The 72,089-nt window shown below is 42.8% G+C and overlaps 2 protein-coding genes across 3 annotated transcripts; one reads left to right on the top strand and one right to left on the bottom strand.

Annotated features, from left to right (window-relative positions):
* Positions 1-4,364: 4,364 nt before the first annotated feature.
* Positions 4,365-12,028, top strand: LOC135875898 (cytochrome c oxidase assembly protein COX20, mitochondrial). Its single transcript, XM_065400972.1, has 4 exons — positions 4,365-4,511; positions 9,845-9,959; positions 10,096-10,159; positions 10,887-12,028. Exons 1-4 carry the CDS (start codon positions 4,479-4,481, stop codon positions 11,026-11,028), a joined length of 354 nt encoding a protein of 117 aa, XP_065257044.1. The 5' UTR covers positions 4,365-4,478; the 3' UTR covers positions 11,029-12,028.
* A 15,146-nt stretch (positions 12,029-27,174) lies between these two features.
* Positions 27,175-43,639, bottom strand: HNRNPU (heterogeneous nuclear ribonucleoprotein U). Of its 2 annotated transcripts, none has more exons than XM_065402151.1 (14): positions 42,931-43,639; positions 41,825-41,936; positions 41,618-41,691; positions 38,162-38,301; positions 36,407-36,506; positions 35,037-35,149; positions 34,337-34,600; positions 33,875-33,994; positions 33,161-33,289; positions 32,592-32,760; positions 31,816-32,061; positions 30,626-30,819; positions 28,686-28,757; positions 27,175-28,305 (listed from the first exon to the last, which is right to left on the bottom strand). In XM_065402151.1, exons 1-14 carry the CDS (start codon positions 43,637-43,639, stop codon positions 28,252-28,254), a joined length of 2,496 nt encoding a protein of 831 aa, XP_065258223.1. In that variant the 3' UTR covers positions 27,175-28,251. The 2 variants fall into 2 exon arrangements, with proteins under 2 accessions (XP_065258223.1, XP_065258222.1); XM_065402150.1 differs by having other exon boundaries at positions 41,825-41,939.
* Between the last annotated feature and the right edge of the window lie 28,450 nt (positions 43,640-72,089).

Genomic DNA, 72,089 nt, shown 5'->3' on the forward strand with positions numbered 1-72,089 from the left:
TCCTTAACATCTATTTATTAACAGTTACCAAACAGAATACACATGCTAAACATACAATGCTCCCCACTCCCAATAAGGCAGATGAACTTTTTTCTGGTGGCCAGTCAGGATCAGGTCGTCTGAGGCTCCTCCAGCTTCTGCACAATATGATTGGCAGGGTTTTGAGGTCTGGCAGCTCTTGATCTTGGACTGTGTCCTGGAGTTAGCTTCCTCTTCTTCTTCCAGGACTTTCCTTCTTATTCTTTTTTTTTCTTTCCCAGCTGGTCTCCTTCATGGACCCCAGTTTATATAGTGAAGCTTAGCTATACCTTAACCAATTATTTTACTAAAGTATTACAGAATAATTCTTTGACCAATCCTAACATATCGCACAATGATTCTTTAACCAATCATACCTCACGACCTTAGTTGATTTAAATCTTTCAAAATTAGTTATTCAACAGACAGAAACAGTCAAAGAACCAGACAGAAACCATACAGATAAACAACAGAGAAGTAGGGACCATAAAGGCAAAACAATAAAGAAGTATAGATTTCACAAGCACAACTGTTGATAAGTGATTCCTTGCCAGACCGAATGCTGTCAAACAAAGTTTTCTTTAAACATCTTAAGATCTATTTCTTTATCTGGTGATGATGGGTACTATTAGGACAGAAGCGCCTTCTTAAGAGCCTAATATTTCATTGTTTTAATGTGATTTAGATGGAATGTGAAGATGTGACTTTCTGATTTTTAGCTCATGGCTGCTGCTGTCCTAATGTGGCTTCAGAAAAAGGCCTCAGATCTTACAGTAACTTCCGTCTCTCTTGCTATTTAAGGCTGTCCTTTTGTAAAAAGAATATGTTTAATAAATGCTTAGTATGAAAAGGGTTTTTCATAGTGAGCTATAATAAAGCTACAACACAGAGTCCAGTTGCATTTTATGAAGAATAGTTGGGAAATAGAAAATTTTTCAGTGAAAGCAGCACTGTACATTTTCTCTAAGCAATAAAAACCAATAATTAACTTAAAACAGTATAATTAAATAGTTTGACTAATTTTTCATTCTTTATCCACAACCAGAGCATAAGAAAGCAACAGAACTACATTTTAAACTAAATCCCTTTCTCTTTATTTCATGCTCTAATTCATTTTATCCCTTTCAATGCTTCCCTCCAGATTGGCGGAGTTTTGTTGCTGTCTGTTTGGGGCAGAGCAAGTGGCTGAGGGTTAACAGGGTAGGCCATTCACCCCACAAGGGTCATCTTAAGCAGGGAATATACTTACCTACACGCACCTAATCCATCTCCTATAGTGATTGCTTGTCCCACGCACGACGACGCAGGTAAAGGGAGGGGGAGGGATTTACCTAAATACTCTCTGCCTTGAGGTCCTATCTCCATCTGAGGGATCCGGCCGTCCTGTCGTGCTGCATCCGTTGTGAAGAGGAGAAGACACCATCAAATCAAGCTGCCAGAGATGGTAGTGTCATTGTCATTTTGATCCTCGTATATAGATCCCTATTGATAAGCCTGCCTTGTTTTATTATCCATCTCACCTTGTTACCTGGGGAGTCCTTGCCACCCCATCAATAAATCTTGTTGTACCTTTATCCTGTCTGAGTCATATCTGGGAGCACAAACCCTCGGTGATAGATACGGGAAGGGAGGCGAACCTGAGACCCACACTCCTGGCCTCCTGTTTCGGTCAACAGTTCTGATGTAGTTACTTTTGAGAGTCATGGATTGCAACCACTGGGTCATGGTCATGAAGATCGGTGGGGAGGGGGCCTTCAACATCTCCCAGATGCTCTTGTACATAGTCTGGAAACATCATGTAGTAAAAATGTCTCGCAGAGAGCACTAGAGCATGTGTCTTGTGCAAAAATCCAGAGTTTAGAAGCACCTCTCTCTGTGACATTGATGGCATGCAAAATAATGGTAGTGTCAGCCTGCTCATGGGAACTATGAAAAAACTCCATTGAACAGTGTGAGGCAGCAACTTCATTACACCATGTAACAATGAAATTCTTCTAGCAATTATTTGCGTGCTGGAATGCTTTTCCTGCAAGGTATGTGGTTAACTTGTCCTTTATATGCGTATGAGACAGTAGCTTCTTCATGTGACATTGGAGATGTTCATGGAGTCAGTGATTTTGTATGGACAGGCACAATACCATGAAGTCTCTTCTTTCCAGTAATATTTGTAATTGATTCCCCTGCCTACATATCAAACACAAGGTAGACTTCATCATAGGCTCAGTACAATGCCTAGCACAATGGGGTCCTGGCCCAGGATGAGGGCTCCTAGGGTCTACAATAATACAAATAAATGACAACAATAACATTATTATACAGTAGATGACACTACAGTATTTTAAAGAAAAAAATAACTATTTTCCCATTCTGTTATTCAAAAATAGTCACATTCTTTATTTCAATGCATCTAATCAGGAGTAACAGTTATATCTATTTTTCTTCATAATGGCATGATTAATATCTTAGAAATATTATTCTGTATAGTTCCTTATTTCAGTCCTCATTGAAAAGTCTTTATGAAAATGTAATTAATTTTTAAAAACTGAATTCATTTTAAAATAAAAGTATATATTGCAAACTTCTCAGGGCAGAGACTTTGCCATTTGTTTTCTGTTTAACATATTTTACCTGTAGTAAAGTGCCATACATTTACAGCACTATATAAATAATAATAATCATCACTTGAAAATATTTAAAACTAATGTATACCTATCAGAATTCAATCCATATTTGTCTGTCTTGAATTGATTTTTAAGAAACTTTTAACCAGTGCATTTTAGTGATATACATTCCATTAATTCTTTCTGAGCATGCTCTGCGGACAACAAATTTGTGACTAGAGCAAACAGCAGACTACACTATTAGTCTAGTAAAGAGACTAGGCTCTCAAACACTGTGAAAATTTAAATCAGTGAGGGAAGATTTTTTTAAACCGATAAGCAATATTACAAATGTTTTGTTGAAACAACAGTTTGTCATCACCAAGAGGGAGAGGATTCTATTTTTTAAATGTCCTAAAATGAATCTCCACACAATTGTAGTGTCCTAAAATGAACCCTCCCAACAATTTACTGTTTATGAGAGAGAACCTCTATTTTTCTTAAAGCAAAATAGCTTCAATTTTTCCATTCTCTCCCACTGAAAAACTCTGTTCTATGTCATTCAACAGGGTTAAAAAGTTTATCACTGTTATCTCCCCAAATATTACTGTTTGATTTCATATGTATATAATGTAATAATAGTGAGGGATGGAAAAGACCAATTACAGTATGAACCATCTCATAACTGTTTCCTATTGTACATTTGCTTGTATTTTGCCTAGTTCAGTTGGAAAGGTCCCAACCAATAGTACTTCAGCACTTGCCTTGCAAAACAACTCTGGTTAAGAGTTTATTCTAGTAAATCTCACTGTCAGGATGTTTTTCTTGATTCTCAAGGTACATTTTCTCTTCATCATATCCCATTATTTCTAGTTGTTTCCCATTGTAACCCTAAATTATCCCTCTCCTTCCATAGTGTTCACATCATTCAATATTTATATACTGTTATGCATCACTGTCCCTTTCCCTCCACCTTGTCATTGCTCAACCAGCATATTTAGCATGTTTACTCTTTTGGTTTTTAGTGCCTCTTAACTCTCTTAGTAATTCAGGTTGCATTGGTGGCAAAAGGAGTTGGAGATGGCTGTTAACTTGGGGCACAGCCTAGCTTCATCTTATGTATTGTACAGTGCGCCAAGCATATTACAACGTATAATTACATAAACTGTAATTTAGATAACTTTGCTGGCATAACTTCTAGTGCAGGGACTGGTGATTAGATACCCCAACAAGGGAGATGTGGAAAGGGGCTGTGTCACTTTCTCCTCATGCCCTTGAGAGGGGCTGGGGGCTTGTCTCTGTAGGGCGGGGGGGGCGTGTGTCATGCGCCCCCCGGTGCCTCCAGAAGTGCTGCTGCCTGCTGCACCCCCGGTGTGAGGAGACACTAAGCACTGGCCAGTATTGGCCCCTAGGTCTGTGTCCCCGCCTGAGGGCTGATCACCGCCTTCCATTTTATTTTCCATCTTCCCTCCTCCCCCAGCTCTCTCACGTCTCTCGGGGACACCCGCCCCGGGCCAACCCCCCCGCGCCCCGTGCCCGCGCGCGCCGTGTGTGTGTACGGGTGAGAGACTCAGCGAGAACGCGCGCGCACGCGCGGCGGTTGGGCCGGGAAAGAGAGGCGCGCGCGCGCGCGCGCCCCCGCGCTGCTCCGTGACCCATTTCAGTGAACAAAGGATTTTGCTGGAATCTCTCAGCGCTATACCTAAAATGGCGCCCAGCGCGCTCATCTCGGCCACCATAGAGATGAGGCGGGGCAGGCGGCTAGAGCGGCGCCGCTGGCACTTTTCTCTCGTACAGTACTTTACACACGGCCCGGCTCTGCCTCACTGGTAGCGTGAGGAGGGCGCTGTGAGCAGCGGCATGGCGGGGGAGGGCGAGCCCGACTCGGAGAAGGTAAGGGGGGGAGAGCAGAGTGCCGCCTTCTCGTGGGCTCGGCTCGTCGGGAGCCGGCGCCTCCCCGGAGCAAGCGGGGGAGGGCCCTTGGCCACCCCGCTGGTGGCTGTGTCTCCCCCCTCCCCCCGCTGCCGGGGCGGGGCCACGGCCCCCGGCCGGTGACTGATCCATGCGGATTCAGCGCAGAGCCAGGCGGCCGCGCCCTGCCCGTGTCTGACCGGCGTGGAGGCGCCGCCGCGCCCGCTCTCCCGCCGCCCTGGGTGGGAGCTGCGCCCGCTCTCCCGCCGCCCCTGCACTAGAGCCAGGTCCCCCCAGCGTGCAGGGCTGGCGCTAGCGCGCCTCCCCCAGCTCCCACTCACAGCGGGGCTGCCAAAGCTAAGTTTAGATCCCCTGCCCTTGACAGGGGCCTCCTCAAGGTTACAAAGTCAGTACCCAGAGCCCCGGGTCGGGCCGGCCTTTCCCTGGTTGCAGCGATCGCCCCCTAACTAGGCTTCCAGAGTCCGTGATTTGGGGTTTCATAATTTTGCCCGATAACATGGTTAGGGATTTTTAAGCATTTTTAAAAAGTTGAATCTATTTCAGTGTTCAGAGTTGTAGGAAATTAGGGCAGGCCCAGATAATTATTTTAGGATAATTGGTGTTGAGATTCAAAAAGTTAAAGCTTTGTAACGGTTAAAACACAAATTGTCAACATTGCATGTCAAAATATACACAGTAAATATCCTGAAATCAAACTGTAGTTCTCAAGCAGCACTTTTCATATTTTACTTAACTGTACATTTCGATGATTATTCATGGAATCTCTCATTAATTTGTATGTACAGTGAAATCAGTGTTTACTGATGCATAACAATAAAATCTAATCCTTTTCCGCCTATTTATTATGCATACAGTTCGTATGTGGATATTCTAAAATAAACAATAATACTAAAAAGCAAATAAGTATGTGCTGGTAAATGTCATGTGCTCTCTTGGACCTGATTATCTTCTCCCTTAGATCTGGTTGTGGATCTTTGGGTGACTGGGATCCTTTATATATTTAATATATGCCACAGTCTCTGCTGTATTAATTATCATTTCTGCAGAACATGCACTGGGGACATATGTTGTAAGGTAAGAGTTCTTAGTACTAAGGCTCCAATGGAGCTGCCCTACCTTCAAGATGCTGATGAGGTACAGGGCATCCCAAGGAGTCCCTGGAATCTGCCAGGTTTGGGACAAGACCCATGTCCTCCTTTTTTGGGGGGGGGGTGACCTATCAAAGGGATAGGGCATGCGGCGGAGATACTAATGAAGATGTCCATATACCCTTCCCCACAGGTTTTTCTATGGGGTGTGATTTAGGGCTCTTCTAGATTCTGAAGAGCCTGGTGATTGCCCTGATGCAATGTCAACCGTTGAAAAACAGATGGAAAAACTCATGGGAATTTGAAGAAGCTTGAAGGTTTCCTGTGGATTTTTTTTTTTTTTTTTTGGTCTCCTTTTTCAATGGATGGCACCATTGTGTATACATATGCAGCATATTGTTTACCAAAAATATTTTTGTATTAAAATACATTACATTTTAATTGAAGCCTCTTACATGCTCTTAAATTTTACTTCCAGTTAATTTTAACTGAATATAACTACTCTAGGACAAAGGTTCTCAATCTGTGATCTGCTGAAGTACTTCCTGCTGAAATACAGATGTTGTTAGGTCATATGGTGCTGGCTTTCATCCTTATTTCCAGCTGGTGAAGTGTACTAAAGATAGCTAAGAATACATTAGATGCTTTCCTAATATCTCTTTTCCACATAATCAGGTGATTTAATTGTCACAGGAATGTTATGCAATCACAGTTGGGAAGAGAGGCAGTCAGTACAATTGAGAGTGGGCGGGGAGATGGGCCATGAAAATGTGTGGACCACAACTATGAAAAAATTGAGAATCCCTGTTCTCTGCTTTATGACTAGTTTCAGACTACCGTATATATTCGTTCATAAGCCAAATATTTTTGGTAAAAATGTGACGCATCAAAGAGCGGGGGTCGGCTTATAAACGGGTCTACACCAAAATTTGATGATTTTAAACTCTATGGAATCATTGAATTGAATATCTAATACATTGTCATTTTGTTTACTTGGAGCATCTGCAGGCTTGGAGCCCCTCAGCTCCCTGTGGCTGCGGTTCACCGTTCCCAGCCAATGACATTTATGTATTTAAACTTTCTGCAAAAGATTTTGATAGGGCTTCTACACTTGTGTACCAATTCTAATCTCATATGTATACAGGTTCTCTAATACTAGGCATAACCATTGCATAAGAACCTAAATTAAGTCTCTCAAAAGTAATACAATAGCATAGCATCTTCTATACTATCTTGTCACAGGGTAGCTGGTTCCTGTGGATAGACTAGGCCCAGCTCCCCTGGATGAGAGCAGGTGAGTCCAGTCCACCTAATTAAAGGGGGGGCTTGAATACACCTGACCCTAAAAAGCTGCTAGTGGGTGATTGATTGAGAGAGGTGTGCCTGAGGAAGGAAAGCCACAATGGAGTGGAGCTAACTCCAGGAGCAGGTAGGTCTCCTGGAGCAAGGGGCCAGATCCTCAGGGAGACAGCCCTGAGGCTGCTGCCCAAAAGAGGGGGCAGAGCTGGTCAGAACTGGGAAGTTGTGAGGCCTGTGAGTGGGATAGAACTGAAACCTGAAAGTGAGGACTGAGTTAAGACTGTTTTTCTGTTCAGTTAAGAAAAAAAAACTCCTTGAAAGAGATGGGGTGTGGCAGTGTATATTTTGGAGCTGGAGTGAAGCCCTGGTCAGTGATATATCTAAAGTGTCCAAGAAATAACTTTTTAAAAAAACTAAAGATACTGACAACATAGCTATTGATCATAACGTATGTAAAATCTAAGGATTTAAAAGCAAGACAGAAATGTGCCTTCATAATGAACAAACACACTCTTTTCAGCAAGAAATGCAGATTTCATCACAACAATAGCAACCTTGACTCTGAGCCATATATTTTTGGGGCCTTTTATGCATATTTTTTCATCTTGATTTTGGTATATAAATAGATTTTTTGGAAGAATACTATTAAGTAGGAAATACTGTCAGTTAACTGTATTCAGAGCAGAGAATCTAGAGATGCCTGTAGAGGCTTTTATAAATCTAAAATAATAACCTATTGTAAATTGTTAAATGTTTTTCTTTTGGTGATGTTACTTCTAATTACTGTTGGAGACTAATGTAATAGAAAAGTGAATAGCTATCAGTTTTGGGTAAAATTATATATATATGGACCAGCATTTGAGGCTGATCAATATTCAATAATGTTTATTGCTTGGATTTTCAAAGGGATCTAAGAGTAGTAGGCGCTCAATTCCCTTAGAAACCCCAGGCTACATAGAACACTTTTTTCCCAAAAGGATTGTGTTAATGATTACTGAGAAGAACTATATTTATTTATTTTTGGTCAGAGTAAAGGTTGTTCTGTTGTTGAAATATGTTCTTACAGAAATGCGTATGGTTTTTAAAACTAATTCTTTTTGGATTTTGTAAAAGACATACTATTGGTTTTTTTGTGAATGTAAATGAAGGTATTTTTACAATTTTAAATGGGATGGACAGGTCATCAGATTATTATTATTAAAGGATTGTGAGTAGTGCTGCCCAAACAGATTGTCTCATGCAATGCCTGCCTGACAAAGATGCACATGTTCACTATGTAATTAAGTTAGTCACATGTTCATGTGCAGCACAACATAACTACAAGCTGAATGCTGGTAAAATATGCTTTAAAACAGCTCAGTAAATTAAGTGTCAAACTCAGGGTTAGAACTCTGGTCTGTTGCCTACACATATAATGCTTAATCTACTAGTTCTCAAAGCCCTCCTAGCTAATTTATCGAATTTCAATGCTTCAAGATCAGTGGTTTTCAAACTTTTGTACTGGTGACCCCTTTCACAAGCCTGTGAGTGTGATTATTCTCTCCCCCCCCCCCCCTTAAAAACACTTTTTTATATATTTAACACCATTATAAATGCTGGAGGCAAAGCAGGCTTTGGGGTGGAGGCTGACAGCTTGCGACCCCCTGAGGGGTCCTGACCCCCTGTTTGAGAACCCCTGTTCAAGATAACACCTCTGAAAAACAGATTTTTAATCTGTACATCTCAAATCACTTTATAGAGTGGGTAAATATCCTTATTTTGCAGTTGGCCAAGTAAAGATATATAAAGCAGTTTGTTTGAGCCTGTATGGTCTGGTGGGTAGACATGGGTTAATTAATTTAGAAATTGGCATTGTTTCCAGCTCTACCACAAACATCTTATGTAACCTTTAGCAAGTTACTTAAGGGCAGATTTTTTAAAGGTATTTCGGCACCTAAAGATGAAAATTAGCCTTGGTGGGTTTGGAGGATAAGAATATTCTTCACTTTTTTTTTTCCCCCCTCCATCAGTGTTTTCATTGAAATGATCATGTCTAGCTTTTGAATAATAGTTTTAAAAAACATTTTACTTTTCTTTTCCCTGAACACTTCCTCTTGCGTTAGCCCATGTCCAAAGTCTACCTATGTCTCAAATGTTGTGGGGTAATGTGACTCTGTTGGGCAGGTAGGACGCAGACATTTCAGAATTGAGCCATTTTAAGTCTTAATCTCAAAAAATACTTCCTCAATCTGAACACATTTTAGTTGTCATGGAGACAACCCTAAAAATCTGAAAGATACGGTGGCGCTCTGTGTGTGTGTGTACACACATGCACCCTTGCGCGCACACAAACACTAAAGGGGGATCAAGTCAGCCTTGTGATAGAGTTGAGATTGGAGCCTCTGTATGGAAATTTATCCTTTTTCTAGATTTTAAATTGAAGTGATGGAACTAGTTAGCAAATGTATTATCACTTTATTAGCCCCAATCTAGTTTTAGAAGGCACTGCTTATAATGAATATTATTTGTAAAATTTTCAGTTTACTTCATATCATTGAATTACACAGTGGGCCAAATTCATCCCTGACATAATTCAGTAGCAGTCAGTGGACTAACAGGATAGATTTGGGATGAATTTGACTCTATTTTCACAATCTCATGTTTTGTATGACAGTGCATTGTTTTGCACAAAACAAATATAGCTGAAAATAATGAAAGTCTTATGGAGTATTTAAAATAAAACCAACAACAAATTAACTGTTTTGTACTAACGACTTAATCTATAGGGGACCACGTTTTTTGTCTGAAAATCAGAAAGAGGGATGGAGAATGCAACTCTAATGTATTATTTCTTTTAAAAAAATTATCTGAATTAAGATCTTGTCATAATTTAACTACTTTTTTTTTTTTTTTTTTTTTTAATTCTAGACCTTTAAGCTCCTAGGAATCCTTGATGTCCAAAATATTCCCTGTTCACGAGAGTCAGTACTCTATGGGTCACTGGGTTCTCTCGTTGTGGGCCTTGGACATTTTTTAGCAACCAGTGAGTATTTTTTTATTGTTTTCCTGTATTTCTTCCGCAAGAGAGATTAATTTTTCTGCTTGGTTTTGTTCTGCTAGTTGAGAGAAATAAAAGTAGTTTGGATAATTGTTTTCATTATCTGTTTTTTCTCTTTCAGGTAGAGTTAGAAGATCTTTTGACTTTGGAATGGGAGGTTTTGTTTTGACAACCTTAGGATGCTGGTATATAAGATATTTCTTGAATTTTGACAGACCAGTGCTGCAAATTTGTACATATATTCCTGTGCCATCCTCTGTCACCTTTCATACTCTTTCTTGGAAGACTCTTCATGACTTTTAGCCATGCCTCCTTCCTCTCCTTTAAATCCATTCCCAAAACTTATTTTGCAAGGATGTTCATAAACCTTTAGCTATTGGACTTGATATTTTTAATAAACATTAAATTTAAAAAAGCATTCTGCTACATGTGGCTTAGTCTCCTAAGACACCATGCAGTCCTCTTGTCCTCTCTTCCCTTCATGTCTCTGTTTCCTCCCACTGTCAAGTCTTTCAGTTAAAATTGTAGCTTAGGCCATAATCTTGTGAACACTTAAAGATGTGCTTATCTTTAGGTACATAAGTAGTCCCATTAAAATCAATGAGGACTGTTCACATGTTTAAAACTATGCAGGTGTGTAAGTATTTGCAGGATCAGGACCAAATTCAGATCTTTAAAAGTAAAAAAGAATAAAATGTTTAGGAACCAATTCTGTAGCTGTGTGCACATGGGAATTCCTTGTGCAAAGTGGCTGTAGAACCATGCCTTAGAGAATTAGCAGCTGTGCTAATATTTACATAAATGCTTGTAAAATGTCCAGTTATGATATATAGAATTTACAGTTCATTTTAACTTGTTGAACAGTTGTAACTCGATATTTTTCAAATGTATTTTGTTTTTTTCTTCCTTAAGGATATATTGCAGATATAATCATGCAAAACTAAGGATCCAGCAAAGAATTATTCAAGAAGGGATGAGAAACAAGATCTTATATGAAAGTAGTGATTTTGATCCAGAAAGAAAACAAAACAGCAATCTAGGAAGCAATTCTTAGTTTATCACAGAGCAACCCAATGGTCAAATACAACCTGTGGGGTATTAAAATGGAAGTGCAAAGGCACACTCTGCCTGTAAGTGTGGGATGAGAACAAAACTGATAACCCACACAATCTTTTTCCTACTGGACTCAAACAAACTACTCAGTCTGTTAAAGAAGACCCTAACAAATGTTAGGGTTGTGTATAGATTTAAAAGTTGTGTACATTTATATGCAAATCAGGGATGGCCTTCCAGTTTCTGGCCCATTGTGTTTGAAAATGATAAATTTAATTGCTGAGGATTAATAACAATGTTTCAGAATTGTTTAGAACAATGGTGTGTAGCTCTTCTAAAATGACTAGAGGTTTTAGCATCATTTTACAATAAAAGAAAAAATTAATCCAGGTTATAATTATTTTTCCCCATATCTAAACAAGACCTTTATAAATAATTATTTAAAATTAAATGCAATGTATATCTCTATGCTGTTTAATGTGAAAAATTATTCCTACTAATTATTAGAATAAAAAGAATATTTATCTGGTTGATTGAAACAAAATGAATAATGTAAAGATCCCTCTTATCTCTGTGAAACATACAGTATAATGGGCAACTTCTACTAGTGATGGCTAGTTAAGACAGTTAATAGACACTTTTAAATTGAGGATAAAAATGGGATGTTCTTTACTATTTGAAACTAAAAATGAAATAATTTACTAATAAATTTTCAAGAGGGCTATTTGCTACTCTTTTGTACTTTATGTTTGGGATACTTTATCTCATAAGTCCCGGTCTTCCAATTAGAGCACTTCTTTGCAGTAGCCTGTACTATTTACAGTTTAATAATTGGGTAGAGCGGTACCTGGTTGCCTTGATTAGTTACATAAACCACTGCTGGGTCGATATTTTATTTTGAAATGTGCATAATATATTGTAAAATTGGTGTTTTGAAACTGTACCCTAAATTTATCATTTCTGTATTTGTTATAAACATTTAAATAAATGTATTTAAAAAACACTATGAATTGTTCTGTATTGCAAACTCCGGAGATGGTATTGTATTGTTTAGCAGTAGTATATTGTTGAAACTTAGCTCTGATTTAGGTTTCAGAGTAGCGGCCGTGTTAGTCTGTGTCCGCAAAAAGAACAGGAGTACTTGTGGCACCTTAGAGACTAACAACTCTGATTTAGGGTTTCCGTTTGTTTATACACTGCTTATCTACATCAGTGATGAGGGTGCTTAGTACCTCATAGGATCAAGCCCAGTATTGTTCTTTTTAAAGTGCATTACCCAGTGAACTACTTTGGAACAAAAGCAGTCTATCCTTTCTAGTGAGTAAAATAATACATTTTTTTCTTATTACCCTGTAGACTGAAAGGGGATTTATTTGCACCTCAGGGCTATAATTTTATATATTGCTTGATCCTGAGGGAAGTTTTACATACAAACCTTCTGAATGTTAACCAGTGCATCGTTTTGTTTAATACATTCTAATTCAGAAAACACTTGTCTGTGCCAAAGCACTTTTTTCTTTAAAATTATTACATGTGAGAGCATTGACAAGCTTACAGTGTCTTTCGTAATAATTTTTAATTTTAAGTACACATAGATTAGTCTCCCAACAGACTAAAAAATCCTATTTTTCCTTTCCATCCTTCTCTTCTTTTTTTATTTCCTCCTTGTGTGGCTGAATTCTCTTGTTCTGATCTTGTATGGGGAAAATAACAGTAAAATGGATTTTATTCAGGAAGAGAGCTTTTCAGTTTAAGAGATTTTGTATAAAGTACAAAATAATCTCTGCAGGACTCAAGTAACCTTACAAAGTACTTTGCTTGCTTCCTTCCTTAAATCTTCCATTGACCAGAGAATCTGTACAAACTCCTAGGTCAGCAGCCATACAAAACTAATCCCAGTTCAGAAAGGAAAGTATTTCCCCTCTAGTTATGTTTTTTTCCTAGGCTTCTGTCCAATTGGGAATTGACAGTAGTGAACAATGCTTAGCAAACTCCTCTTTTAATACATGGCTGAGTTCTTTCTCATCTGACAGAATAAGAATTGTGATTGAATTACAGTTTAATTAAGGGTTGAGTATGCTTGCTGGCTGAAAAGTCATAAATGAGTTAAGAAAAGGAAAACAAAATCACAGATTACAATTTACAGCTTTCTTTGCAAAGAAAGGTTTAATAACTCCTTCCCTACCAGTTTTAGATGGTAACATGCACGTAAGGGCAATCAGGAGTGAACAGACTGCCCCGTCTGGGAGGGGAAACTAGCAAAAACATCTATAGTAAAAGTAAGCAAGTTAAGATTCAAATCAAGGAAACTTCAAGTTTAGATTGACATTCAGTCCTGTCTTATGCTATGTCAGTTTAGGGACATTAGATGCCCATGCTACAATATAGGGGTAAAGACTATTATACAAGACTGGAGCGTCAGCTCATGTGCCTGTGTAGTACAGAATTGTATCTTTTTTTGGACTTGCATTGGGTAATTGGTAAACATTCATACTAAAGTTATATATTGCTGCTGTTAGTACTGTATTTAGTTCCTTTTTATATTTATTTTAAAATAACAATTACTTTTGTGGGATTGGGATTTTGTAAAATTTTCCTCCACTAAATTGAAAATATGTTCTTCTAGAGGATTAACAGGAAATAGTAGGGAAAAGGTTGAAAACATCAATAGCTTCACTATTTTTTCATATATGTATTTATATTCAAATTTTGGGAGGAAGGTGGTGTTAATATTCCCTGCTGCCCTTTCAGCAGTGGTGTCAGTTTTAAACTGCTTGTCCCGTTTCTTCCTCCCCCCCCCCCCCACCCCCGCATTGCCAAGTAGCTTTTCAGCAGCTGTCCCATGGCCCTACAGTCATGATTTTATTATTAGCTGTTGTAAAAACAAAACTGCAAACTGTTCAATGATCTAAATTTACTCACCTGAGTCATCCCATTGAACCCCATATGGCAACTCAGATACACAAATCTTGGTAGGATTGACACCTTAGTTTTTATGATGGATTATTTATTTGAATTACAGTATTGCTTAAGAACACTGTTGTACTGGTTGCCTTGTAGCATTTACAACCTAGATGAGACAAAGGGTGGGGGGGACTGGATACAACATACAAGCAGATAGATCATCATTGTTCAAAGTGCCTTTTTTGTTTTTTAAGGGGGTTTTGCTGGGAGGGAATTAGCTAAATGAAGTCACAAAAGGAAGAGGAGACACTGAAGAGGGAATGAAGGAAGGAAAGGAGCATTAAGAGTTAAGCTGCAGTGAAAAGGGGGATGGTTTTGGAACAGTCAGAAGAGGGGGAAGAATATTCAGAGTAAAAACTAGAAAGCACTCTGACATCATCCATATCTCAAAGTGCCTGCTGCAGCTGTTTGTGTCAACAATAGAAAGTAAACTGAAAGTGACTGGTGCTGAAAGGGCTGCTGGGCTGAGGGACAGGAAGAGAAAGGCTGGAGGCTATGGAACCTTTGCCAAAATACTTAGGAAGAGTTCTTTATAAGTTCCCTATTGTATCCTAATAGGAACTATTTTTCATCATGCAATTGATTAACTTTATTTTCCCAAAAAATACATTTAAAATTAATGAGCCATGCTCTTAACAGCTAGTACTAGTAAGTGATCTCAGAATACACATGGTGTGTGCACCAGCAGCCTACTAACCCAGACCCTATTGTGCCTTATCTGTTTAAGACTATGGAGTCAAGGGTCTCTAAACTGAGAGCTAGCACAACTATCTCTGTATGAGCAGGGGAATCTGACTCCTCGCTCTAGATGTCGTGTTGTATTTCAGATCTGTTTGAAATGTCAATTCTGGCTGTATTAAAGCTATGACAGTTGTCATTCTAGAAAATCATTGGTTTCAGTGTCATTTTTGTATATGGGCTACCACATTCATATCAAGTGTGAATATTTTAACCTAAGTGCCTTCTACATCAAACATGAGGGCTTACTCAGTCCTGTCACCTTTACAGCTTTGAATCAAGTATGCAACTAGTTAGTGACATAGTTGATTTTTTTTTTTTTTTTAGACATTTAGCTCTATATACAATCTGGTTATATTTGGTTATTATGATAGCTAACCCTGTTTTAATTGCCAAAGGCCTAAACTGATGGTCTTCCTGTAACCAGCATGTAACACTTCTGCTGTGTGAATGGGAGCCACTAGCTGTAACTCTGCAGTTCATTTAGTCAATCCTCCTTCCCTACAGCTCTCTAGAACATCCTACTTACTGTACAGAGAGCATTGCCCATGTTACCATGTGCATGTCCTATGGGAACTAACTCCCACTGAGGCAATACAGGATAGCTGCCTGGATTTTTCCAGAACGCATAGATACAAACACAGGCAGCAAGATAGGCATGGATGCACAAGTTCAGATAAGACATGACTGTGTTGTGACAAAGCTGTTCTGTAGACCTCAGATCAGTTTGTTGTAAGCATGTCAGATGAGTGACAAAAACGGGTTACTAAAATACAGTTAAGTATCAGAGGGAGCCTTAGGCAGTTTTTATCTAATGCTTTCCTGATAATTTCTATGAATTGCTTCAACCTGTTCCTTTATACATTCCAGTTATAATCTTCCATCATGCAATTATGACATTGTATCCTTCTGTATGAGCCTGAACTGGTTGAGCTTTAGCCTGTAAACCTTTCAGGGCAGGAAACTTGTTTGACATGGGTCTTCTACTGTGTAATGCCACACAGTGTACTCCATTGCATCATCACTAAAAATTCCTCCTTCCTTGATGGTCATAATCTGTCAGGGCTACTGCAGTTCAGTTTTGATAACCAAAGGATGGGGTAATCTAGTCCAAATGCCATGTTTCTCACACAGTTCTCTCTGATTATGATTGTTACCCTAAATAAACAAGTTTTACTTCAGTGCAGAATATTCCCCATATTTAACTTTACTACTTCTTTCTGCTCCTCCAATAAAATAACATACCTTGATACCTTTGAAAACATTTCTGTTTTCCTGTTCTCCAATTAACTGATTTTTTAAATTAACATTAGGAGTTCTGAGTGTGACACCGAACTTTAAAATCCAAAAGGAAAAAAAAAAACTATTTAACTAGGTAGGGTTCCCTTCCCTACTGTTCCTCAACAACGATTGACAATTTTATTTTATATCCATGAATTCCTGTAATGAAAACCTCCCCCACATTTAAAGCAAACCTTAAACACCTCCAAGATGAACAAGAACTGGCGTATGTCACCACCAAATCCTGCTACAGTAGGAATCTTCAGCAGATGTGACTAATAGCCTGCTGCCTCTCTCTCCCCATTACCCACAAGTAGCAGGATTCTTTTAGAGGAGGCTGCTCACAGGTCAATCCGTCTTTAATTAGAGTATATTTATGGCTCCCTGAAGCAGTAGGGATATACAAGTGAAGATCATCTCCCTGTAGATCAGTATAGAAAGGCTGGTTTTACTGTTAAGGCACTTGACTAAGATGCCAGAGATCTGAGTTTAATTCCTGGCTCTGTCACAGACTTCTTGTATGACTGTAGGCTTGTGCATTTGTGAAATGGAAATAATACTTCCCTAGCAGGTGACACGTATCAGTAATTGTGAGATGCACAAATGCTATTGTGATGCAGGGGAAGAAGATCATCATACCACAAGCTGTACCATCATCAACCCCAGAGGAGACAATGGATGCCATCATACCATCCAAAGCAACCAAATATCAGGTCAAGAAAAAAGACTGAGGTACAGCAGAGGACCCCCAGCCTTTCTCTTCCACAGCAACGCACAACACTCCTATATCAGCAAATTTGTCAGAACTGTTGGGATCCATATTAGATCCAGTCCAGAGAGCATGATTTTTGAACGCCGCCTTGTACCTTTCCACCAGATGTGGTCTGCCATGACATCGGACAAATGGGTGCCAGTGGCTAATCACCCAAGGCTACCCTCTACCCACCCATCCTTCCCCATCCCTCTTCAGGGACTCTTCTCACAAGAGCCTATTACAAACCGAAGGGGTCTTAATGCTTTATTTATTTAACCATAGAGGAGGTTTCTATTGCCAGTATTTCCTGATTTCAAAGAAGAAAGGTGTCTTCATCCTATCCTAGATCTGAACAAATTCAGCAAATATATATATATATATATATATATGTATATATATACACACACAGCATCTAAGGTTCAGGATGATAATGCTTGTCTCCATTATTCCATCTCTCCAAGCTCAAGACTGGTTCATGGCTCTCAAGATGTGTATTTCCATATAGCTATCCATCCAAAACCACAGGAAGTACCTAAGATTCACAGTGGGTCCCAATATTTATCAGCACAGGGTTCTGCCCTTCAGACTCTCCACAGCACAGAGTATTCACAGAATGCCTGGCAGTGTATTTAAGGAGACAGGGAAGCCACGTCTACATGTAACTGGACAACTGGCTGATCAGAGGTAGGTCCCAACAGGAGACCACAGGGAGGGATAGCTCAGTGGTTTGAGCATTGGCCTGCTAAACCCAGGGTTGTGAGTTCAATCCTTGAGGGGGCCACTTAGGGATCTGGGGCAAAAAATCAGTACTTGGTCCTGCTAGTGAAGGCAGGGGGCTGGACTTGATGACCTTTCAAGGTCCCTTCCAGTTCTAGGAGATGGGATATCTCCATTAATTAATAATTAATCCTTGTGAACTACAAGAAATTTTCATCACAGACAACAGAGAGCATAGGAGCTGTGACCAACTCCTGCTTGACAAGAATTTACCTCCCAGAGAACAGATTCTGGTTGCTCTAGTTGATGGTGAGCAACCAAAAATCAAATTCAACAACTGTGTGCGCGCATGAGAGTCTGGGACTCTTAAGCCACACATCAGCGTATATATACACACATAACCTCGCTTCACAGACTTCACCTGCAGCCTTTACAACTCTGGCAGAGGTCTATGGATTCCACATCCCATGATCAAGACAGTCACAGTCCCATCTCACGTCCTGCAAGAGCTCAGTTGGACCCAATGAACATACAAAAAGGAGTACCATTCTCTACCCCCTCCGTGACAATGGCACTTATGACAGACACTTCAGGAACAGCTTGGAATGCCCACCTGAAGCATGGTGCATAGAATAGGGTCTCAGGACAGTCTGAAACTACATATGAACATCCTATAGCTCAGAGGCATTATAGTGACCTGCATAGCATTCTTGCCTGCTCTGCGGAACGCCACAGTGCATTGTATAAACAAGCAAGGAGGTGCTCAAACTTCCCCTCTGCCAAGACGACATCAGGCTCTGGATATGATGTCATCAACACAGAATAACCCTGTTGGCTCTACACCTGTCAGGCATCAACAATGACATATCCAGCTTTTTGAGCAGAATGGATGATTGTTGTGGTAGTCCATCATACAGCCAATAATCCATCAATTGAGGACTCCCATAATAGACTTGTTTACCAGAGGACACCAGCAAATGCCCAATTTTTGCCCCAGATGGGTGTGAACTTGGCTTCGCTACCAGATGTCTTTCTCCATTGGTGATCTCAAATTCCTATATAGCTTTCTGCCAATTTCCCTGATCCCCAAGATAATATCCAAGATCGGATGGGACAAGGTTACATCATCCTGAGACCCCCCTTACTGGCCAAGGCAGTTCTCTCTATCAGGCAATTGCTAATGTCCAAGAGGCCTCCCATTCACCTCAAGCAGCTCAGACATAGTATCTCTGAACCAAGGTCAAACACTGCAGCTGATTGAGTGCTATTGACAGATTGGTCCCTACAGATTCAGAGAGTGCTCATACAAAGCAGGAAACCTTCCACCGGGAAGACTCACTCCTTGAAATGGAAAAGATTTTCCACATGGGCCCCCCAAAACAATCTAGTTCAAGTAGCAGACCCAATACTTAAGATTCTCAACTAGCATTTGACTCTCAAAATTCACGTTGCAGCAATATCAGTATGTCATATTCAGGTACAATCATATTCGATCTTTGATCCGCTAGTGTCTAAATTCCTTAAGGGTCTCCTTCATTTTTGCCATCTGGCTAGAGATCTAACTCCTGTCTTGGACTTCAGTATCATCCTCCTAAAACTCATGGAGTTGCTCTTTGACCCATTATTGGGTTGCTCAATACACCACTTGACCATAAACTTGTTTTTTCTGGTGGCCATTGTCACAGCTCTCAAGGTAACTTCAGTTTTGACTCCTTCATGGCCTCATTGAGGGAGCCCCAAACGGGTCTAAGGTCTCTAGCCATCACCTTTCTCGGGGCAAGAACTCACATTCCTCTCCCTCCAGACCTGGGATTTAGGCTGCAATTCCTCCTGCCCTCCAATGCAATCACCTTAGCACATTTGAGTTTAGATCAACATGTGGGGTCCTGTTCTCTCTCAGGGGGGAATGACCAACCAGCTTCATAAACCAAAAGATTAGTTTAGAATAAAAGCATGACAGAGAATACTTATCTTGAAAACAATGAATAGCTTATACACATGCCTGTCTTACCAGATGCCAGTCATCTTCCACATGGAGACCCTGGTTGGTTTAAACTCTTTCACGCCCTTTCTGCAAGGTCTGTCCCTCTTGGTCACAGTATTGTACCAGTTCTTGGATTGTGTGAGAGTGTCTCCTCTCCTCTAGATCAAGATGCCCACTTTATACTATGCTCAGTTATTTGTTTGCTGAGCCTCTTGAACCTGATCAAAACCAGTATAAGCAATTCCCTCCCAGGAATGGTACTTCTACAGACTTGTTTAACAGTCTAGGGATTTGCATTAAGTCCCCCCTCCCCCGCCAATGATTTTAGTTCCCGATAGTTCATTCATACTAGATGACTTCTCTTCAGTCACTGTTTTTCTTCTCTTGTGTCAAGAAAAGAAATTAACTTGGTCCTTTCTGGCTAGTAACAATACAAGATGAGAGAGGAAACGAAGTCACACCTACTGTTTCCCAATTAAGTTTCCCAGTTTGCCACAGCCATTGCCTCAGCGTGGACAGTCAGTGAGCTTACTCCTTCCATATGGACAGAGGTGTTGAAACCACACTCCAAGTTAATCTCCCAAATTGCCTCTGAATTCTACCTGATCAGTTACCTTGCCAGTCATCTTCCTGGAGCCACACTTGACACTAGAAGAAGAGAAGCTGCATATATTGGACACATCCAGAGTTTTGCTCTAATCTCATCTCTTTGTCGCTATAATCTAGCCCATCGAAAAGCCAAGCCATCTCTTCTGAGAACCTCTAAGTGGTCCTCACAGTGCATTTCCAGAGAGCCTCTCCCTCTGAACGTCACCAAGACAAGCAGCATCTTCTGCCTGCTTCAGGAACATTCCAATCTGTGAGAGCCGCAGGGCTTGCAACGTGAAGCAATCCACTGACTTCTGTTAAATTTTATGCACTTGACATGACAGCCAGGTCAGATGCCAAGTTTGGGAGAGCAGCACTTCAATGGCTATTTGACTGATATACTTGAAACACCTCACCTTCCAGGGAGGTTACTGCTTGCCAGTCACCTACAGAGGGATCCACATTAGCATATACTGTAGTGTAAATAACTGTTCTTTTTCCTGATTTTAATTTTTAAATTATTTGCAGTAGGGTAATTCTTGCTGTATTATAGGGGAAGCTGGCAGAAATCCCTATATTTAGGTTGCCTAACACTTTCCATTGTAGAAGATTCTTGGGACCTTTTTCTGAGGCTTCTTTTACACCTAGAACTTCGGTCCACCTATGTACATTAGTTAGGGCTTGAAAAATTTCACACCCTAAAAACCATAGTTAGGTTGACCTAACCAAGGCGTGGAGGTGGCTAGGTCAACAGGAGAATTCTTCCATTGACCTAGCTACTGCCTCTCAGAGAGGTGGTTTAACTATGACAGAAAAACTTCTTCCATCAACATAGGAAGCGTCTACACTATGACGCTACAGCAGCACAGTAGCTGTGCCACTGTCGCAGCACTAGTGTAGACATAGTGAGAAGCTCCAACACTGCCATTGTTTGCAGCAGGTAAAGGTAAAGCTCTCCAGCTAGAGAAGTGGATTTTCTGTATCCCAAGATTTTGCTGAGATGTAAACTGCTGAAAATTGCCATTTTCCTTCTCTCACTTTACATAGTGTTGCTCAGGTGTTAGCAAACTGCCAAAATAATGATTAAACATTAACAGTTCAAAGCTGGGCTTATGCCACTACTAAAGCAGCAGAAGTCACTGCACTGAGAATGCCTGGGAGCTGCCAGAGCAGCTGTAGCACGAGGAGCCATGGTGGGCTTCCCCCCGATCCAGCACATGGCCACAGTTGCCCTTATTCTATCCCTGGGACACCACATGGGGCAAGATCTCCCTCAACTCCCAGATATTGGAGAAGAGAGTCATGCTGGGCCAGACTCAAGCCAACCACCCACTGGCCCCCAACAATTGATTCCCCCACTTCACTCCCAGGATAAATCTGGCATTTCCCGTCTTTCCAGTGCTTGACTTTGCAACCTAAATATTTCTAAAAATAGGGAGGGTTTTTTTGTATATATAGTACAGGATAGCTACAAGCACATATATAAGGCCTGATGCTGCACAGACTTGCACATGTGAAGCCAATGAGATTATTCAAATAAGCATAATTCCGTTCCTAAATTTTACAGGATCACATCCATGTTCTGGAAATAAAAGTTTGCCACTTTAATGGAGCTTCTACTTTTGTCTTAGAAAATACTAAAACCAAATTCAGTGGTGACTATATCCATGAGTTTTTCCAGAGCAAAATTATTTCTGACAACTAAAAGCAGCTGGTACATTTCTCCCCCACTCTTGTCATAAAAGCAAAGTTTTTCTACAGGGGCTGATGTATTTTACCAGCTTATCTAAGGAACAACCCTATGAATTAAAGATGAACAGCAAAGCCTTCTTTGTAAAATAAAATTGTCTACATTCCCAAGTACTAACAGAATATGTACAGACTACTTAATAAGAAATCCATATGAAAAATTTTTTTTAGGGCCTGATCATGTGAAGACTTACACAGATGCTTAACTTTAAGCATGTGAGTAGCCCCAGTGGAGTCTCTTCGGGGTATTTTGGCCACTGTTTACTTTAAGCTATTCTTTCGGATACCCATGTTCATTTCAAAATATTTAGAACATGCCCCTCACTCTAGCCTTGGTCTTACACCTGTCCCTTGCAAGTGTGTTTCCATAGGACCCTGTGAAAGTTTCTGAGTGTGAAAGGGCCCATGGAAGAATTAATGCAGCTTAAATCTACATAAAGTCTAATGCCACTTTATACTACAAAAAAGGTATTTTTACACCAAGATAGCTAACACACAAAATCCTATTGTAAATGGGCCACAGCATAGCTTTACCTTAATGTAGTTGGGGTGAGATAAACCCTGGACTTCCAGTTATGGTTCACCTTGACCAGCTAGATCAAGGGAAAACTACAAGTAGCCCCATCAACACTAGAATTTTACAACGTTAGCTCTCTCATTATAAACTTCATCTGTTTTTCCTAGACGAGGCCTCAGTTGGTGACACTCACCATGTAGAGACCCCCCAACACATGAGGGCAGCTCTACAAGATGTGGGGTGAGGAGCATTGTGCCACTGAGGTGATAACCATACCCTTATAGTCCCCATTTACTGTCCAGACAATGAGGTCCAAAGTAATTATTTTTATACTGCGATTTCTCATCTTTACCACTACTCCCACCACAGTGTAAACAGTGGTTACAAAACGTTTTAAAAGGTATTCTTTTTAAAAGGAAGTTCTCTGAGCTATTTTCTCTCATAAAATTTTAATACTTAGCTTATTTTCAAAGAATTGGATCAACTGCTTTTCCTCTCCAGAAATAGAACAATTTTGATCCTAATACTGCCTGCTTAACCAGAAACAATTACAAAATGGTTTGTACAATGCTAATATTGTGACAAGGAGTGATAAAGAAGAGGTTACTGGGAAACATCTGTTGAAATGAAAAAGGGTTTTGTTCCTGGTATACCACTTTCAAAAATATAGTAAGAATTTTTCTAAAGTAGCTGTTTCACTAAATGAAATAGTGTTCAAGCAGCTGTTTGGTGTTTATTCCAATGGCTTCCTGCCACTCCCAATGTTTGTGAAATGGAAGACTAAAGGCAGGAGTCAAATGAAGATTCATTACGGTCCACAATTACTATTCCAGTTGGCTGATTCTGTACAACTGTTACAGCCCCCAAAAGGCCCAGTGAATGGACAGCTGGTGCCTCGATCTCTGAGTGAATAAAGGGGAAGAAGCTATATAAAACCGGGAAGCACCCTGGCTTAATCTATCTTGCAATAAAATACACCCTCCTCCTCCCAACCAACCACATGAAGTCAGTTGTGTAGGATTAAGTGAACTTTGCATCACAAAAAGGGGCAGGAGGTGCTGAAGAGCTAGCATGCTTCCTTTAACTTCACCATAGCTGGCTTGATAACACCTTTATACTGCAAAGCAGCACTTTTCAATTACTACTTTCCCTCCATAAGCTTTTTCTGGCATCTTCTTATTACCCCTCTCCCATCTAAGAAATACATGCTCGGTTATGAACTTAATTTGATTTCTTCTGACCTGGTTTGAAGTTATGCCATTAGAAAACATTAACAGAGAGATTTCTAAAGGGCTGGGATTTTTAGAAGAGGTATGACTTCAATAGACATGTCTATCAAAGCAGAGGACTCGTACCCCTTTGGGAGAGTGATTATTACAATAAGTACAGATTTAAGACAGCAGAATTGGACTGAATCCACCCCTCCTCCCCCATTGAAGCAAATGGGAAACAACAGACTCAAAAGTAGTATGTTTTAAATATATTTCAGGAACCAACAAGGTGTTTTATACCAAAATGAAAGCTGTAAGTACTACATGAATTCCCACAACAGTCAACTAAAGATAAAAGAAAGGAAGAAGATATTTGCTGCCATTAAGGACTAAACTTGCTAGCATACCTATCTAAACAAGAAAACAGAACTGTAACTGAACACTTAATGAGTAAGCATAGGTCAGGACAAACCCTTCTCAGTGAGCCATTTGTGTTTAGCTCCAAGTCACCTGAATTGTTTGCTGACAACTATGTTCAGTAATGGTTCTATTTCATAGTGTATATAAGGCCACAATATGGCAAATGAGACAAACCAGTCTGGGTTGGGAGCAAGAGAGTGGACCCAAAATATAGTTTCCTGTTTACCAGGTTTTTCAGAGCTCAGTTAAAAAAGTAACACACGCACAGCTTATTTCCAAGTCAGGATTTTAAACAGAATTCAAAAAAAGGCTTCTTTCACACTAACTTCTACTAGATTTGCTATAAAAGTGTGTAGTAGTAGTACAGTACCTACCATTTTCCCAGCACATTAAAGAGGGTGTAGTTTCTTAGAGCCACCCATTCTAAAATCTTCAGGGCACAGGGTGCCCACACAAAGTATTTTGGGATGTTTACTACAGTTGCTTTACCACTATGGCCGCATTAGAAGATGCTGATAGCTGTCCTCTCTATATTAGCAATCCGTTTCTGCCACAAGTGGCATTTCATTGATGGTACAGAAGACAAATCCTTAGGGTATATTAAAACCAGAAAAATTAATGCCCATATTACAGGAGCTGGTAGCTACAGTTGAAGTTCTAGTGCAGAGAAGACTCAAGCAATTTTACCAGACAAGTCATTAAAGCTTGAGCAATATGTATGGTAACAGAACTGCTAATAGGTGTACAATGGAGCCTGGTCTACACTACACTACACTATTAAGTCTACCAGTTACACCATCACTGCAGCTCCAGTACTTTTCATGACATGGAAGTAAAATAGAAACCCATTTTATGAGCATTCACAGCATAGATAGCAGAAGGGCAACTGCTAAAAAATGGGCAGAGTTTTTTCCAGTGTAAACAAGGCCTTATAACATGCCGGTGGTTACTTAATATGCCAGATGGCAAGCCCTCTTTGGTGACAGCATACAGCTGTGGTTTATACTCTGCTGAAACAGTATTAGTTTTATCAACTCAACTCCATGCAAATTTTCTATTGCTTTTCTTTAGTCATGGGTAACTGCAAATGTAGGGTTTTTTTTTTTTTGTTTTTTTTTTTGCAAAAGTCATTTTGGAAGGGGGGGGGGAGGAGAGAGAAATAATCACATTTTTTGTAACCCAAGAGACCAGTAATTGGGGGGAGGGGCCTGTAGTTATTACATTTCTCATGGATTTGTTATCCCTTTAATTTCTTTACTCAGACTATAAATTTAAATGCAAAGTGTGGTAATGGTCACATGAGGAATAAGTCTCTATGACCTGGCTAGGTTTAAACCCAACTTATTTCCGTTCTCCCTCTCTACTTAACATTCCAGCTTCATACACTACCTTAACCAACCCAATAAATTTATACACTCATTTTTTTGAACTTTAAAACAAGATTCACTAAAACTATAGAAAAAGCCTCTCCTTTGTTTTCCTGGCTAAGGAAAAATCTATTTAAGACTATACCTTTATAATCAAAGTAAAGAATGAATTTCTTTAAGTTTTAAAGAATAGTTTGTGTTTTTTGGAGATTTCTAAATTCTACATTTTAACAGTGCAAACAGCACAGCTATAAGCTCAAATGAGATGTCACGAGTCAGCACCTCACCCTGTGCTCAGATCTTAAGCTAATTAGAGAGGTTTTTTCCTACAGCTCAGGGTTTGCAAGAGAATTTTTAGAGAAAGCATTTTTACTGCATGTGTAGTCTTCAATAGTACTGAAATGGCAGCATACTCAAAGATACCTTACATAATCAGACTAGATTTCTAAATGAAAACAATCCATATGTCCACGTTTAAAATACATGCTGTTATGTTTGGTATTTAAAGCCTAACGGAAGGAAAAATCATATATATATAACAAAATACAGAAACACAACAAAAAGTTAAGCAGTACTAGAGAAAAGAGGGAAAAAAAAAAAAAAATGTGTTCTCATGCCCCTGAGTACTCAAAATGCTTGATTTCCAGTCAGAGAGGTACTGTGGTTAGAGTTCCCACTTGGCTTTAGTGACTAGTGTCTTTATGGGAAAAACTGATTAAGGATTCATGAATTTGTTTTCCCTCAAAGCAATTTTATTACTACTATCTACCACCACCTCACAGAAGGGTGTGTGTGTGGGGGGGGGAGGGGGGGCTGTATTAGTACCCAATTACCATCTGCTGCTATGGCTACAAATTCTTAACGATGAAACAAGTGAAGTATTTTCAAACTTCAACACTACACAGGACTTCTTTTACTAGCCAAGTGACATTTTAAAGAAAAAAAAACTGTTTTGTTTAAGTGCACAACACCGTCTCTACATCGGGAAAGAGGATATCAGTTTCTGCTATAATGGACCACCATGTTCTAGGTTTTAAAACTAAAAAACAAGTCCCTACCTCTTTGTACTAGTGGTAAGGTGTATTTACATCTGTCATAATTCTAGCTTTAGGTCAACAGTATCCATCCTGCCCCTATAATGTGACCTATGTAGGCCAAGAATTAGCCAACAATAACATTACAACAATTGTGTATATGCTTGTAATTGAACAATGCTGCTACAGTCAAACTGGAGCTTTAAGATGTTACAGTTGGCCTTTGTTTTCTTCCCTCCCTATTTTCTATTTCACAGCAAGAGCTGGATTTCTTTAGACTGATTTACACAGTCAGTACAATCCACATCAAAGGCTAAATCTTTACATATTAGTGTAGTAGATTATGGAATTATACATAGGATGTACATTTTACGTATTAGGTCTCCTCAACCCCGGAACGCTCAAATATTTGATAAAAAGACTACGTAAGTGGCTAAAAAAAAAAAAAAAAAAAAAAAAAAAAAAAAAAAAGACTTTCTTCCTTGAAGATAGGTGGAGGGTTTAAGGATCATATGCAGTGGTAATGTTAGGTCGGAACAATTTACTGTCATATGGAAGTTTAATGAAAGACTTTTCTTTCAGCTAGGTTAACATTTGTCTTATGAGACTGATAAATGTAGTTCCTTTACAAGCAAGTTTTCCACAGCAACAAAATCCCACTTTGATATTTCTACTACAGCAGCCACCAGTTTTCACTTCAGTATTTTTAGAGTGTACAGAGTAAAGCATTGGAGCTGTCCAACATAATAGTTTGTACATTCTCTTCTTCCTCTGAAGAGTTTTAAAAGGGATTTTAGACCTTGATGGCGAGAATCCCAAAACAAGAGTAAAATGAATTTATTTTATTGCAAACAAACGTCTAAAGTTAAATTTTTCCACCTACTTTTTTAAAGAGAAAAAGGAATCAGCAGGCTAAGGAGATACACCCATTTGAGAATTGACATGATTAAAAATTAGATATAAAATGGGTGACTCACAGTTTCATTAGCTTACAAAATGGTGGAGTAACTACTACAAGCACACTAGGTATACAGTATTTTGGGGGAAAAGGGGTTATACAGACACACAGCTAACTTCATATAGATCCCATTAGACAACTGGATTTACAACAAGTTTTGTTTAATAAGAAATGGGCAAAGCCAGCTTCTTTTCAGAATCAAAATGCAGAACAAATGGAAAAGAATTCATGGTGTTGTACCTTCACAAGTTTGAGCCTTCACAATTAATGCAACCAAGTTTTACACTTTAAGAGCTCTTCTACATGCACTCCACCTTCACTATTTAGCTCCAGGTTTCCTCTTTGCCCCAAGTTTTGCTGAACTCCAATGTTATAAAACCTTTCTAGTTATTGCCAGAAACTTTTGCTTTCCCAATCCCTCCACCCAGAAACTGCATAGAGAGGATGGAGTGTAATATGAGCATTATGTAGTCTCATGATATTCATGAGGGCCACTATGAGCCTCTACATGAATCTGGTTGCTAACATTTCTATTCAATTGTGACAATGACTCACGACTGTTTCCTAGAAATTGGGGGAGGGAGGAAAAAGGAGAAAATTCTTTAATAAAAAGACACCAGGTACAAAGCAACGTTTTACTTTTGTTGTGGTAAAAAAAAAAAAAAGTCACATTTTACAGATAAAATGTAGAACCCTGAAATACTGACACATTCTCTTATCGTGCACAATGCTGAGGTTCTCTTACGAATCACTTTAAAACTGCAATTAAAAATGTACAAAAAAAAGAAAAGAAAAAAAAAATCAACCCACAAAGCTTCTAAAAAAGGAACCCGCAGGCACTTCCTCTTGTGGAATGTTTAAAAAGTTAGCCTACTAAAGAAAAACAGTCGACTTCTTGTGAAGGTTTTGGAGAAATATGTATCAGTTCGTTTATTTGGGTATTCAATAATATCCTTGGTGATAATGCTGACTCCATGGCTTCTGACCCCAGAATTGCTGCAATAGATGGATAAATAATTAATTTTGAACCGTAACCAGACATTACTCACAGCTCACTTTCCTACATTAAATATATTTACAAGGAAATTAGATGACAGCTAACTAACCAGGGAAGAACAACTTTCCAGTTGGCAGTAATATCTGAACTGTGTAAGAAACAGGAGGCGTCATATTGTTTAATGTAATGCCATACTGAGAAGAAACCAAATATATTGACAGCCATTCTAATCAATAAGCCACAGCTGAAATGCAAGATATCCTAGACTTTGAACAGCATATATCCTAGACTTTGAGACAACTTTGCACAGCATTTTCACACATGTGAGTGAGGGAGTCAATTCCTAAGGACTTAAAGAAAAGTCTCAGAAGTTACTTACACCCTGCTGCCACTGGTTGTAGCCCTGAGATTGGTTTTTGTAGCCACGATTATTTCCCCTTCCTCTGAAATTCTGTAACAAGAAGGTGTTTTAGAACACGACAACATCGGTTGTAGGCCACATTCCAGAAGGGTATGCATGAGAATCCAAGACTTACCAGTGCACCTGTCATGGTACAAACCTTACAGAGACACTGAAAAGCTCTTAAAATGCTTACATTTCTCTCCATTGTTTCAGAGATTTATATTTGGTGAGGGTGGGTTTTGAATTTGATAGGTTTCATAAGCCAGTAGCTCTCAAACTGCTGCTGCTGGTGGTCTGAAGAACTGGCTAATCCAATTTTGGCTTGTTTCCAGCTGGCTAATTCTATTAAGACAACTATAAATACAAATATGTTCCTATTCTTTCATGTAAGCAACTGTTGCAGTCGCCACAAGAATATTATGTGATCAGGCAAAGATATGGTTTATTTAATAATGAATGAGAGAAAAGGGTGGTGCACAGAGTTTGGGATGCAAGCCACACTATGGAAGTGTACTTAAGAATTTTCACTATATTGGAAGAAATGCAGCATTCTGGTTTAACATCAGTGTTCGGGAAGTTTGTCAAGTAAGTCTATTAGCTTGGGCTCCATCTGCTGGCTCTTTAACAGTCCAAGATAATCCAACATAACTTTTGAATGCCTGCATTGAAGTCTGTCCATTTGAAGGAGTAGCAATTAAGTTCCTGGTGCTGTTAAGACCACAAACAGCTATTATGAGATCCTCAGAATACTTAACTGATGCATCATGCACTAGATCAACCCCCAAAATTGGGATACATTTGTTCTCACACATCATACAAGTGACATGGCCACTCTTAAACCATGAGCAGTGCACATGTTGTGTTGTAGTGCTTGAAGCAGTTAAAATTCATATTTCCTTTTTGCATCCCTTTTGTTACTAAACTTTCTCCTTCAGTTACATTTCACTTTACCTGCATTAATGTGAGGGGAGCCTTGCATATCTGTACATCTTGGGAGATACTAGGGACAGTGTACATGGAACACAGTCACTCGTGTTATTTTTCATGTCTTGGTAGTCTGGATATGGTAGCTCCTGTAATTTTGAGCCTACATATGCCTCCACATATTCCATAGAACAAGTACATTCATTTACTGGGTTACTGTTATTAAATTTGTGAAAATGCTTTCTTAGGCTAGGTCCACACTACCCGCCTGATTCGGCGGAAACGTCGACTTCAGCTATGCTATTCTCGTAGCTAAAGTTGCGTTTCCTAGATCGATCCCCTGCCCCAGTGTGGACCAAGCCTTGGTTATGTATTTTTCAGAAGCATTTTACACAGGTGCTGTCCCTTTCACTTAAAAATTCTATGTGAACACTTCTATTAAACCAGTTAACTGTTAATGTAGGAAGCGTGTGCTTCCTACCTTCCCTCCTCAGGTGTGGCAGGGGCAGCAATGAACTGCCTTAACTGCTGTTGGGCACCAAAGAACTAGTGGTGGAAGAGCGGATAGTGAAGCGCTTAGACCAGTGCTTGTAGCTTTCAAACACATGGAAAATATCTTGTGGGAACGTAATGAAAAATTCTGCTGCAGTGTGCTTGGACTGCAAAAACAAGAGCTCTAAATTTCTTCTGATTTAACAGGAGCAAGCAAAGGCTTAAAATCTTGCCAATTATACCAGATGCACCAGCTTGAAGAATGTTTAATAAAGGTTTGGTACCATGTGTGTTAGCAAGTGCCAAAATTACCTAAAGTAGACAGGCCTTTTAAACACAAAGTCACCGTACCACTATCACAGGAGAGTTGTTTTTTAAACTGTGAATCAACATGCTTCAACCTGCAAATTTGTAAATTACCACTGCAACCTTTCAAATAAGAAATTGCCTTAAATGCCTGGTACGTCAGCTTTAGCACACCTACAGAATGCATTACCTACCTGGTTGTAGTTCCCCCTGTTGGGCATTCCACCTCTGTTATAGTTTCCTCTGTTTGAGTAACCACCTCTGCTTGGAAAGACAGGGCCACGAGGGTATGGATAGCCAATTGCCCCACCACCACCACCGCCACCGCCACCTCCTCTCTGAGGCATATTGCCACCTCTCCTGTTGTATCCACCACGGTTCCCAGGGACTGTGGAAGAAAAAACAAAAACACGCATTTGTTCGACAACTCTTTCTTATATGAAAACTATTGTCTGATATAGCCAACATATCTCAAATCCTAGGATTTACACGTACTACATTTTTAAGGAAGACTTGTTTTGCCTAATGGATTTGGATGCCAAGCCCACTGGCTTCAAATGAAAAAGAATGCCTGAATAGGAAATTTCTGATACCTATCTAATTGATTAAAACATCCAGAGACACCAATGTACTGCAAAAACAAACACCAAATCCAAATGTGAAAATTCAGCAACAGTGCCCTTGACAAGCCATATGAATATAGTATAGGATCTCTAGCTCCCTCTTAAATTAGTCTATAATTTAAGTTACCCCATATACCGTTCATTAGCCTGTTCGTTTATAAGCCAATCCCCCAAAATGGATAAGTAAAAATAGCAAAAACTGCATGACCCTTTCATAAGCTGACCCTATATTTCAGGGGTTGGAAAACTTTGGCTCCCAGCCCGTCAGGGTAAGCCACTGGCAGGTCGGGATTTTTTTTTGTTTTGTTTTGTTTTACCTGGACCGTTCCCAGGCACGGAACCCCTCAGCTCCCCGTGACCACGGTTCGCCATTCCCAGCCAATGGGAGCTGCGGGAGTGCCACTTCAGGGAGCTGAGCAGCTCCGTGCCTGCGAACGCTCCAGGTAAACAAAACGACAATGTATTAGATAGTCAATTCAATGATTCCATAGAGTTTAAAGTCATCAAATTTTGGTGTAGACCCGTTTATAAGTCGACCCACGCTCTTTGATGTGTCATTTTTACCAAAAATATTCGGCTTATGAACAAGTATATACGGTAGTTGGCAAAATATTTTGCCAATGTCTTGACTTCCTCTTCAAGTATATTTGGAGTTGAAGTCAAGCTTTCCCCAGCATAAAGGTAATGAACCAGCTACAGTCAAAGGTTAACACCAAAGCCAGAAATGCCTATAAAGTTAACAGGTCTGTTTCTAGGCCTACCTCCTCCCCTGAAGTTGCCACGCATGTTGAATCCTCCACGTCCTCTCTGGCCACCTCTGTTAAACTGATTTTTACCACTTTTTTTGTTACTCTTCTTTGAGCCAGTGTTCTGTTTCTTTTCAGGAGGAAGAGATTTTTTACTTTCTTCTTTATATTGTTCCAAGAGCTTCTCAGCCTCCTCTTTCTGTAATTCTACATAGGTTATTTCATCAAAACATTCTGCTACCTCCGGCAGTGTGAAGTTTCCTATAAAGGAGAAAACCCTGGATGTTCAGAATACCCACTGAGATACAATTAAACCCTTTACTCACTCCTCCTCCAAGAGCAGGGACAAAATTCCAGAAACCGAATCACTGAATATGAAGACAAAACTGAGGAGCGGTAAGTGAAGCAAACAGTTCACCAAGAAGTTGCTAATACTATCCAAAGCTAGAAAATATTCTGCCTATTAATTTTTTGAAACCTGCACTCAGAACAAACATCAATGTCTGCCAAGCATGTTTAATTTTTTTTTTTTTTTATTAAATAGGGCACTTTATGCCACGACAGCTTTGTGCATCTGCATGGAGCATATCAGCATGACTGAGTAGTGTTAAGGACTGCAGCAGAGGGAACACACAATATAGTGTTGTCTTACAAAGCTACAATAGTCTTCCAGTTTCTAGGTTTTAGTGTAACTGTTTTAAGGTAAGCAAATTTGAAGTCTAAAAATTTACATTATCCCTTTAAACAGATACTCAACATCCTAAAACACAGTATAGGATTATGTTCCATGCCTTTCATTTTGAGAACTGCATGCTCTGGAAGATCTTTTCCCTCCACCTCTGCCTTCTTTTGTGTTCTTTGCTTGTAGTCTTCATCTTTTGGGCAAACAACAACTGCTTTGCGCTGGAAGCCTGCAAACAGGCACATTTTTCTCCTCTGCGCAGCTGCAGACACATTTGTCTGAAAAAAATGCAGTAACTTACTACACGTAGCTGTCATTGTCAGAACTAAAGGAAGTTAAACTTATGGTGTATAAATTTCATCTCTACAAGAGCTTGCAATGACTTTTACATGCAAGTGGAAGGAAAGATGTAGCATGGTGCAACTTTACAAAAATCTTACACTCTTTGGATGTGAACACTATTTCCCTCAATACCCCACAATTTTGGAGAAAGCTTAAATTACGACATATGAAGTGATTAAAAATGATTGTAGTACAGTTCAACCTTTGGCCTCCTCAATGAGGTAAGCAGGAAAAGTGGAAGAGCGCAACAAACAGCTGCTAGATTCTAAACCTGAATCCCACTTAGTTATTGCCATTCTAATTTAAAAATTAAATTTCACACACTGTAACTTATACCTGATCCAAAATGAAGTTCCGCTTTTTACGAGCGGCAATCTCAATGAACTTGCCAAGACACTGCGGAGCTCTCTGCAACAGTGTGTTAAGTTTTCCAGTGTCAGCCATCTGCCGCTTAAAACCTGCAACCTACAGAAACATATTCCAAAGTTATAGTAGTACTCCTCCTGTTGCTGACCTATTCCTTTGTTAAGTGCTTTTATCTGGCATTGAAGGCTTAATTTTTTTAAGCCAAGTGAAGCACTGCAAACTTATTTGAATTGGTGTTCTTAACAATATCTCACAAAAGGAACAGTAATTCTTTAAAAAGTCTGCTATGGCAAGTGAGCAATATTCCTCTTTATAATCACTACAGACATCATGCAAAAATAATAGTTACTGCATTACAATGCATGTCAGAATTTAGAGGTGTAACCCATCCTCAAGTATTTTTGTCCTGTATTGCTTTTTAAGACATTTCATAACTAGCAGGTCAACCAAAGAAATCTGATTTCTATTAAGAACATATACTACATAAGGTTTAGAAGCCTGCTGTAATTCATACTATATTTACTTTGTTTAGTCAAAATTCCTTAAGTCTCCCAAAACCCAAAGAACTATTCAATACTTTATTTGACATTTAAGATCACAAATAGTATGGGAAAGAACAAAAATCCAAGTGAGCTTTCAACTTTTATAAATCTACTGACAGACCTCAGTCCTGCCACTACTTACCATCATTTTGTCCATAATAGTATTTGTTCCAAGGATATTGTATTTTCCAGGGTTCTCTGCTGCATGTTTGGAAACCCATGTAGTCTTCCCAGCTCCAGGCAAGCCAATCATCATTACCACCTATTATGACATGGTTTAGATTGTTATAGTTTAAGTGGAATGCCAAATATAGAAGCTGTGTTAATTGGCAACTTATCAAAAAATGTTGCCATAATTATGCCAATTATTGCTTTAATTGTTTCATTTAGTTAAAATATGGAGAAACATCAGAATGGATCCAAACTGGTAAACTTTATAGAATTTAACGACTTTAACATCATACATTACTTGTTTCGAGAACTAGTATCCACACAGATGGCCAAAACTAGTTGTGTGTAGTAAGATTTTCAATAGGATTACTGCAATTAGATTAATATGCTTTAAAAAAACATTAGTTCTTTTGAAGAAAACTATCACACTTACTTCACAGTCTTTCTTTTGTTCAGGTCCCTTTGGTCCTCTAACCCGATCTTCTAATGGAACCTTCTGAATGAAGCTATACTCTTCAGGTATGGGAAAGTAGGGTTCATCCTTCTGACCAAAGTTGAATTCAATTGCACAGTTATGGCAGAGAACATGTGGGAAGAGTGGTCGCCCATCAAGAACTTCCTTACTGATTTTGAATGCAACACCAAGATCCTGCCCATTCTTGGAATATGAGAGTTCCACTTCATCGCCTTCAAAATTCTGTTAATATATGAAACAAAGTTTAACTTGCACTAGTATAAAGACCAAATTAGTAGGAATCTAAGTACTCTGTATATAATCACTTCAAGTTTCCTTTTATCAAGACTTCATGATGGAATCTCAGTTTCCATTTTTTGTCCGCAATACAAGTAACCAAACTTAATCTTATTTAAAGTTTTGCTAGACACAAGAAAAATGCAGCCCTTAAGGTAAATGTAGATAAAAGTTATCAAACTTTGTATAATGTAAAGGTCTTCCATACAGGCTTTAACTCAGTTAAACATGCATCAAGTAATGTACCAACACTAAGAAAATTAACCAGAATGTTTAAGATACAAGTATCTTGCTCCAGTTTTTTAGAATCAGGTCAGCCTTTCCCACATAACTAAGCCAGAAAATTCAAGTTTCAAAAACACAGAAATAGTGGAAAACTTACAGCAAAACACGCAATCACATCATTTTCATCAAACTTCTCACCAAAGTCTTCAGTCTCACAATTGCATGTCTTTATTCCTTTTAGAGAATATCCATAAGAAAATTCTTCTTCACCTGGTGAAAGAAAAAGAACTTAAAAGCTACAGTGACTAGCTACAATCTTGTGTTCTAAATCAACTACTTTTAAAGGAGTTGTCAACATTCTAAAAGAAGTTTATACTCATTCAAATGAACTGTGCTGTGTCTCATTTTGCATTTACTTCACCGCAGGCCATTATCTAGTAGGAGTTCCAAAATAAGGGGGGGGGGGGGGGAAATGCAGCTAGACATCAAAACAAATAAATCAGATATTCCAAATTACTCTAAGGCCATCTGTTTCCCAGCATTTTGTTCTTTTAAATATTTCTAGTTAAAGTTTACATCATAGATTGTTACATCCTTGAAGTTCTCGGCCTTCTCTACTCACTCCAGTAATGAGCTACAGTTCCTGAATTCTACCTTACCAACTGTCAAAATGGACTACATCTTTAGTTTTTAAAACACATTTGACTTTTACTGAAACGAATTAGATGGCAGCCAAGAACTACCTTTAAGAAGGAGCCTATACCATCACCAGATGCTGCTCCAAATTACTATTCGTTCAATAGTGAACATTTCAACAAGCACAGTAGACACAGGTATTAAAACTTTCTTAAATTCTGAAGAATAGTTTGTGCACCAGCACACCTTTAAAAATATTAGTTTACAGCTGCTGCAGCAGAAACAGATGGAACTCAAACATTATCTACAAAGATGGCGCCTCACCAACAATGGTGGGTGTTTAAATATTTAGACAGCAGAATACTAGGAAAATAATTTCCTTTCATCCAGTAGAGTATTCTTCCCTCCTACCCACTTTCAAAAGTGAAAGAATTTTGGTAGAATCACCACATAATTCTTTATTTTCCTATTAATAATTCTGAGAGTAATACCCTTTTCATTCTCTGGACTTGTGCCAACATACTTAGCAATCTGCTCTTCAAGTCAGTCTTGTGCCAGGTTATATGCAGAGCAAAAATTATACAGAATTATTCTACACAGCTGATGCTTTTTATCATTAAGAGGAAAGCACAGCTCTTGCAAAGTCAAGAGCCCTTATACCTTGGCCCAAGAAGTGTATCCTCCTTTCAAAGCCACTGTCTTCACAGAATCACTTGATACAATGCCTATCTTAGTGTGTTTAGGAGGCATCACCAACAGTATTAAAAAAAAAAAAAAAAAAGCCTATACAGATTTATTTACTCCATAAGAAGTGAGGTGGTCACCAAAAAAAGGCTGAATGCCTTTTAGCTAAATTTAAGTAATACTGACTGACATATTTTGAAGTCTTACCAAGCAACATTCCACTTGTATTCAGTGACCAGCCAACCCGCACTTCATGTATGTCAATGTCTTTTGTATACAGATGTTTAACAGGAATCTTCTCTGTAACCTGTTTTTAAACAAAAATTGATTAAAAAGTGAAATGAAACAAGACAGATTCCTGAAGATAATATTTTGCATCACCTCTTAATACAGGCTTCAACATATTAAGTACAAATAAGAGCATACCACATTTTCAGGTATTACTGGGGAGAGGGTTGGAGTGGGGAAAGAGTTAAGTAGTCTTGAGTTAAAACTTTCTGGAACTACAAGTCAGCTACCAAGTACTTATATCTTCTGACTGAGGATGTAAAGGTGCGTGTGATTTCAAGAGCTTTGTTTATGGCGAGGTTGGGACATTTGAAGTATAAGGAGCCCTTCTAACTTTAAAATTAGTATTATGTTGAACAAAAAATTCACTCGACTCTTCTGCATGGTAAATATGTCAGTACTCTGCGTGCATAAAAAAGTGAACATTATTCTAGCCAATACGGTACAGATTAAAGTGCAGTATTACATGAAGAAATTAAGCCAGTGTTTTGGCTGTAGTGATACAAGGACAGTTTAAAGCTTAACAGTATTTCTTTTATAGCAAGGGACTGATAGCAAACAGCTCTTTAGGCAAATGTTATGAGTATCAGCTTTTGCAGAACCTATGGTTTATTTAAAGACGTATTACTCTTATGATTACAAAGAAGAAGAAAAAAAACACACCACCCTTAAGTTCCCATAAATGTGTAAGACAGCTAGCTGCCATATATTTGCTGCTGCTCAGAGCTTTGCCAAGCTGTATCAAGTGAAAACTAACCAGAATCCTCTGCTCTTCAAAGTCATATAAGCAGAATGACACTGACGACGTCAGACAAGACAATTGGAGCTGCAGCAGTAATGGCAATGTCAGCAGGCACCAAGAATAATTCATTAAGGGAGCCTGGGTAAAAGGAGATGCCCACCTACCAACCCTTGCAGCAACCAGGAGGCCTAAGGGCACTGCATGAAAACAAAAAGCAACTAGAATTGTGAATGGGGTGCATGAAAGGAAAAGGCCTAAGAATTTAAGGCATAAGCTGGAGGCAGTAAGCCACGGCAAGGACCAATACCTGGTAGTAATTTCAGCACCCACCCCTTTCCCGGCAGGTGGGAAGTGTTGGCTTCCTACATGGTTGTGGACCATCTATAGCACTACAGCTTCTTTCCCTTTCCCACCTTGATCAATACTGGCTTCAGCTAGGAGACGGAGTCCTGACTATTAGTTGTCTGGTAAAGTTACCAACTCCTGTGGCGTAAGCAGATGACTGGGTATGGCCAGGAATGAGATTGCTGGGTTAAATTACAATTAAATACAGTACCATTTTATTCCTTTAGACTGTAGGTGGCATGAAGCGCAATCCTCTGGTCTTGGCTAGTTGGTGTCAGGTAAGTTTTTCAAGCCTTGTTTATAGCTACATGATTCAAATGTAAATCTCTGCATTTTGTAGAGTCTTTGTATAAAAGGAAGCATTTTTGCCAATTAAGTTTGTTATTTTTCATGTTTTAAATAAAATTGTTCTTCTGGTCTATAGAGAAAGATTAAAAATCCCTATGCTCTGGATTTATCCCATCTGATCTAGCTACAATTGAATGGAATTATATTTTTGTAAAATTCCAGCTATACCATGACGAGCAATAAAGTTTTTACACATGCTCAAGATCATTCCCCACTAAAACAGTAATAATCTGATTTACCTTCATTTCAAAGCAGACTTTGCCTGTTGAAACTCCATAGGAAGCTCTCCCTCCAGCCCAGAGAAAGGCAAAACTTTCCATGGTCAGAGAGGAAGCACTAAAACGGTCTCTTGAAATTTTAAAATGCAAGTCGCAGTTATCTGTCAATATAATAAAAATCATACTGTTTACTGCTATTCATATGTATGTTTGAAATTTAAACAGATTAGTTCATAACAAATATTGTTAAGTATGGGTGTCTAATTTTGGGAACTTAAATAGGTGATTTGACTTTCACAAGTGCCAAGTAGTTGACTGCAAGTGGGCTCAGAACTCATGAAATTATTTAGATGCCCAGATATGACTTTAGATGCAACTTTAGGCACTCGTGTTAGAAAATTTTGGTATACAATTTATTAAATTTAGTTACAATTAATTTCAGAAAGTTCTCAGTATTGTTTTCAGTATTTATTTTTTCAAAGTTATTCCATATGAGGCATGACCGGAACACAGCTCTCCTGCTCCTGGATATGGACACTTCAATAAACCAAGTGGTTTGCTAAATATTGGTAGGGTACTTTCCCAGCCCAAAGTTTCAGATAGCTGATCAACCAGAAAGCCCTGAGGAAGCCTGATGAGTGTGTTCTGAATCAGTTTTACACATTTATTGAAGTTTCCCAATTTCCTATAAAAATCTGCTGCTAGTGAGTCTACACACCACTGTTTAAAGTTTATTTCTAATTTCTATTTACCATGTGGTGTAACAAAGGTAACTGTTTACAGGCAGACATTAAAAATAGCCTTAAACACCGATAGGTGCTAACAGTTTATACAACAGGCTCTAAAGAACAATATTAACAAGATACAAACAAGTACCAAAAGCTCTATATATGTGATTGTCTACATTACTAACAAGTAGCCATATTAATTTCAAGCCAATTAAAATAAAATACTCCAAATCAGATATAGGTAGCTTACACAGGGAGAGCATGGCAGCAGATGATCCTTCAAAATGAGAAAAAAGTGCCACATGGGAAAAAAACAAAAACAAAACAAAAACCACACTACTAGTGCACAGTTGGAACCTTAGTCCCAAAAAGTATGTCAAAACTGAAGCCAGTAACAGCATGGAAGCCTCTAGAAAACAAAAACAGCAGATCTAAAGCCATAACAAGCCAATGTACCATGGGGACATGAGGTGTGGGATGCAGCCCTTGAAGTGCCCAAAAATGTACTAGAAGCCACAGCCACACTAAAATTTAGCGAACAATATATTATCCTGCCCATGTACAAGACTTGCCTTCCCACTTTTATTTAAAACAGCATCTAAACGTTAAAAGTTAACAGTAACCAGTCTATGCACAAAGGAACTGTACTGTTTTACATGCTGCATCTTGTGATATTCTTAAAACTAAGAAATCTTAACAGGACACATATACTTTAGGTCTAAGATTTAAGGAGCTTAGCATTACTAGAATTCTCATTTTGTTTGTATGGAATGACCCCCTTCTACCACCATAATGTTTGCAACTGAAATTTATTTTGTACTACTACTAAATACTTTTCATCCATAGTTCTCAGAACACTTCCAATACCCTCCACACATTATTGCATACGAACCAGAAAGTGAAACTGATTAGAGATAAACTTGCATAGTTTTGGTAACCTGTTTTGTAAAAACATTTAAAAAAATTTTAATTTAGAAAGTTACCACCACTTTGTATGGAAGTGTCAGGAATATATAAACTGGATCAATGTTGCCCAGAGGCTGACACAAATAGAAATTTAATGTAATCTAAAAATTGTAGTGGACTCTAGGAAATACAGGCCACCAATGCACATGTAGTGTTTCCTCATGCCACTGCTCATATTAAGTTGAAATCTGTGTAAAAATGACTGCACTTCAATGGCATAACTACCTGTGTTCAAGGAAACTAGACCACTACTAGTAGTACAATAAAACCACGGCTATTATTTAGGCACTCAAAGTTCTATCATTAAAAGACAGCTGCTTACGACTAGCAGTTTTCAATTAAGAATGAAATCTAGTCGGTCAAGAAACACTATCAAACTGAATTAACTGCTAGGCACTTTCCAAAAAATAAATAAAATTCTAAATTTCATAATCTACATCTAACCCGTATTCTCTGTTGATGTGACTGTCAATCCAAATTTTCCCAGTTTTAAAAAGTTTCTCCACAAAGAGCAGAAACTGAAGACAAAATGGTGTCAAAATATGCAGAGCAAACAAGCTGGAATATGAAACATTTCTATAATTTTCAGCAATAGTAATCTTAGCGTTACTTGCAACACTATGTATGCTACTTTTAGACAAGTGTCATCTAGACTGTTCCCTTTAATGAAAGTGAAGGATATAATTTGCAGCTGTCTAACAGACTGGATAAGGTTTCTTTTTAAATTGACATGGTAACTGTCCATTGTGTCAAGGCACTGTAGACAATATGGTACTGCTTTATACAGAGACCATTAAACGCTAGTGATGTGTCATATCTGGAAGAACTAGTCCGTTTCCCACCCCCGCTTTACCCTTAGTGGCAGCACCAAGGGCTCACAAGTTGGTAATTCTCTCCCCTTTATAAATTTACTACTCTGCATAAGTCAATCACACACAGTTGGAACTGGACATATTATTGCTGAACTAATTCTGAGACTAATGCACAGCTGACATTACAAATGACTGATAGGTAAGACTTTACAGCTGTACAAAGTTTGTACACAAGTGGGTAAGAATTCTCCATGCATACCAACACATTCCTACTTTGCACTAATGACTAACGACCAATTAGAAGTCAACTAATGGTTTGTTCTAACTTATTAATATCAATGCAAAGACTGCTTATTGTAGAATAGGGCTTAAGCGAACCAAAAAGCAATTACTTCATCACAACATGTACTCTCTTATCACTGTATTGTTTAATCTTTGAAGTTGTGGTAAGCTGCCTCTTCCCTCCCAAGTTAGAAAGGCTGTACAGTATAACAGAGCCTGTACATACCATTTCATAATCAAGTTCTCAATTTAAATCAGCCCACTGAGTTTCTTCACTTGGTTTATGCCCTCACTGTACATCGTTCTCCCAACTTTGAATCTCATTTGTTAACACCTGTTTAGTAATTGGTGAACATTTTGGAAGGTCTTAAGTTATAGATTTGATATACCCCTTTGCAATATACATCCTGAAACCCCTCCCCCCATCCCCCAGCAAAACCAGGGGTGATATTTTTAAAGTTTAAAAGAAACACCATACAGGGAATAAAACAAAGTAAAGCCTTTCAGGCTCTCTTCATATATCATAAAAAGCAGAAAAATGGCACAAGCCCATTCTGAAGTCCTTCACAGGTAACTTTTACTAGTGAGTCAACCTGCATGTTCCTACTACAGTTCAGCAAGCTAATTTTAAAAGGGGGGGGGGGTGGCAGGGAACTTGTCACTGGAGTCAATAAAGCAGATATACTTACAAGTATCAAGACAAACCATTGTGTCATCAAACTGTTCATCTTCCTCTTCAACAGGTGGTTGAGGAGATTTGGCCCTAAAAACCAACAGAATAAATTTTGATACATTTTCCTTAATAATGTTTTTTACAAAGGGTAATTAATACCTAGCTTTTAGGGCTTTTCATCGATAGACCTCTAATAATATTTAGTGCTTTGAAGTTTCACTACCTGCTGTACTTGTTTTCTTCAATGTATTCAAAATATCCCCGGCCATGGTCTTCACGTGGTCTCTTCACACCTCGCTTTTTATCACCAGCTTTTTGTTGTTCTGTTTTAGTATCTCCTACAGAAAGTAATTTAAATGAAAAAAAAAATGTTTAAGGTAGGTCCTGTGGAGAAATGCATTTTTATTTTTTACACGTTAGTATTTCCCTAAGCTTTCGGTTCCAAATTAAAATTTAAGAGCACACCACCTAGCTGCCAGAAAATTATACCAGCATCCTGCATAGAGATCTCTTAAAATTAGAGAAAAATAAATTAAAAAAAATTATGCAGAGTTGTCCTATCTGCAGCACTACGGTTCTGACAATGATGTGGTCTGAACATTATTGAAAGTTACTCCATGAATTGTCAGATCTGTGAAAAATATGACCTCATTTATACTGTCCCTGCACAGAGAAGACACCTGCTGCGTTCAGGGCACAGGAAGGTTAAGCAGAAAGGAGACCACTAACTCATTGCATTAAGTAGATCATTTACATCTATCTTCCTTCCCCTCCCCCAACCCCTCCCCGTAGGGCACACTGGAGCTGCGCACAAGGGCACTACAGAACTGCAGCGCCTCCCTTTCCGCGTGGCCAGGCGCAGCTTGGCGGCGGGAGCCGCTCTGCATGGGGCCTGGCCGCAGGGAAGGGGATTCCGCCTCCATTGTACCGAACGTTCCAAAAACGCGATCCCGAGGAGCAGTCAGGCCGGAAGCAACGTCACGCCGCGAAGCGTTCGTTTGCACAATACAGCGCGCCCCAGCGGCCCCTCCGTAACCGCCCCTCCCCCACGGCGCAGCAGCCCCTTCCCCTCGACCCCCCTCCTCACCCCCCACCACGCTAGGAGACTGGCGCAACGGTCCCGCCCTCGCGCAACGACCCCACCTGCCCGAGACCCCCGCCCCCAGCGCGGGGCCCGGCGCAGCCGCTGCGGGGAGACATGCGGCGGGGACAGGGGCGCGCATCCCATCGCCGGCGGGGAAGGGCCCGGATCCCTCACCCCGGAAACCGCCCCCCCGCGCCCGGCCCCTCAGCCCCGGGGAGGCCGCTGCGGCCCGGCCACGCACTCACCCCCGACTGCCTGGGCCCCGGGGCGGCCGCCTCCGCCGCTGCCTTCCGCTTTCTTCTTGTCCTGCTGCTGCGGCTGGTACTTGGCGGCGGTGGCGGCGGCCGGGTCGGCAGGAGCCGTTGCCGGGGGTCCCGAGGCGCCGCTTTTCCCGGGCGCCTCCTTGGCGGGCCCCCGCTGCTGGGGCTGCAGGAGCGGCGGCGGCTGCTGCTGCTGCTGCGGGGGCTGCTGCTCCCCGTGCCCGTTGGCGTCGCCGGCCGCGGCCTCCTCCTCGTCGGCGAGCTCGTCCTCCCCCTCCTGGAAGCCCTGGTCGTCTCCGTTCTCATCCTCCTCTTCCTCCTCCTCCGAGCCGCCCGCCTCCTCCTCCATCGGGCCGGCCCCCGCCCGCTCGCCGTTCTCCTCGCCCAGCTCCATGGCGTCGCCATCGGCCGCCTCCATCCCCTCCTCGTCGTCGTCCTCGGCGGTGGAGGCCGCGGCCTGGTCGGGGCCTCCCTCCTGGCCGATCTCGGCCGCCTCCCCCTCCATGCTGCCGTTGCCGGGCTCGGCGGCGCTGCTGGCGGGGCCTCCCCCGCCGGCCTCCTCTTGGTCTAGCGCGGCCTGGAGCCGCTCCATGAGGTCGGCCTTGAGGCCCTTGTCGGAGAGACGCCGCTTTTTCAGCTCCTCCTTCAGCTCCGACACCTTCAGCTTCTTCACGTTGACGGGCGAGCAGCTCATGGCGGCGGCGCGGTGCCTGGCGGCGCTGGGCTCGGTCGGACGGCGGCGCTGGGTCGAGGCCCCGGTGGGACGCGGGTGGGTGGGTGGCGCGGCTGGTTCGTGCGGCTGCGGCAGCTGCAGAGCGGACCCGCCTGGCGCCAAATCCTTTCACCGAGCTCGCGAGGGAGAGACGCGCCTCGCGGGGCCGCGCATGCAGCTCTGCCCGCCCCGCCCGCGCACGCAATATACCCCCTCCCTCCCCCTGTACCGTAAATGCCGCCGAGCGCCTCTCCAACCCCACTACCGTAAATACCCGCCCCAGCGCATTCAACCTTGCCTACCCCCAGCTTTTCCAGCTCCACAAAGGGGCAGGTATGAACCCTTCACGGGGCAGGAGGAACACGACTAGTGCTCTTAGCAAAGAGCTACTGCTGTTACTTGTGCCTGTACCACTGGCTGAGTATGACCTTGGGCAAGTTCCTTCCCTGCTCTGTGCCTTGCCCCCCCATCTGAAACATACAAAGATAGGTGGGTATCATCATCCTTAAAGCACCAAGGGCCCTGGCCCCGAAGTGCTATATCAGTAGTAGCTATCAGCACTAATTGATAATGATTATAGCCAGGAGCAGTGGAAGTGTGGCTGACTAGTAAACTGCAGCCTACAATCCTGCAGTGTCCATTTAAACCTAAGGGGGAAGGGAGGCTGTAGTCTCCCCTTCCAAAAGGGTGAATTGGAGTATTGTGTCCCTGCCCCAGGAAGCTGTGTTGTCCCTATCTACATCATCCATTAGAAAATTTTAAAAAAATATAGAGTTAGTCTGTGGAACTGAAGGCTCCAATCTTGTGAGCTGATCGATGTGCATGAACCTCTGTGCCTGCATGGATGTCATAGAATAATAGAAGATTAGGATTGGAAGAGACTCAGCAGGTCATCTAGTCCAACCCCCTGCTCAAAGCAGGACCAACCCCAACTAAATCATCCCAGCCAGGGATTTGTCAAGCCAGGCCTTAAAAACCTCTATGGATGGAGATTCCACCCCCTCCCTAGGTAACCCATTCCAGTGCTTCACCACCCTCCTAGTGAAGTGATGTTTCCTAATATACAACCTAGACCTCCCCCACTGCAACTTGAGACCATTGCTCCTTGTTCTGTCATCTGCCACCACTGAGAACAGCCTAGGTCCATCCTCTTTGGAACCCCCCTTCAGGTAGTTGAAGGCTATCAAATTCCCCCTCACTCTTATGCAGACTAAATAAGCCCAGTTCCCTCAGCCTCTCCTCGTAAGTCATGTGCTCCAGCCCCCTAATCATTTTCACTGCCCTCCGCTGGACTCTCTCCAATTTGTCCACATCCTTGGGGGGGGGGGGGGAGCAAAGCTGGATGCAATACTCCAGATGTGGCCTCACCAGTGCCGAATAGAGGGGAAGAATCACTTCCCTCGATCTGCTGGCAACACACCTACTGCATAATGCAGCCCAATATGCCGTTAGCCTTCTTGGCAACAAGGGCACACTGCTGACTCATATCCAGCTTCTCCTCCACTGTAATCCCCAGGTCCTTTTCTGCAGAACTGTCGCTTAGCCAGTAGGTTCCCAGCCTGTAGCAGTGCATGGGATTCTTCTGTCCTAAGTGCAGGACTCTGCACTTGTCCTTGTTGAACCTCATCAGATTTCTTTTGGCCCAATCCTCCAATTTGTCTAGGTCACTCTGGACCCTATCCATACCCTCCAGCGTATCTACCTCTCCCCCCCCCAGCTTAGTGGGGGGAGAGGTTAGTCAGTTAGGTTCCCTAAAGGGTCTGCCTGCACAGATTGGCTCACAGGATCAGAATCCAAGTGCAGACTCCACTGACCACACCTATTCAGTATGCAGAGTTCACACAAGCATGCTAGGAGCCAAGCTCCTGGATCTAAGACCTTGTCTACACACAAAAGTAGTGCCCCCTTAATCATAACAGCATAGTTATACCAGTAAACCCTTTTTAGTGTGGGCAGTTATACCAATATGAAGGTGCTTAGACCAATATAGTTTAGGCCTTGTCTACACTAGAAATGTTATACTGGTACAACTCAGGGCTTGTCTACACTACTGCGTGGGTTCGCAACTTCAGCTACGTGAATAGTGTAGCTGAAGTTGACGTACTTAGATCTACTTACCGCGGTGTCTTCACTCCGCTTGCGCTCCTCGTTCTGGTGGAATACCAGAGGCGATGGGAGAGCACTCAGCAGTCGATTTATCGCATCTATACTAGACACGATAAATCGACCCCTGCTGGATCAATCACTGCCCACCAATCCAGCGGGTAGTGTAGACAAGCCCTCAGTCAGTTATGGGTGTGATTGTTTACTGATACAGTTACGATAGTATAACCCCTAATATGGACACAGTTATACTAGCATAAAAGCTAGCATATACTAGCTTATACTGGTATAACCGATTTTCTTTCCTGAACAAGAATAATCAATCAATCACTCTCCATCTCCCCCTCTCTCTATATAAAGCTTTTATACCAGTGTCAGTGCATCCACTCTAAGGGTGTTGTATAGTTAAAATAGTACTGGTATAATTAAATCAGTACAATTTTTGTTTTTATAAAACCCCTCAGATTACTGTTCTGTCTTCAGATAAATTGAATCCATTCTGGTGGGAGAGGACTCTGTACCCACCAACCCAGTTGACTCTGTCAAAAGGCCCTTGACACCATCCCCCTCACAGACATGTTGAGGTGGCAGCAGCAAGGGCTGGCTCCTTCACATACAGAGTCTGTAAAGATTAGAAAAAGATCAGGGCTACCACAACCTTTTCCCTAGTATTGATGAAGGTTAATCCCTCTTACATCAATTTAGCAGCTCTAAGTCAACCCTAAAATGGGTGCCTCGTATCAATCTGGACCAGCTAAAGAGAGGTGAAAGGTGTTTGGCCTTTCCCCTAGTATAGATGCAGGCTTTGTTTGGTCAGGGTTAGTCAACAAAGATAATCTAACCTTAATCTTTTCATCTAGACAAACCCAGGTACTCTGCGGAGGTAATATTGGTGTGACACTACTGTTCCGGGCAAGGTGGTGGTGGGGGTTCAGCATTAACAGTTCAGCATTAACAGGGCAGTTCAGACCTTACAGAGGCTATGTCTACACTACAAATTCCTTTGATATAATTTAAGTCACTCAGGGGATGTGAATAATCCACACCCCTGAGCGATGTAAATTATACGGACCTAAGTGCCACTGTAGATAGCGCTATGTTGGCGGGAGAGCAGTAGCTATGTCTTCTCCTGCCAACATAGCTACCCCCTCTCATGGAGGTAAGAGTTATTAAATCGATGGGAGAGCTCTCTTCTGTCAGCTTAGAGCATCTTCACCAGAAGTGCTACCAGCACAGCTGCATCAGTGCAGGTGTGCCACTGTAAATGATGTCATGTAGACATAGCCAGAGCTATTGTTTCAAATGCCTTCCTGAAGTTTGCAGACAACACTACATCAGTTTACAAGCCATTTTCCAGGTTCCCTTTGCAACCAGGAAGGGTAGAAACTTTTTAAAAATGAATTAAGTTCTGATATCACATGACTCTACTGAGCGGGGCCCTACACACTAAAGCCATATTCATGTCCTAATCTGGCTGCCCATCGAAACACAAATCATAGCTTCCCCCAGGACTTTTACTCCCTAGCCTCAGATCCAAGCTTTACATATTGATGGGCTCCTTCTAGCCTAGGCTCTAGATCCTGCCTTAATCCACCCATCAGCACATACATCTATATTTAAAAGGTACCCTCATTTTGACTTAGGGGTATAGTCGTACATTGAAGACAATTGTAAAAAAAGCATCTGCATTTTTCAAGAGATCTGCTCCCTTTATGTATTCAGTCATGTCTGCCAACTTTAGTAGCACATTCTTACTGCTTTACACTTGTGTAACCCTGGAGAATCAAAACAGCTAAGAGCTTTCATGCACATCAAAAGATTTACTTACCCCAAAACATTTAAAACTACATGTCTAAAGTTAGGATCCTAAAATAATAGTTAGACACCTAAATAGAAAGTCTAGTTTTACAAAGCCACTTAACACATGCAGCACCCATTGGGAGGTGGGTTGCTCAGCCCCTCTGATCATTGAGCCACTTTTACTTAGCCCTGGTCTACACCTAAAACTTAGATCAATATGGCTACATTACTCAGGGTTGTGAAAAATTCTGACCTAGGCCCCCGTACAGACACCACTAGCTACTGCCTCTTGGAGTGCTGGATTAACTATAGTGGGGGGAAAAAACCCTTCCAACACTGTAGCAAGTGTCCACACTATGGCACTGCAGCAACATCGCTGCAGCTGTGCTGTTGTAGTGTAGACATGCCCTAAGTTTGGACCAGTAATAAATGCAGGATCAAACTATGCCTACAGTTACACTTGTGCAAAACGATGTTCAATAGATTTTCACAGGTGTAGCTGAGGGCAGGTTTTGGTCTACACCACCTTTATTACTGGTGATTATGTCTGAGGAGAGAACCCAGTTTGATTTTCAAATCCCAGGAGATTGTCTCATTGGCAGTTAGAAAAGTTTTTTCCTGTAGAAACTGAAAAAAAATTATATGAAATGATTGAGACAGACAGAACCCCATGTAGCTTTTTTTGTACTTTTAAGAGTAGAACCATATTGATGCTAGATATATTATCATACAGTCATTTTGTTAAAGCAAGACAATATTTTCCCAAACCAAGAGACTCACTAGTCCTGAGTCCTGTAAATGTTTCAGAACTTTAGCTTTTTGGGGGGGGGAGGGCTATAGCCCTATTTTAAAAACAAAAAATGTTATTAATGGGGAATATGTTTTCCTCATCCTTCTCTTCTGCAGCTCAGGCAGGTGAAACAGCTCAGGCAGCCATCCCCAATTTCTGGCCTGCCAAGCACAGAGGTTTTTCCTTATCCAAAGCATTTACGTTTGGAAGATTATGAACCTCTGACAATAGGGAGTTCTAGTAGAAACTGTTCTGCAACCATAAAACTTACAAAGTTATTCAGATAGCATGACTGATATAAAAACCCAGCATCAATGCTAGTCACAAATTTCTGTATTCTAGACCTTATGTCCCATACCCTTCTGTTGCATGATATAAGACAGCCCTGTGTATTTAAACTGAAAAGGTGACAAGCTTCTATAAATAGAGATAACCATCATACCCCAATTTCTTTCTGTGTCTATTTTCCCCTCTACTTATTCTGTACTCATTTTTAAGGTTAGTTATTTTTTCCTTCCCAGACACCCCTCCAAAAGGTACTTTTAGAGGCTTTTTAAAGCTTATTTCACTCCCTCCTACAGTTTAACTGCTGCCTCCTCCCATTTGATATTGCTATGTACACATTTATTCCTTTAGTCTGGTTTTCCTTATTACTTCATTTGTCAGTCTTCACTTCTCCTCATCTCCTTTCCACTAAACTCCCTTGGTCTCTTCAAATTCCTCTCTCCCATTGACTATGGTCCTTAGTTTTCATTGCTGTCTGCCCTCCATGTTCCTGGAAGGTCTCTTCCCCCCCCCTACCCAGCAGGAAACATGGAAATGGAAGAAGTAGCAGGACATATCCAGTAGCTCCCACACCCTCATGTACTGTTTGTTAAGCAGTTCTTGCTTAGAGAGTCCAATCAATCATTCAATAGACTAACAAGTTTTAGACTGGGCCCTAAGTGAGTGGAAGCTATGCTGTCTGCTCAGCACCCTGTCCCACGCACAATTTGGATTAGACAGACCCACATTTATTTATGTCACTCTGCCTGGCACATGGCAGGGGTCCCGTAAGTGTCCAGTAGCAATTCAAACCCTTCTTACATCTTCCATACAGTCAGACAACAGGGGAACTTATCTGTTTGGATGGCTACCATTTCTTAGTTCTGCTCTCTCCCATCTGATATTCTCTCCTTTACCCTGCTTCCTACTGAGGCATTCAGTGATCACTGAGCTATGGAGTCTGACACCGGTCCACTTCTTTCAGTGTCTGAGTTCTAACTGATCAGCATTGTTATAGTGTGAGCCTCTGCAGAACATAACAACTGGTTCCAACTGGTTCTTGCCAGAGCCTTTTAAAGGCACAGTTCCCCACACCTATTACCCTAATTTCCTATTCTATCTTTGTACCCTTCAGGCCTCATCTCTGTACCCCTCCCTCCCTCACTCCCCCTTGTCCTAAATTGTCTAATTTCAACTGCCTCCAAATACTGATAGCAACATTCCCTTTAAAAGGAAAAATATTGTTCCCCAAACATCCTGCTTGCTTTTAGAATAGCAGGAAGCTCCTTCCTCCCCCCCTTACTAGAATTGTGTAGTTTCTGTTATGGGTGTAACCTTCTTTCCCTGTATTGAAGTACAGGCCACATTTTCCCAGTCACTCAGAGCCTCTGACATGAGGCTGATCAAATTATGACCAAGAAAAGTTTGCCAGTTTTTCTTCAAGTAATTTGGGCCTGGTACAGTCAGGAGAATGAGATCCAAATCCACCCGTCAGGGTGACCCAAGTTTCCCCTTTTCCCTTTATGCAGGAGGGCTCTGCTGCTCTTCCAACTTCTGTAGCTTTTCAGGAATTAAGTGCCTCCCTTCAAAGCCCTCAGTTATTCATGCTCCTGCCAGCCACCACGCTGTGTCTTTAGTGTTTCCTCTGCAGGCAGCATTAGCCAGCATTATGTAGCTCTCAGCCTCCAGGCGGCCAAAAGAGCCCAGTAAAGTTATACAGGAAAGAAGTTTATTGCTTAAAAAAGGAACGTTCCTTCAGGAATGCTCCTGACAGTGGCAGGTGCAGGGTGCTGACTAGCTGGAACCAGCACTTGGACTGCAGAATAGAAGAGTCCTGTTAGAAGCCAGGAAAATGCAGAAGCCCCATGCAGTATTAGGGCCTGTATATTTGTTCAGAGGACCTGGGGCCAGATTTTCCACTGGTGCTGCGTAATAACTCCCATTGATTTCAAGTGGAGCTGAGGGGGGCTTGGTAATAGTGAAAAATCAAGCCCCTGGCTTTAATTTGCACCAGTCTTCCCATTGTCATCACTTCCCTTTTTGTACTTCAGGGCCCAATTGCACTTGGCTTTTGCCACAGTGGACTAAAATGAAGCTCTGGATCTGATTTTTCAAGCTATTCCACCCAGCCCATTTCTGATAGATTAGTGTGTGGAATGGCTGCAGAAATGATCAATGTTTCATGTTGGGAGAACCATGCCCTCTTTATACAAGTCAGGGTCACCATCACTCATGGCATCCTGTCAGAGGGCCATCAGGGCACCACCAGCATCAGCTGGTCCTCTGCCACTATAGAGACAAGAATGTTTCCTTTGTGAAATCATCTGTTTGGCTCAACAATTCTTCATGCTCTGGAAATAGGCAGAAGACTGACAGAGACTGTTTCTGGATTCAGAGCCTTCTGCAAGGTTCAAAGACTCAAAAAGCTTACAAGGCTGGCCATGGAAAAATGTATGTCCCTTCCAATTATTTAACCATAATGGGCTTCTTGTGACTTTACTCAAAGCCATGATACAGTAGCTTTAGCTGACAACTTCATATTGTCCTAAGTACTATCACATAAGACTTCATGTGATGCCACATAACTCAGTGGAAACAGACACTAAGTTTCTTTAGGTCTTTCTGTAGTGATATTTCTACATGCTAACTGGGGCAGGGAGCCAGACTCAGATGAATTATGTGGAATAACCTTGATGCTTCCTAACTGTAGGATCCACTGGTAAAACCCTTCAACGGAATGGCAGTCTGGTGAGATAAGGTGGAGGCAGAAGAATACACAATGGGTCAGTTTCAAAAATACAGAACTGCCTTCCTGAGATCACAGACAGCATGAAATAGTGGAGAAGTAGTAATTGTTTCATCCACTAGAAAGGGTGTCTAAATACCTTTGAGGTGCTGACCCTATGAAATTAAAAAGCACTGGACATTGTGAAGGGTTAAATAGTCATAATTAGGCTTCAGAGTCAAGTGTCAGCTATGTTGTATGTCACTGTTCATGATTTTAGAAGAAACAGCTGGCTGCTACGCTTAGCTAGTGTGGCTGGATTTCACAGAAGCTAAAGATGTAATGTAAGATCTATGAAGTCATCTAATTTAGCTCCCTCCCTAATACAGGAACAGAATTGTTCCCTGAAGCGTATTATGGAGTGCTTTTTATGGATCTCTTTAAAATATATATATATATATATATATATATATATATATATATATATATATATGCTCCAAAGCATTTAGCACGCTGTTAGCACTACCTACCACCAACTAATAACATTGCCCAAACCTCAGCTGTGGGATTGTCTAGACTGAGAAAGTAAGAGGTGTTTTAAAAATGTGTGCATTAATACATGTTAGCCAATGGGTTTTAAAACTGGCTGTTTTCCTACTCTACATGTGCTCAGTAACTCCAGCAATAGGATTCCCACAGCTTCATATATTTCAACAGAAGGAAACTGATTTTTTTCTAGCCAAGTTTCTTTTTCTTAATTTCCCCAAGTTCCAGAGATGTGTAGGGCTGACGTAGGCAACCTTACAAACTACTCTCCTACACAGTCCCTCATGTAGGGGGGAGAATGTTCAGAGTGGGAAGGAAAGTAGCTAGAGTACAAAAGTATTCTGATTATTCTGGGCTGGGCAACTCTACAAGGCTGCAATAAGTTAGAGCAGCTCTCAGGGGACATCACAACCCAAAGCAGCCCAGAATTAGGGAGGAGCAAAATCACCTTATTCCCAGCTGTACTTTCCTGAGTCATCTATGCTGCACTTTTTGATAACTGCATCTCAGAATCTGGTCCATTAATCCTAGTTACCTTCCACAACAGGTGTTGGAAGAAAGAGAGACCTGACACATCACACAAACTTCCTTCTAATGGTGATAAAAGCATGGATGGTATCAATAGGTAACAATATTACTATAAAAGGGAATACATATTTTGCACCATAATATTCCTTTATATATTAACCAGAAACCCGCAAGATACCTGATAGAGCTTTTACAGCCATTTGTTTTGAAGGTGGAGAGAAAAGAGAAAACATAAATTCACATTATAGATTTATCAACAGAAATACTTCTGTCAACACATGATAACTATCAATGAGTAGGTACAGGGGACTCATTAGAAAATATAAGATCAGAAAACTACCAAAACAAATAAGAGAAAACCCCTACTCATTTTATTCTTTGTCAAAACAAAGAATGTTTTCACACACAGCAGCAAATATCAGAACAAATGAACTTTCACCTAACCTTGCTGTTCCAACTCCATAGTCTAAAGGATACTTCTAGGAGTGCAGTCTTAACAGAGGGAAGGTATCCTGCTGTAGCAGTTTTTTTAAACCTGAGTCAGATATCCCATCAGGTCATGCTTCTTTAAAGAAACAGTACAAGCCAAACAAACAAACAAACCTCACAGCATCTCAAAAAACTGGGCATAAATTTTTATGATGGATTTCCCTGAAAAGTAGTACTGGTGTTTCTAAATCTATTAATTAACAATTGCTCATGCCCATTCTCGGGCCCAAATTTATAGGAAATTACCCTTTCAAATAACATCAGGCCAAAAGGTTTTCTCCAGAACTATCAGCTCTCATTATTTACTCTTTAAAGCCACCTTATTTACTGCCTCAGATCCCTGTGCTTGTGCTGAGTTCATTGCAGGGTCAGGGCCTAAATGAAATTTCTGATTTTGTGAGTCCTCCTCCACCCAACATAAAACTCCAGCTGTCTGTCCCTGCATATGACAGAACAACTGCATTTTGCTTCCTGGAATCTTTTCCAACCAGGAAGGTAAGGGATGACCAGCTATTAAATAAAAAGCAAGACTAGAGCAGTATGTTACTCCCAGGAGAGCAGTGACTTAGCTATCCTGTTATCAAGTATAGTATACAGAAATAAAATAAAAAACTGGTTAAGGGTGCTATGTGACAACAGTGCATGTACCTATCACAACAAACCCAAGCACTTACTTAAAAGCAAGGAAGTTAATAGTTAAAGAAAAGAAAACTTTACCCCAAAAGGAAGAAAAGGCAGAGACACTATGAAGTCTACTACAGACCTTGCTATTGCCAATATATTTAATGTGGAAGGTGATCAGATATTGTGGGGATGGGAAACACTATGAAGCCCTAATATAGAGAGACAGATAATCAAGGCGATAACTAAACTCAAAATATAAATGAGACACAAAAAGCTTCTGAAAAAGAAATATAATGTAAATGATGACACACTGATCAGCGTCAAATGCAATGAGTGCACAAGCACTCAGAGAGCAGTTCTTTGATATTCAGGAAAATAAACACTTCTCCTTAATCTTTTATTACTTTTATGTAGCTCTGGGGCAAGGATGGACCCTTTACAATGTCCAATGCTTTTTAATTCCATAAGAGTTAAGTGCGTAAATATCTTTGAGGAACTGGGCCACGGTGACTAGCTCTACAGATCACTCTCCAAGTTGTTAATCTTGACAAAAGGAGAGTTTGTAGGTAATTCCATACTTTAGCAACTGCCAGTAAATCAGAAATCAGTGTTAGTGAATCTGGCCCATTGTTTATTTGAAGAACACTTGTGATGACATGTTTTTGGCAGTTTCTCACTCATTTGTTTTTGCTCTTTTAGTGTCTCCTTGTACTTTTTTGTGTTTATAGCTTTCCCCATATTCCTCTTTCTTAGTTTCTTTGCATTTTTAAAATTCCTTTATATTCCTTACATCACTAATTAGTTTCAGTGGTTTGTTACCCTTATAGTTAATCCAACTATATCATCCCCTTTTCCTTGCACATTTAGGTTCCAGGTTTAACTCCGGATCAGAGTGGCAATGATCCTACATTTTTAGCATTGAATGGCTGTACAGTGGCCTATATGAAATGACTTGGAGGTTTAAGTCCATTTCCTAGTGAACAACTATCGACTCACAAGAAAACACCAACACAAATAACACTCACGTTGGGAGTCTCAACAGAGAGAATTTAATAGACAATGGGGCTTGATCCTCCTCTTACTTACACTGATGTAAATCAGGAGTAATTCCATTGAAGTCACGTGAGATACACAATGGTAAAACTGGTATAAACTGAAATAAGAATCAGCCTCCATGCGGCCTAAGGCCCTAATCCTGCAATCTGCCGCCACAGGGGCAGTCCCCTGTGCCAAGTTGCTGCTTGCAGGATCAGGGCCTTAATTACCCCCCTCACCTCCAGGTTAGTGTTGAAACAATGATGTGAGGGAGACAGCACGAGGAAGTTTGAATTTCAGTTGTAGTAGATAAACAGCATTTCAGTTTCCAGGCCATCAATCAAGACCTTTCAGGAGCCCTAAAATCACTTAAAAATTTGTTAAACAAATACATCCCCCCCACCCCATTGCTTTTCTACACTTGACTTGCCAACATTACTGAATGTCAACCAGTTTTCTTGAACTCGTTTTGCATTCCTTCAATCTGCTTTTTTAAACTAACATTTTAATGTTCCTTTCTCCAGAGCTGGTTGTTTGTCACAACAAAAAGTGGAAAGTCTTAATTTTAGTTTAAAAAAGGAAAAGCCCTGGCACACAATATTTTAATTTATATTGAGCTGCTTGTCATGGGAAATAATAAGAGAAGTCACATAAATATCTTATATGTCTCATGATCACCAGAACTGGAGTCAGAAAGCCCACATTTCCTGCAGGGACCGCTATTGAAGGACATGAGCGGCAACAGGATATGCGGTGCGTTAGGCTGCAAGCAATGCAGGCACATAGAGCAGTTCACAGGGTTTAATAAAGTTGTATTTGCTCAACATAACCTGCATTCAGTATCATTCTTTGTGAATGAAACACTGTATCTATAATACAAATTGTTTTAAACTATGTTATAGTACTTTACTAATAGTTTAAAACCATAACCTCCCCCCCCCCCCTCATATTCTGATATTCTAGGCATATGGAGCCAAATTTGTAAAAATTTGTGGTGGAGCCTTGCTCTGTAACAGGCTGGTCACCATGGCAAAAACCCTTCTTTTTTACAAAAAGTTGAGTTTCTGTCATGGAAGTCATGGCTATGACTAATGTGCAGCCTGAGGCCTTCTCCATTTTGGGGATTTGCCACTGATTTCAGACATCATTTGCAGCACAGGCTGCTGGTGTAGATAAGGAAAGCTGTGATTTGCACTGGTGGAGTTATCCCTTGAACTCTAAGGGCTGGTCTACACTGGGGGGGGGGGATCGATCTAAGATACGCAACTTCAGCTACGCTAATAGCGTAGCTGAAGTCGAAGTATCTAAGATCGAATTACCTGGGGTCCACACGGCGCGGGATCGACGGCCGCGGCTCCCCCGTCGACTGCGCTACCGCCGCTTGCTCTGGTGGAGTTCCGGAGTCGATGGTGAGCACGTTCGGGGATCGATATATCGCGTCTTAACGAGACGCGATATATCGATCCCGGATAAATAGATTGCTACCCGCCAATACGGCGGGTAGTGAAGACGTACCCTAAGGGACTACTCACGAGTAAAGTTAAGCACTTGGATAATTGTTTGCAAGACGGGGCCTTACCCATCAGCATTTCAGACCTAATATTATGATTGCTAGATCCTCCACTTTCTTCCTTATTGCTTTTTCAAGGCTCAAAACCATGTTGTCACATTATGCTGCTGACAGGATGAAAGTTGATCTTTTTTGTCTTCTATCCCATATCCAGCTTTTCTCTATTTTATTTTCTCCAGTTTCTGTTCTTCTTTCCAACTTTTCTCTCTTGTTTTGTCTAATTTTTCCTCCTCTGTTTCGGTTTCATTCTGTTTTATTGTCTGTTCTTATCTTAGGTTTTGCTCCCCTACCAAGGTGCTGTTGTCTTGCTAGACACTGAACTTGCTCTGTCTCTCCTGGTCCCAGAGGTCACCTTTTGTACATTTGCTCTGGATTTCTGAAGCTCTAGATCATGGACACATGGATATGTAGATGGCTTTATTTATTTATTGTTTAGTATTTATTATACATGTAATTGCAGCCGGAACCACGGCCAATGGGAGCTGCAGGGGCAGTGCCCATGGACGGGGCAGCACGCAGAGCTGCCTGGCCACGCTCCGCGTAGGTGTCAGAGGTGGAACATGCCGCTGCTTCCGGGAGCTGCTTGAGGTAAGAGCTGCCTGGAGCCTGCACCCCTGAGCCCCTCCCACGCCCCAACCCTGATCCCCCTCCCGCCCTCCAAACCCCTTGGTCCCAGCCCAGAGCACCCTCCTGCACCCCCAACCCTTCATCCCCAGCACCACCCCAGAGTCCGCACCCACACCTGGAGCCCCCCCATCCCACACCAAAACCCCCTGCCCCAGCCCGGAACCCCCTCCTGTACCCTGAACTCCTCATTTCTGGCCCCACCCCAGAGCCTGCACCCCCAGCTGGAGCCCTCACCCTCTCCCACACCCCAACCCCAAATTTCGTGAGCATTCATGGCTCGCCATACAGTTTCCATACCCAGATGTGGTCCTCAGGCCAAAAAGTTTGCCCACCCCCGCTTTAGGGTTCACACAGGGAGGGGTGACACACACACACACACGGGGAGAGGTGACACACACACACTCCCGTACACCTCTCTCACACTGGGGGGGTGACAGACCTACCCGACCCTCCCTGCCTGGTGCTCTCCATCCTCCATGCTGGGCTGGGCCCCTGAAATGGACCCGCCTCTCCTAATACCTGGTGTCGCGTCTTCCCGAGGCAACATGTGGTGCGGGCACACAGGGTCACATGCCCCCCCCCCCCCCCCGGTTTCTGCCAGGGTTCACACGAGATTGTGGCAAGCAGCAGCCTTTCAGCACTGTGTAAGAGAGAAGGGACCAGAGCTGCTTCCTGCCGCAGGTGGGGAGCGGAGGGGAGAAGGGATGACCTGGCCCATGTTTTTGCAGAGCTCATCTCTTCTCCCCCCTTCCCCGTGTGGCTGAAAGGAGCTTGTCCCTTCCTACCCACACAGTGTTGAAAGGCAGCTAACACGTCCAGGCTGCTGCTGGCCACCCACATAACCCAGCAGCGTCCTATCCCCTGGCTACAGCACGGGCAGGAAGGGGTTAAGCGCTAAGGCTGCATTGTGCACCAAGACCCAGGGACACTGACTGCAGGGACTTCAGCGAACTCGGCCAGAGAGGTGGCTCAGCAAGGGAGGGTGCCTGGGGGACGGAGCAGCCCCACACTCCTGGGGGCAGGACCCAGGGTCGGGGGGAAGGATGGGTGAAGAGGGTGCTAAGCCCCTGCCCCGGGGGCTTCTGTGGAGCCTACAGGTCAGGGCATGAACAGGCTGGAAATCGCTTCCCCCCCACACACACTCCAGAGCTTAGCTGATGAGCAGAGAGGCTTCCTCGTGCCAGCGCTGTGCAGGGCTTTGGCACATGCAGGGCTTGGCTCCTCCTGGACAGCGCCTGGGCCAGAGGGTCTTGGGCTTTCCCAGGGCACCGGCCCAGCCAGAGGCAATGGGGGAAGGACAGAGCCTGCCGGCCAAGCTATTGGGGTGAGCTGAGCACTCTGACGTGCCGCGCTGGGGGGGATACGGATGAGCAGCGGGGCTGGAGGGGGGTGAAGGGGCAAAGCAGGGAGAGGACTGCAAGAGGGGGAGCATGTAAAGGGCCGATGGATGGGCAGAAGAGGCGACATGTAACCGGCAGCTGCCACCTGGCGCCTGCCCGCACTCACCAGCCCTCGCAGCGTGTAGCCAGTGCCGGCTGGGAACTGGAAACAGCGCACAGCCAGTGCTGGCTGGGACAGGAGTGGAGCCCTGCTGGCCGAGAGCTGGCAAGCAGCGTGGGCTGTGCTGATGGACCAGCAGGGAGAGCGGCCAGCCCCACGCGCTGCATCTTTGCCCCGCCACCAGCCTTGCACCCCCCCCCCACTCACCACTGGTGGGCGGGGGCTGGTGAGCAGGGATCTGGACAGCAGCAGGACCCACCAGTACTGATGAGGGGGAAACAGAAAATACAGGACAATTTGCCCATTTTTAAGAAAACGTCGAGACACCTGCAGGTGGGCTTAAATATGGGATTGTCCCTTTAAAAATGGGACATCTGGTCACCCTAATGTTAGTTAACAAACTCACTTTATATTGGAAATGCATATATGTATGATGATTAGGTTCATCCCCACTCCTGCTGTGATGTGGAGTCCAGGTGCATGCACCAGGGTCTGTCTTAGTTGGTAACATTTAAAAATTTTTTGCAAGGGACAATTGTCTAGTTGCTCCAGCCACTGGAGGATTTTGTGTGTACTCTTATGAATTTCAGAATGTATATAGTGCTTTATAAACAATTATTTATTTATCCTTTCTCCACGAGTCAGGTAAATACTATCATCCCCATTGTACAGAGAGGGGAGACCAAAGCAGAAACTTGACCACGGCCACAGAAGGGATAAAGTGGTAGAACAAGGATTAGAATGCAGGAGTCCCTTATCATCAGGCCTCTATCTAGTCCACTATACTGCGTTGTCTGTCATGATGTTGAGCTGCCCTATGTTATGGCCAGAAGGCTCGTTGGCTGCCCAGCAGAGGAGTTGGCTCAGCTACAGGCTCAGAGGGAATTTGTGACAACCCCAGTGTCATCAGTAGAAGCCTGGCTGTCATTACCCCTCAGAGCCACAAATCGGAATGGAATCTTCCCCAAAATCAAGATATACCCTGGCTGCTTCCTGGGGTGGTCCCAAATGTGACCACAGTTTTCACAGACCCAAAGGCCAGCCTTGGGGGGCTCTGAATAACCTGTGAATTTTAGAAGTCAATAACAGATTTTCAACTCTAGTGCTCTACTTTTCAAGACTATCTTTATAAAGAAAAGAGATGGAAATTGACTTAAAAAAATTAAATCTAAGATTCTTCTTTGCATTTCTAGGTTTCTCAGGTCAGTGGGGAGGCTAACAGCTGCAGGCTGATAAATGTTCTCAGATACTATGGTAACGAGCATCAGCTGGATAGACAGAAAGATAAAGATAGGTCTTTAAAAGTCAGCTCTGTTTCCTCTCTCTATAGCTATCTGTTTCCCCCAAAGGAGACTCCACTGAAATCATATCAAGGACTAGGTCAACTGGGCATATAGACCCATCTTTGCTGGGGAGAACTCCAAATACTCTGGTAACCGGACCTCTACATTATTACAGGAATTGTGACTGCCAGAATTATTCAGGAGAATATAGCTTCTGATGGTAAGAAAATGGGAGATAGTTCTCAGAATCACAAAAGATCAGAAAAGTCACATGTATTATCTCCATAGCTACCAGAACTATTCATCAGCAACTTGGCAGATATCTGTTAGCCATTTTTAATCTTTTCCAGATACACGTCTCAGTGTAAAGATTATTAATAATCATGCAGATTTGCTCTCCGAGCTCTTAAAACAGAAGGCATTTCACCTTTATTCAAAAGGAAGAACATGTTATAGCAGTACTTCACTGTACTAGCATGTTGCAGTACATCGTAAAAGTTTTGAATGAATGGGTGTCAGGACCAGGAGGTGAGTGGTCTGACTTACTGGTCAGAGTCAGAATCAGGAACCAAGCGAGGGGTCAGAGCCAGAATCAGGGTCAGGCTCAGAGAACCAGGGATCAAACAAGAGTCCAGCCCAATCAGAAAGTCTCTTGGCTGCTCAAATAACTTCCTGTGCTTCTTTCTGGCTTAAATAGTATGGTCAGCCAATTAATGGGGCTGGTCATCATCCCCAGTCAGGATCCTCTGGGAGGGATCAGAGTTTTGCTAGCCCCTCACTTCCAGTAGTTCTGGGTGAGCTGCTTGGTGGTGGCCAGGGTGTGAGAGTTGTGGGCCTGGATTTGAGATCTGTGGAACCCTTACATCAGACTAGAAATTAGCCCACTGATCTTTTTCACATGGTTTGGAGGGGGTAGCAGGTTTCCCCACATCTTTGTAGAGGCAACCCCTTTGTAATTAAATTTGGAAGTCAATATTTCCCCTGGTTTCAGGTCTCATTGTGACCGCGGGAGGGAGAGAATTGCAGGCAACCGAACATCTTTTTTAAGAACAATCCTGCCAGGACAGGGTAGGATGGTTCCATGTGGTCAGCCACAATATGCTGGCAGGTGAAAGGAACTGGTATGGTTCCCCAGTTAGAATGTGCTACAGAATGCATCATATGCCTTAGCTGACTATGCAGGGCATGGCCCCTGGTTAGTAAGCCACATTTTTTAGGGCCATGGTGCATTGGCTGGCATGGTAGCAACAGTCCCTTGTGATACTCTCATGAGTGCCAGGTAGAGATCTTGCATTTCTGCTTTCCTGATGGAAGAAGCCCTTTGTGCCTAGTGTACCCTTGAAGCAGAAGTCAGGATCCACCCTATGCTATAGGTTTACACTACCAGCATGTTGCCTACTTTTAGAAGACTTCTGCCACTGTAATGTACATTCAGGTAACCATGGGAAAGCCTAAATAAATATTAAGTTACACTTTCCAGCATGGCAATTTCCAAAAAGCTGGATTAGTCATGGATTAATGAATAGTCATTTGTATCACAATGATAAAAACTAAGGCCTACTTTGTTCTATGAATATTCAGGCACAGTGTCTGCTAGCAGCTTCACCTTTGGATGGCTGCAGTCATATTTAAAGAGATGTACAGCAATGTCATATCCCCTTTTCAATGTGCTGGATCCTCAGGTGTGCGATCTCTCTTAGGCCTGGTCTACACTACGCCTTTAATTCGGATTTATCTGCTTTAAATCGAATTAATGCTGGACCCGTCCACACAACGAAGCCATTTAATTCGAATTAAAGAGCCCTTTAATTCGATTTCTGTACTCCACCCCGACGAGCGGAGTAGCGCCAAAATCGATTTTGTTAATTCGAATTAGCGTTAGTGGGGCCGCAATTCGATGGTATTGGCCTCCGGGAGCTATCCCACAGTGCACCATTGTGACCGCTCTGGACAGCAATCTGAACTCGCATGCACTGGCCAGGTAGACAGGAAAAGCCCCAGGAGAATTTGAATTTCATTTCCTGTTTGCACAGCGTGGAGAGCACAGGTGACCACAGATACCTCAGCTCATCAGCACAGGTAACCATGCAGGCTGATAATCGAAAAAGAGCACCAGCATGGACCGCACGGGAGGTACTGGATCTGATCGCTATATGGGGAGAGGATTCAGTGCTAGCAGAACTTCGTTCGAAAAGACGAAATGCCAAAACTTTTGAAAAAATCTCCAAGGGCATGATGGAGAGAGGCCACAATAGGGACTCAGATCAGTGCTGCGTGAAAGTCAAGGAGCTCAGAGAAGCCTATCAAAAAACAAAGGAGGCAAACGGTCGCTCCGGGTCAGAGCCGCGGACATGCCACTTCTATGCCGAGCTGCATGCAATTCTAGGGGGGGCCGCCACCACTACCCCACCTGTGACCATGGATTCCGGGTCGGGGATAGTCTCATCAGCTACACCTGAGGATTCTGCGGATGGGGAAGAGGAGGAGGAGGAGGAGGAGGAGGACGAGCTTGCAGAGAGCACCCAGCACTCCGTTCTCCCCAACAGCCAGGATCTTTTTCTCAGCCTGACTGAAGTACCCTCCCAACCCTCCCAAGCCAGTACCCAAGACCATGACCCCATGGAAGGGACCTCAGGTGAGTTTACCTTTTAAAATATAAAACATGGTTTAAAAACAAGGGTTTTTTAATGATTAATTTGCCCTGAGGACTTGGGATGCATTTGCGGCCAGTATAGCTACTGGAAAAGTCTGTTAACGTATCTGGGGATGGAGCGGAAATCCTCCAGGGACATCTCCATGAAGCTCTCCTGGAGGTACTCCAAAAGCCTTGCCACAAGGTTTCTGGGCAGTGCAGCCTTATTCCGTCCTCCATGGTAGGACACTTGACCACGCCATGCTTGCAGCAAGTAATCTGGTATCATTGCCTGACAAAGCCTGGCAGCGTATGGTCCCGGTGTTTGCTGGCATTCAAGCAACATCCGTTCTTTATCTTGCTGTGTAATCCTCAGGAGAGTGATATCGCTCATGGTAACCTGGTTGAAATACGGGAACTTAATTAAGGGGACAGTGGCCGTTCCTACTGGGCTGTTTGCCTGTGGCTGAAAAGAAATCCTTCCCTGCAGTTAGCCAAGCACGGGGGGGGGGGGGGATTGGCCCTGAGCTTTTCGCGTTTGGCTAGCAGGGATCTTCCCTGTTACCAGCCACGCGGTCGGGGGAAGGGTACATTGATCATCCCAGGGAATTCATGGCGGGGGGGGGGGGGGGTTAGTTTGGTTTCTGCAGGGATCTTCCCTGATACCTGCCACGCGGTGGGGGGAGGGATAAAGCGATCATCCCAGAGAATTGGATGGTGGGAGGGTTAGTTTGTTTTCTGCTGCTGAAGGTTAACAGGAAAACCGCAGCAGTCAACAGGCTTTGCTTGGTATGTCGGAAAGGAGGGTGCAGAAGCCGAAAGACAATGGCTTACCATGACTGCCTGCAAGCTGAATTCTGTTGCCCGGACCTGCGTCTGTGAACTCTAACACCAAAGCCACAGGCACTCAATATTAAGATGGAAAATGCGACCTTGTACTGAAATCACATGTGCTATGTAATGTGAATAGTGTTTTTCACCATGAAAGAGTATAAGCATTGTTCTGTAAAATGTATCAGTTTAAAAACTTCTCTCCTTTCTTTCAACCCTCCCTCCAGCAGCTGCAAATTTTTCAAGCCTCCCTCCTCCGTCCCGAAGGCTATCTCAGATAAGGAGGCGTAGAAAGAGGACACGAGACGAGATGTTCACAGAAATAATGGAATCCACCCGCAATGAAAGAGCTCATTTGAATGAGTGGAAGGACACTGTATCTAAATTTAGGAAAGATGCCAGTGAACGTGAGGTCTTGAGGGACGCTCGAGATGAGAGGTGGCAGGCTGCAATGCTGGGGCTGCTGCGTGAGCAAACGGACATGCTCCGGCATCTGGTGGAGCTTCAGGAACGGCAGCAGGAGGATGACAGAGTGCCGCTGCAGCCGCTGTATAACCTCCCTCCCCCCTCACCGTGTTCCATATCCATATCCCCCTCACCCAGACGTGTAAGAACGCGGGGGGGGAGGCTCCGTACACCTTCCCATTCCACCCCAGTGGACAGCCCAACCAAAAGGCTGTCATTATATTGAATTTATTCAGTGGCCTTTTACTTCCCTCCTATCCTCCTCCCAAACCTCACCCAGATTACCTTATTGGTTCTCTTCCTATGTTTATAATCACTTAATAAAGAATACATGATTTTTAAACGGGGAGGGTGGGCTCCTTACAGAGAATGAATGAGTCAATAAAGGGGGCTGGTTTTCATAACAGAGTGCCGCTACAGCCCCTGTATAACCCCCCTCACCATGTTCCATAGCCTCCTCACCCAGACGTGTAAGAACGCGGGGGGGGGGGAGGCTCCGTACACCTTCCCATTCCACCCCAGTGGACAGACCAAGCAAAAGGCTGTCATTTTTTTAACCATTTTTTAATGGCCTTTTCCTTCCCTCCTCCCAAACCCCACCCGGGTTCCCTCCCTCTTTTTATAATCTATGAATAAAGAATAAATGATTTTTAAACGATAGTGACTTTATTTTGGTTTGAAAGCAAGCTGGGGGAAGGGGGAGGGTGGGTTCCTTACAGAGAATGAGTCAATAAAGGGGGCGTGTTTTCATGAAGGAGAAACAAACTGAAATTTCACACTGTAGCTTGGCCAGTCATGAAACTGGTTTTCAAAGCTTCTCTGATGCACACTGCTTCCTGGTGTGCTCTTCTAATCGCCCTGGTGTCTGGCTGCGCGTAATCAGCAGCCAGGCGATTTGCCTCAGCCTCCCACCCTGCCATAAAGGTCTCCCCCTTACTTTCACAGAGATTGTGGAGCACACAGCAAGCAGAAATAACAATGGGGAGATTTCTTTGGCTGAGGTCAGAGCGAGTCAGTAGCGATCGCCAGCGACCTTTTAAACGGCCAAATGCACATTCTACCACCATTCTGCACTTGCTCAGCCTGTAGTTAAACAGCTCCTGACTCCTGTCCAGGCTGCCTGTGTATGGCTTCATGAGCCATGGCATTAAGGGGTAGGCTGGGTCTCCAAGAATAACTATTGGCATTTCAACATCCCCAACGGTCATTTTCTGGTCCGGGAAGTAAGTCCCTTGCTGCAGCCCTTTAAACAGAGTAGTGTTCCTGAAGACGCGAGCATCATGAACCCTTCCCGGCCAGCCCGCGTTGATGTTGGTGAAACGTCCCTTGTGATCCACAAGTGCTTGCAGCACCATTGAAAAGTACCCCTTGCGGTTTATGTACTGGGTACCCTGGTGCTCCGGTGCCAAGATAGGGATGTGGGTTCCATCTATCGCCCCACCACAGTTAGGGAATCCCATTGCAGCAAAGCCATCCACTATGACCTACACATCTCCCAGAGTCACTAGCTTGTGTAGCAGCACCTCAGTGATTGCTTTGGCTACTTGCATCACAGCAGCCCCCACAGTAGATTTGCCCACTCCAAATTGATTCCCGACTGACGGGTAGCTGTCTGGCGTTGCAAGCTTCCACAGGGCTATTGCCACTCGCTTCTCAACTGTGAGGGCTGCTCTCATCCTGGTATTCTGGCGCTTCAGGGCAGGGGAAAGCAAGTCACAAAGTTCCATGAAAGTGCCCTTACGCATGCGAAAGTTCCGCAGCCACTGGGAATCGTCCCACACCTGCAACACTATGCGGTCCCACCAGTCTGTGCTTGTTTCCCGGGCCCAGAATCGGCGTTCCATGCCTATAACCTGCCCCATTAACAGCATGATCTCCAAAGCACCGGGTCCCGCGGTTCGATAGAATTCCATGTCCATATCCTCATCACTCTCGTCGCCGCGCTGCTGTAGCCTGCTCCTCGCCGCCTGGTTTTCCAGGTTCTTGTTCAGCATAAACTGCACGATAAGGCGCGAGGTATTTACAATGTTCATGACTGCTGTCTTGAGCTGAGCGGGCTCCATGCTTGCCGTGGTATGGCGTCTGCACTGTTCACCCAGGAAAAAGGCGCGAAACAGTTGTCTGCCGTTGCTTTCAGGGAGGGAGGGGGAGGCTGTACCCAGAACCACCTGCGACAATGTTTTTTGCCCCATCATGCACTGGGGTCTCAACCCAGAATTCCAAGGGGGGTGGAGACTGCGGGAACTATGGGATAGCTATGGGAAAGCTACCCACAATGCAACGCTCTGGAAATCGATGCTAGTACGGTAGCTTGGACGCACACCACCGAATTAATGTGCCTAGTGTGGCCGAATACATTCGAATTTATAAAATCGGTTTCCTAAATTCGAATTATATAAATTCGGATTAATCCTGTAGTGCAGACATACCCCTAGATGCCACTGACTCCCTGTGATGAGGTCTATCAGGCCTACTCTTCCCCCTGCTGGAGACATCTGCACTCCAACGCTCCTTGCCCAAGGAAAATCCACCCAGACCAGATGACCAACAAGACAGTCCTCCAGAGCAGTGGCTCTCAACCTTTCCAGACTACTGTACTCATTTCAGGAGTCTGATTTGTCTTGCGTACCCCCAAGTTTCACCTCACTTAAAAACTACTTGGTTACAAAATCAGACATTAAAATAGAAAAGTGTCATCACACACTATTACTGAAAAATTGCTTACTGTCTCATTTTACCATATAATTATAAAAGAAATCAATTCGAATATAAACATTGTACTTACATTTAAGTGTATAATATATAGAACAGTATAAACAAGTCTGTATGCAATTTTAGTTTATTCTGACTTCGCTAGGGCTTTTTATGTAGCCTGTTGTAAAACTAAGCAAATATCTAGATGAGTTGATGTACCCCCTGGAAGAACCACTACTCCAGAGGCCTAGAGGGCTAAGAGGAAATACTGACCAATCAAGAACCAGTAGACCAGTTGAGAAGGTTTGCTTGCATTCGCTTGAGGGCAGAGCTGGCTCAGACTGGGACAGGGGAGGCATGCTTCAGAACCAGGCCTGGCCCTAAGTGCTTGCATTTTTAAGAGTTTTTTTTTCTTTGTTCACAGGTGCAGACAGCTGAATCCTGAGTCACTATTTTTGTTTAGAGATTGATGCCAAGCTTACAGCACAGGTCACCCTTCCCTGAGCGGGTGGCCAAACTTTGCAAACTAAGGTCTGGTCTACACTACAGAATTAGGTTGATGCAAGGCAGCTTATGTTGACCTAACTGCGTAAGCGTCTACACTACAATATTGCTCCTGCCGATGTAACTTGCTCACTACGCCGACTTAATAACTCCACCTTCATGAGAGGCATAGCACTTAGTTTGACGTAGTTAGGTCGAACAGTGTCAGTGTAGATGCTGCATTATTTATGTCAACTTTAGTGGTCTCCGGAAGGTGTCCCATGATGCCCCACCATGACTGCTCTGGTCACTGTTTAGAACTCTGCTGCCTGGCGGTCAGGTACACAGGAAAACACCCCACCTCTTTAAAGCCCTGGGAATTTTAAATTTGATTTCATGTTTGCGTGGCATGGAGAGCTCACGTAGCAATTGCCCAGCTGACCATGCTGGCTCCATGCTGCAAATGCGCTCCTGCCTGGAGTACACAGGAGGTGGTGGATCTCCTGGGTCTGTGGGGAGAAGAGTCTGTGGAGGCACAGCTCCAATCCAGTCATAGAAATGTCTACATCTATGAGCAGATTGTTCGGGGTATGGGGGAGAAGGGCTACAAGAGGGACACATAGCAGTGCCACGTGAAAGCCAAGTTGCTGCGGCAGGCGTACCAGAAGCCAAGGGAGGCAGACAGCCACTCTGGTGCGGAGCAGCAGATATTCTGCTTCTACAAGGAGCTGCACGCCACCCTTGGTGCGACCCCCCTCAAGGGCCCTGTTGATACTTCCGGGGAGCTGGAGTCACAGGCCATCATAGTGAACACCGTGGATGAGGTTTTGGATGAGGAAAAGGAGGAGGAGAATGAGGGACTGGCGACTGGGGGATCCAGTGGTGCTGTGAGTTAGGACCTCTTTTTGACTCCTGAGCAGTCAAGCCACTCCCAGCAGTCCAGCACGGGTGAGCCTGATGCAGGGATAGGAACCTCTGGTAAGTATGCAGTTTGTTTTGATATTGCAGGGACACATCTGTCCATTTATTCTTTTTTAATCATGCTGCAAGAGGTAGCGAAATAACCAATAGAGGTAGAGTTGTTATCTGCTTCTTAACAGTTAGGCAGAGGGAGCTCTGCAGAATAGTTTGTTTACGTGGACTGGGATGGCCTGTGAATCCTCCATAGAGGTCTCAGGGAAGCTTTCCTGGAGGTAGTCTGCAGTCCCCTGCTGAAGATTTCTGGGGAGGGCTGCCTTATTTCTTCTGCCACGGTAGGACACTTTCCCGCGCAACTCTGCAATTACTTTAGCAGGCGTGATTGCAGCACACTGACTAGCAACATACGGATCCAGTCTGCAGCTGGACGCATGCAGGAGCTGTTCCATTTCAGCCTTTGTTACCTTCAGGAGTGAGATATCAGCTAAAGTCACCACTTCCTGTGGACAACGGTGCCAGTATTCAGTTCAATTGCCCTAACCGCATACTCATGTCTGAGAGATCCCCCCCTTTATTGTCTCAGCTGCCCACCCCTACCCCTCTGGGCCATACTCACCATGGCTGGGAATGCCTCTGTTTTGGGAAGGGTTTGCAATGCCACATGGGGGCAAACAAGTTGCACAGGGGTGACTGGGAACCTTGGTTCAACATCCCATGATGCAGTTTTCTCCATCCCATCATTCTATGGGCATCTAATTACCTTGTCAAAAGCCCCACAAACCCACAGGTCCACCATCTCTGCGAGAAGCATGGATCCTACACTGCTCTTCAGTATTGTGATGAGCGTTATGAACACTAGACGGTGGTGAGTTGCGCAGTGGGATAGTTACCCACGGTGTACTGATCTCTGCATCGATGCAAGTGCTGGTAGTGAAGATGTGCACTGCTGACACAAGGAGCATAGTGTGGACATACAAAAGCGATTTAATTACTGCAGCGGCCATACGTCGACGTAACTTAGGTCTACTTAATTTTGTAGTGTAGACATGGCCTAAGGCAGGGAGTGGCTGCAATTCCACGTGTGGCTGCAATTCCAGAACAGCCCTGCCTGCTAGTACCAGAAGTGGAGTCGACTCCCTCTTTTTCTGTAAAGGGGACCCATGGAAGAGATAATAGGACTTCTAGCTCAGCAGCAGCAGCAGGCCCAAGCAGAGGTGCAGTGGCTTTTCCTGGAAGGGCAGCAAGTCACCCAGCAGCAGCAGCAGCAGCTGTGCTTGAACCATTGCAGTAGCAACAGCAGCAATGGCAGCAGCCGTTTCAGGAAGCAGTGCTGGAACAGGTCAGTGGCTGCTCCAACTCTGAAGTGACTTTGTCATCCCCAGGTATTGCCCTTTCCAAATTGGGACCTGCTGATGACACTGAAGTGTATCTTCTTACGTTTGAGCAGGTAATCCATGCCACTCCATGGGAGAAGACCATGTGGGTCACGTGAGTAGCCCCTTTTTGACTGGGGAAGCTCAGGTGGTCTACCAGGACCTAGATGATGAAGTTGCAAAGAACTATGATGCTCTGAAAACTACTGTCCTTGACCAACTAGTGATATTACCGGAGACATGCCAGCATCAATTCTGGACAGAACCAGGGTCATGACTCCGGGCTATGGCTCAGTGGCTAAAGGACTGGGTCACTCATAGGTGCCAACTCTGTGGGTGTTCCAGGGCTGGAAGCATCCATGGAAAAAAATGGTGGGTGCTCAGTACCCACTGGCAGCCAGCTCCCCCCTCTCCCCAGCACCTCCCGTCCACCAATGGGGCCCACCAATCAGCGCCTCTCCCTCCCCCCCGCGCCTCCTGCCCACCACAATCAGCTGTTCCTCAGCATGCAGGAGGCTCTGTGGGGGAGGAGCAAGGGTGGGACATGCTCAGGGAAGGGGGCAGGAAGAGGCAGGGTGAGGGTGGAGCAGGGGTGGGAAGAGGCAGGGTGGGGGTGGGGCTTTGGGGGAAGGGGTGGAGTGGGGTGGAGCCTGGGGCAGAGCCGGTGGGAGCACCCCCCAGCACATTAGAAAGTCGGCACCTTTGGGGCCACCCGCTAGGTTCTGCCAGCATCCTACTCTCCGGTTGAGATTCTGGAGTCAGTGGTACTCGAACAGTACCTAGATATTTTGCCAACCACCATTCAAACCTGGGTATGTGAACACAACCCCAGCACACTGACAGTTGCTGTCTAGCTCACTGAGGACTTTATGGTGACAGGACAGTTCAGCCAGAACAAACATCCCAGGTTTGGTGAAACCGGCCCCAGCCTCCTGAAGAGTCAACCAGAAAAGGGCTAGAAGGGCTACCCTTCCAGTGGACCCAGAAGGTGCCCCAAAACACCACTGCAAGAACCATGAGATGGGAAGTGCACAAAGTCTCTCCCAGAAGCAGGGCAAGGAACTGGCCAAGGGGCCTCCCCAATCATTTCTATCCACTGTGGGAAGCTGGGGCATGTCAGACACTCGCACCTTGTCATGGAGTGTGATTTCACATAGTGTGGTTGTGTAGAATGGTGAGGTCTCTGGCCAAACAGATGAAAGCTGTTGCTGGGAATGTGTAGCTCCCGTGGTACTTGGGGGCCAAATGATGACAGGACTAATAGGCTCTGGGTGCTCCCAGACCTTGGTCAGGGAGACGTTACTGGATCTGGAAGAGTTGTGAGATAATGACCTAGTGCAAGTGACCATTGTCCACAGGGACACTCATAGCTATCTTACGGCCTGGGTGCATTTGAATATAGGGAACCAGGCCAGAACACTTTGTGTTGGTGTAACCCCCAACTTGCCATGGGAAGTGGTAATCAGAAGGTATTGGCAACATTCTCCTCACTACTGCTGCATCACCCAGGGGCGGCCAACCTGAGCCTGAGATGGAGCCAGAATTTACCAATGAACATTGCCAAAGAGCCACAGTAATATGTCAGCAGCCCCCTATCTGCTACCACCCTCCAACCCTCCAGCGCCTCCCGCCCACTGGCAGCCCTGCCAATCAGTGCCTCCCCCTCCCTCCCCACGCTTCCCACCCGCCACAATCAGCTATTTTGCAGTGCGCAGGAGGCGGCGCTGGTGGGGAGGGGGGAGGAGCGAGGGCATGTCAGGCTCAGGGGAAGAGGCAGGGGCCTTGGGGAAGGGGGTGGAGTGGTGGCAGGACCTGGGGCAGAGCAGGAGGTTGAGCAGTGAGCACCCCACAGCACATTGGAAAGTTAGCATCTGTAGCTCCAGCCTCGGAGTCAGCACCTATGCAAGGAGCCACATATTAACCTCTGAAAAGCCACAGCTTGGCCACCCCTGACCCAGAGAATCCAGATACTGCTCCAACCTGATTGTCTGACATCTTTCCATTTGCCATGTCTGAACTTTGTGAAGACTCATCGCGACCCAAGAAGACTTGGAAACAGTGACCATTAGCTGAGAGGGCCTGGTGGCTGACAAACCAGCTGGCAGCTCAACAAAACCACCTCAGGACAACCTTTTTCCTGATATTGACCTTCTGATTTGGCTCAGAAACAATGAGGAGAGAACACCCTTGGAGAGGCATACACATAAGAATAGCCATACTGGGTCAGACCAGTGGTCCATCTAACCCAGTATCCTGTCTTATGACAGTGGCTGGTACCAGATACTTCAGAGGGAATGAACAGATGAGGGCAATTCAAGTGATCTATCCCTTATTGTCCAATCCCAGCTTCTGACAGTCAGAGGTTTAGGGACACTCAGAGCATGGAGTTGGATCCCTGACCATCTTGGCTAATAGCCATTGATGAACCTATCCTCCATGAACTCATCTAATTCTTTTTTGAACCCAGTTATATTTTTGGCCTTCACAACATCCCCTAGCAACAAGTTCCACAGGTTGACTGCATTTTGTGAAGAAGTACTTCCTTATGTTTGTTTTAAACCTGCTACCTATTAATTTATTGAGTGACCCCTAGTTCTTGTGTTATGTGAAGGGGTAAATAACACTTCTCTATTCATTTTCTCCACAACAGTCATGATTTTATAGACCTCTATCATATTCCCCCTTAGTCATCTCTTTTCTAAGATGAACAGTCCCCGTCCTTTTAATCTTTCCTTTTATGGAAGCTTTTCCAAACCCCTATTTATTGTTATCCTTCTCTGTATTTTTTCCAATTTTAATATATCTTTTTTGAGGTGGGGTGAACAGAACTGCATCCAGTACTCAAGGTGTGGGCATACCAGGGATTTATATAATAGCATTATGATATTCTCTGTCTTAATATCTATCCCTTTTCTAATGATCCCTAACATTCTGTTAGCTTTTTTGACTGCTGCTGCACATTGAGCAGATGTTTTCAGAGAGGTATCCACAATGACTCCAAGATCTCTTTCTGGAGTGGTAACAGCTAATTTAGACCATAGCATTTTGTATGTATAGTTGGGATTATGTTTTCCAATTTGCATTACTTTGCATTTATCAACATTGAATTTCATCTGCCATTTTGTTGCTCAGTCACCCAGTTTTGTGAGATC

The sequence above is a fragment of the Emys orbicularis genome, chromosome 3, assembly GCF_028017835.1.
Source record: "Emys orbicularis isolate rEmyOrb1 chromosome 3, rEmyOrb1.hap1, whole genome shotgun sequence".
NCBI classification, from domain to species: Eukaryota; Metazoa; Chordata; order Testudines; family Emydidae; genus Emys; species Emys orbicularis.

Coding starts and splice junctions, on each gene's coding strand:
- LOC135875898 (XM_065400972.1), top strand. CDS start 4,479: ATGGCGGGGGAGGGCGAGCCCGACTCGGAGAAG. Junction 9,960..10,095: donor TGGACATTTTTTAGCAACCA/GTGAGTATTTTT, acceptor TTTCTCTTTCAG/GTAGAGTTAGAAGATCTTTT. Junction 10,160..10,886: donor TTGACAACCTTAGGATGCTG/GTATATAAGATA, acceptor TTCTTCCTTAAG/GATATATTGCAGATATAATC.
- HNRNPU (XM_065402150.1), bottom strand. CDS start 43,639: ATGAGCTGCTCGCCCGTCAACGTGAAGAAGCTGAAGGTGTCGGAGCTG. Junction 33,290..33,874: donor CTATTATGGACAAAATGATG/GTAAGTAGTGGC, acceptor ATGTTTCTGTAG/GTTGCAGGTTTTAAGCGGCA. Junction 32,062..32,591: donor TGCAGTTCTCAAAATGAAAG/GCATGGAACATA, acceptor TCTCCTTTATAG/GAAACTTCACACTGCCGGAG.